The sequence below is a fragment of the Sesamum indicum genome, linkage group LG9 (assembly GCF_026168435.1).
Source record: "Sesamum indicum cultivar Baizhima isolate 11 linkage group LG9, ASM2616843v1, whole genome shotgun sequence".
NCBI classification, from domain to species: domain Eukaryota; kingdom Viridiplantae; phylum Streptophyta; class Magnoliopsida; order Lamiales; family Pedaliaceae; genus Sesamum; species Sesamum indicum.
In genome coordinates this window covers 16,123,228-16,195,316 of record NC_142665.1, presented here as the reverse complement: position 1 = coordinate 16,195,316, position 72,089 = coordinate 16,123,228, and the positions used below count along the sequence as shown (strand labels likewise).

General features: G+C 32.2%; 5 protein-coding genes and 3 non-coding genes across 10 annotated transcripts; 3 read left to right on the top strand and 5 right to left on the bottom strand.

Moving 5' to 3' along the window:
- Positions 1–7,981: 7,981 nt before the first annotated feature.
- On the bottom strand, positions 7,982–8,106 carry LOC148786933 (small nucleolar RNA SNORD14). The gene has a single exon (XR_016067638.1). It is a non-coding gene; the product is annotated as a small nucleolar RNA SNORD14 (small nucleolar RNA).
- A 72-nt stretch (positions 8,107–8,178) lies between these two features.
- LOC148786932 (small nucleolar RNA snoR99) lies at positions 8,179–8,284 on the bottom strand. Its single transcript, XR_016067612.1, has one exon. It is a non-coding gene; the product is annotated as a small nucleolar RNA snoR99 (small nucleolar RNA).
- A 140-nt stretch (positions 8,285–8,424) lies between these two features.
- Positions 8,425–8,549, bottom strand: LOC148786931 (small nucleolar RNA SNORD14). Its single transcript, XR_016067644.1, has one exon. It is a non-coding gene; the product is annotated as a small nucleolar RNA SNORD14 (small nucleolar RNA).
- Positions 8,550–11,087: 2,538 nt separating this feature from the next.
- UBP27 (ubiquitin-specific protease 27) lies at positions 11,088–16,376 on the top strand. Its single transcript, XM_011101766.3, has 10 exons — positions 11,088–11,510; positions 11,734–11,857; positions 12,319–12,419; positions 12,494–12,727; positions 13,029–13,097; positions 13,185–13,313; positions 13,500–13,637; positions 14,550–14,612; positions 14,826–15,155; positions 15,707–16,376. The coding sequence occupies exons 1-10, from the start codon at positions 11,247–11,249 to the stop codon at positions 15,965–15,967; spliced, it is 1,713 nt and encodes a 570-aa protein (XP_011100068.1). The 5' UTR covers positions 11,088–11,246; the 3' UTR covers positions 15,968–16,376.
- A 1,650-nt stretch (positions 16,377–18,026) lies between these two features.
- LOC105178428 (putative serine/threonine-protein kinase At1g54610) lies at positions 18,027–27,418 on the bottom strand. The gene is made up of 7 exons (XM_011101889.3): positions 27,131–27,418; positions 25,916–26,200; positions 24,309–24,626; positions 23,338–23,559; positions 22,245–22,339; positions 19,932–20,031; positions 18,027–18,650 (listed from the first exon to the last, which is right to left on the bottom strand). The coding sequence occupies exons 1-7, from the start codon at positions 27,416–27,418 to the stop codon at positions 18,294–18,296; spliced, it is 1,665 nt and encodes a 554-aa protein (XP_011100191.1). The 3' UTR covers positions 18,027–18,293.
- Positions 27,419–30,893: 3,475 nt separating this feature from the next.
- On the bottom strand, positions 30,894–34,802 carry LOC105178309 (uncharacterized). The gene is made up of 3 exons (XM_011101767.3): positions 34,460–34,802; positions 33,910–33,990; positions 30,894–31,618 (listed from the first exon to the last, which is right to left on the bottom strand). Exons 1-3 carry the CDS (start codon positions 34,616–34,618, stop codon positions 31,232–31,234), a joined length of 627 nt encoding a protein of 208 aa, XP_011100069.1. The 5' UTR covers positions 34,619–34,802; the 3' UTR covers positions 30,894–31,231.
- Positions 34,803–44,193: 9,391 nt separating this feature from the next.
- Positions 44,194–50,302, top strand: LOC105178310 (UDP-rhamnose/UDP-galactose transporter 6). Of its 3 annotated transcripts, none has more exons than XM_011101768.3 (6): positions 44,194–44,438; positions 45,771–45,908; positions 46,352–46,536; positions 46,626–46,826; positions 47,809–47,970; positions 49,769–50,302. In XM_011101768.3, the coding sequence occupies exons 2-6, from the start codon at positions 45,779–45,781 to the stop codon at positions 50,093–50,095; spliced, it is 1,005 nt and encodes a 334-aa protein (XP_011100070.1). In that variant the 5' UTR covers positions 44,194–44,438; positions 45,771–45,778; the 3' UTR covers positions 50,096–50,302. The 3 variants fall into 3 exon arrangements, with proteins under 3 accessions (XP_011100070.1, XP_011100071.1, XP_011100072.1); XM_011101769.3 differs by lacking the exon at positions 44,194–44,438 and adding an exon at positions 44,503–44,653; XM_011101770.3 differs by lacking the exon at positions 44,194–44,438 and adding an exon at positions 45,594–45,612.
- Positions 50,303–61,055: 10,753 nt separating this feature from the next.
- On the top strand, positions 61,056–62,803 carry LOC148786930 (serine/threonine-protein phosphatase 7 long form homolog). The gene is made up of 3 exons (XM_088885025.1): positions 61,056–62,092; positions 62,168–62,255; positions 62,345–62,803. Exons 1-3 carry the CDS (start codon positions 61,221–61,223, stop codon positions 62,801–62,803), a joined length of 1,419 nt encoding a protein of 472 aa, XP_088741151.1. The 5' UTR covers positions 61,056–61,220.
- The last annotated feature ends 9,286 nt before the right edge of the window (positions 62,804–72,089 follow it).

Sequence of the window (72,089 nt, the reverse complement as noted above, 5' to 3'; positions counted from 1 at the left end):
AATGTGTTGTACTGAAAAATGGAATGACCGGATATAGGTTCATTCTATCAGGCACGGCAGGCATGTTCAAATCAAAATGCTCTTGTGCATTCTCACCAAGAACATCCATCATAACAGGTATACTTACATCACCATCATCGTCATTATTCTGGTCAATCTGGTCTTCTACTTCGACCTCATCTGGTTCTGAGTCAGCTTGCTCACTGTTCAACAAACTATCAGCTTCAAACTCGGCATCTTCATCATTGTATTCAGATGAACTTGCATAATCCGATGGATATGCATAATCTGATGAACCTGAATATGCAGCTGGACCTGCATATGATGACGGGCCTGCATACGACTTCTGGACTTGCATATGATGATGGGTCTGCATACGATGATGGACCTGCATAATCTTCATTAATACCAAACCGCCCCATTTCTTGAGTTACTACTGGTAAGCTCGGCAAATCTTGGGTTATCATAGACATATACGTTCCCCAATCACCAACAACTGAGTCATCTGGTACAACATTTTGCAGAACTTTCTCCGCTTCGACAAAAATATCAATTGACACATATTTATTCACCGGATTTAAAAAAAGTTACATATCACTATCCTTTTTAATTGCCAACAACATCTCATTCCTTTGGCCAAAATTAAATGTTATGTATTTAAAGAATATATGCAATTTAAAATTATTCCTGTACATACCAATTTCTTCATACAAAATTAACTCTAACTCAGCAAATGTAGTACTACAAGAAATTTGCATGAATCTGAGTGGAGGACGATCATAACTTACAGAACCATTCGAATTGATTTGTTGACCTCCAAAATATATAACAATGTCAACGGTGTTTTGCTCCGCCATATCTTCAAAACAAAATAAAATACACATCAATATAAATTTTTTTGATAATATAATAAGATACTTAAAAGGAACTAATGACACAAAAATTTAATAAATAACTTACTATACGCCTTTTCAATTGTAAATCTTCAAATAAAAAGTGAAGAAATTTGAGAAGAATTGCGAGGTATGGTGGTGTATGAATTTTTCGAAGGCTGATTTTGAGAGTTTAAGGGATAAGAAACTGAATGTTGAATTTTTTGAAGCTACTTCTCTCGATTTTTCAGTGTGTATGAATGTGAGAATAGCGTCTAATTTATATAGCTAAAAAAATCGCGATAAGCAATCGCGGTGTCACAGACAATAATGCAGAAAAGTTGATTATCACCGGGCTAAGATAGCGCGGTGTCAGAGACTAAAAATTTGAACGGTAAAAATGAACCACTGCGGTCAGTTAGCGCGGTGGCTCATTCTCTATTTTTTTTCTTTAAATATAACTGCCACTGCGGTCAGTTACCACGGTGGCTGATTAAATTTTTTTTTTTTTAAATATAATTGCCACCGTGGTTGCTTACCGCGGTGGCTATTAAATTTTTTTTTTTTTTTAAATCTATGTCACCGTGGTAACTTACCACGGCGACATAGCAAATTCATTCTTTTTTTTAATTGAAAATTGTGGCACCACGTTGCCACTTACTTTTCTAAATATTTTTAATTCACGTCACTTTTCTAATTTTTTTTTTCTGCATTTTTTAAATAATTTCTCCTATTTTTTATGCATATATATAAAATAATCTTTATCAATTAATTTATTTAAGAAGCGATTTCCTTGCAAATACTATCCGAGTTAACTTTAATCTACTTTTCACTTTTTTTACAAATAACTATCAACTTTTAGTTTACAACTTCCAACTTTCTACTGAAATCACTCTCTTAAACGCAGGAATTTTCGCCTAACACTCCATAGGAGCTCTAATTTACCCAGGGGAAGTGTATATCCACCCAAATTCTGAAAACAAAATGTACTTATCTCAACCTTTTAGTTACTTTGGGCGTATAAATACAACATAATAGAGGTAAAGTTACAAATATAGTCCATTCGCAGTGATTGATTTGGTAAAAAAAATAAAAATAATTTTAATTTAGTCACCGCGTTTAGGAAACGCGGCAACCACAATTTATAATAATAAAAAAAAGAAATAGCTAAAGAACCGCTATCTTCACAAAATTCAAAAAAAAAAATTATGGTCAAAAGCAGCCTGCATTTTGCAGGCTGCTTTTGTGACAGTGTCACTGCTCAACCAGCAGTGGCGCAGTGACACTATTCCCCCGTGAATTGCATTGCAGCTCATACTTAAATAAGTGTAAGCTGCAATTCACGCCATTGCACACACCCGAGAGAAAACTTAACATCCGAGAGAAAAATTTCTCACCTTTCAAAAGGTGTGAAATTTTGTAGAGTGTTAAAGAAGAAGAAAAAATTTTGAGTGATTATGGCTGCTTTTGATCCTATTGATACGAGTATGTTGTATGGGCAGTTAAATAATTGATCGAAAGATGTGTTCGGAGCTCCGAATACAACTTTATACGTATGACGCGGTGACATATCTTTTTTTTGCGTCCTTCAACTAGTCCCGCACCACACTCGTGTTTTGCAAATGCTCCAGAATATTGGGATTTTGGATGTTTTAAAGTGTGGGCATATTGAGATTGACACCCACCTAATAACTGCATTAGTCAAGGGATGGCGTCCCGAGACGCATACTTTCTATTTCTCGATTGGCGAGGCAACTGTAACACTGCAGGACATCGCTATCATCTGGGGACTCCTGGTGGAAGGTAATCTTATTACCAAGGTAGATACAAGGTATAATACTCAGCAGTGGCAAAATTATTGTCATTAATGGTTGGGTTTTATGCCAAATGAAAATGCTTTCAAATGATCCAAAATAAAACTGACAGTATTACATGAATATTTACTTGAAATACTTGTGATGAAGATAGCCATTCGAGACTGTATTACAGAAGGCACGTATATGTGCGATGTGCATCATAGGTGGGGTATTGTGTCCTGATGCTACAGGGAATATTGTGTCGCTGTTGTATCTACGGCATAAGGAGAACATACATGAGGAAGATACCTCAAATTGGGGTTCAACAGTGTTGGCTTATCTATATAGGGAACTGTTTATGACATCACAACAAGGAAAAATTAATATTGGCGGTGTCATGCAGTTATTATAAATATGGGCATGGTCCCGCATCATAACACTGCACCCATTCCCTCCAATGATACTGCAAATCTAGTGCCAACCATAATGGACCCTAAAAACATCATACATATCCCTCCATATGTTGCACGGTATGAACATTTTTATTTATTTATATAGTTATAAAGAACTTCGATTTCAATTATTTTTCTAAAGTTTGCTTTTAAATGGTCATCACATATATCTCGTATGCATACGGCGCACAATGCTCTATGCATAAAAAAAAACATGTTGGACCGTATGTAATCAAATGAAGTACACCGTTGCGATTGTTTTTTTATGTATAGTGTATTTTTATGAAATTTTCTCAAAAAATATTGATTGCGTTGTATGATATTGTAATTTATTTAGACTCCGTATGATGGTAATGCACCCGATGTGGCTGCATTCTCCATTTTATGCAACTCGCACACCATAGAATATATGTTGTCCATTGATTAATTATTCACTGGTGAAGATGCATCACCCAAAGAGGGTTCTCCGCCAATTTGATTATGTGCAAGACATCCCTCCAAACCCATTGGTAAATGAATGCCGCTTGCACACAATAGACAGGCAGAGACGTCAAGTCTTAGACTGGTCAACGTTTCACTCAAACTATGTTGTAAAATAGAACGATGTGCAATCACAGGTAGTGGAGGGACCCATTATTAGAGGCGGTCGTGATACCGTTCCTAACTATATGAACTGGTATCAACAAACACGTCGGGTTATCGACCAACTGACACCTGTGATTGGGAATATGTGGTAAGCATTTTGTATTTTTTATTATTCAGTTTTTTTAGCATAATGATTACACCGAGATACGATTTTTTTTACCAGTACAATAGAATGGAGCAGCTAGTAATAGACTGTGAAAATTTTGGAAATAATCAACAGTCATTGAGAGAAACTCAAATGCAAGCCCGTGCGATAGGACGTGAAATTATGAACTTTTTCAATGCACGATATCCAAGTGTTCGAGTCGGACCGACTGACAACTCGTGGCAGCACATTCACAGAGGCTGGCCGCTCAAGTGTTTACAGAACAAGGGCCATCTACTGTTTACACAGAGGCTGGACCATCAAGTATTTACTCGAAAGCAGGTCCATCTACTGTTTACACTCCAGATGCTCCATACATGCTATTTGTTCATGATGACTATACACATAATGTGAACCTGAAAGTCCGAAGACACTACGTTGCATCACCAGTGCCATTCGAAGGCACCGAGTTGAACACGCCTAGTGACCACAGAGATGATAATCCGCCTCGAAGAAACAGAAGACATCCACGCTATGGCACTGGGGGGCATTACTAGAATTGTGTAATACATACGAAAAGCATAAAAATATTGCATACGGTTGTAAATATATTGCACAATGTTGTGATACAATTATATCATATTTTATTCATAAACACTAATACATAACAAATCTTTTACATTATTCCCGAGCTTGACGAGCCTGAAATTGTTAGCGAGCACGTACTTTTGGTCTATCCATTTCGTTCGGTATTCGGGTAGATACCTGCCTACCCGAACCTCGACGAGCTCGCACTGTGGGATTGTGCACAAGTTCAAAATCAACGGGATCCCAATATTCTTCACCATATATAGGCTCAAACCTCCCTTGATATATCTTCTTATATGCTTGTAATTGTAATATTGAGAAATAAAATTTACCCCAAAATGCCGACATGCCTGAATTGCATGTGAACATAGAATTCCATGTGTAACCCATTTGCCACAAGAACACATATGATGCTTCAATTTTACGACACAACTATGGGAGCCCTGCCCGGTCAAGCTCAGTGTCAGCACTGAGGCAGATTGTTGGTTATAGTCAAACTTCTGAACAATGTGATATACTGCCTCAGCCTGTCGAGCCTCGAATAACCTGAAAGCAAAATTAGCCCATTCAACCCATTGTTGATATGCATTAATTATACGATTACACCATGTTGAGCATTGCATGAAATACTGCATTGAGCGAGATAACATTATCTACACAATAGCCATTATTGGTAAGCGTCTGGCACCTTTTAACACTCCATTTATGCACTCTAATATGTTTGTAGTTAGAATACCAGTTTCCAACCACCATCATACGACAACGTTAATTGGGTCTTCTCAATTCTCCCCAACTAATTATATGCTTCCTCGTTCAACGCTTTGATTTATTCCATTATTCTATCAAATGTACAGAATTTACTTCTGCTCCAACTCTCCAACATAGATTCTTCAACGGGATGTTCTTGAATGTGTTGTTAAGATTCAAACAGACATGATATAAACAAAATTGATGTACCTCGCGAGGAAATTTAAAAAAATCTCATAAAAATACACTATACGTAAAAAAACAATCACAACGATGTACCTAATTGATTGCATAAGATCCAACATATTCTCATTATGTGTAAAGCATTGTGCGCTGTATGCGTACGAGATATATGATACATCCACCTAAAATCCAAATTTAAAAAAATAATAGAAATCAAAATTCTTTATGACTATATAAATAAATAAAAATATTCACACCATGCAATATATGGAGGGATAGGTATGATATTTTCAAAATCCATTATGATTGGCACTAGATTTGCAGTATCATTCGAGAAAATGGGTGCAAGCGTTATGATGCGGGACCATGCCTATATCTGTAATAACTGTATGGCACCACCAACATTAATTTTCCCTCGTGGTGCCGTACACAACTCCTGATATAGATAAGCCAACATTGCTGAACCCCAATTTAAGGTATCTTCCTCATATATGTTCTCCATATGCCGTAGATACAACAGCGACATGGTATTCCCCGCAGCATCATAACACAATACCCCAACTATGATGCACATGACATATATACGTGTCTCTTGTAATACAGCCTCGAACGAGCTATCTTCGTAAACATATTTTACTGCCATTTTATTTTAGACCATTTGAAAGCATTTTCATCTGGCAATCAACCCAACCATTAATGACAATAATTTTGTCACTGCTAGCTACTATACCTTGTATCTACCCCGGTAATAAGATTACCTTCCACCGAGAGTGCCCAGATGACGGCGATGTCCTGCACTGTTACAGTTGCCTCGCCAACTGAGAAATTAAAAGTATGCTTTTTGGGACGACATCTCTCGACTAATGCAGTTATTAGGTAGTGTCAATCTCAATATGCCCACACCGTAAAACACCATAAAACCCTATGTTCTGGAACACTTGCAAAACACGAGTATGACGTAGAACTAGTTGAAAAACGCAAAAAAAAAAAAAGATATGACACCACATCGTAAGTATAAAGTTGTACTCGAAGCTTCAAACACATCTTCCGACCGATGATTAACTGTCCATATTTGTATCAATAGAACCAAAATTAGCCCTAATCACTCAAAATTTTTCTTCTTCTTTAACACTCTACAAAATTTCACACATTTTAAGTTGTGAGAAATTTTTCTCTCGACTGTGTGCAATGATGTGATTGCAGCTCACATTTAAATAAATGTAAGTTGCAATGAAATTCACGAGGCAATAGTTTCACTGTGCCACCGTTGGTTCAACCAACAATGGCACAGTGACACTATCACAAAACCAGCCTGCATTTTGCAAGCTGCTTTTGAACACAATTTTTTTTTTCAAAATCTATGGAAGAACTATTTTTATTATTATTATAAATTGTGTCACAGTATTTCCCAAATATAGTGACTAAATTGAAATCATTTTTCTTTTACCAAATCAATCAACAACCCAATAACAGATTTTTTTTTTTTAAGAAAATTGTGACACCGCATTTTAAAAATACCATGCCACTCAAAATTCTAAACCTTTCAAATTCACTGCATTTCTTAAATTTTTTATAATATTTTTTTAATAATTTCTCCCCCACACTTGCACCAAATATAAATGACTATAGTACACTTAAAATTTGACCTAATAATAATAAATAATAATAATGATGATAATAATAATAATTACAAAAATAAATAATTATAGCAATAAAATAGTAATGATAATAAAATAATTATTTTATTTTAGTATTGTAATTATCAATTTTAAAATAATTACTTGATTATTATTAATCTTTTGTTGTCTATTAAATTTTATAATCAAGAACTCAAAGATAATTATTTTATTAAAAGCATGTGAATCCTTCAAAGTAGACACTTGATAAAATATATTCTATTTTATAATACATATAAATTAACATCTAACTAATTCTACAGGACTTTTTATCGTTCAAATAATAAAGAATAATCTTATTTTTCATTTAATATCATACTCCAAGTTATTAAATCCTCCAAGTAAACTGGGCTTAAGGTGAAATATCTAATATGCTTAATATGGAATGATAACTCATCGTTGCAATTACTTGTAATATTCTTCTGAAATTTAACCTTTTAAGAAAAATTACTCACAAATGCATGCATTTTCTGATATCATTCTTTCAAATTGTTAATTCAACAAGTCATACAATCATCCATTCAAATGGAGTTTAAAAAAACCGAATTGTCCTCCAAAATAGAGTTGCCCAGACAGGAATTCTATCATTGGAATGGTCTTTTCTAGCACAACATATCTCTTGCAATCTTCAATAATGTAGCCAAGAATGTTATCGCCATGTTTGCATCATTCCAAATCCGTTTTGACACCATTCCACACTAAAACTCCACTTTATTTTTCTCTAATCTCCATCCCAGAACCCATAATCCTTCATTTCACTTATGCAACTAATTTTTGAAAGATTAAATTTACTCAACAGTCGAACTTTTATAGCATTCGGATAATGAAGTTTTGAACTTAAAAAAAATTAATTGCAGTAAACAAACTAAATGAGATGATTATTTCTTACACAATGAAATGAATTTGTTGAATCAGATAGAAATTAAATGAAAAAGAAAATCTCAGACATCCAAGGAAGGATAAAAGCAGCACAAGCTCTCAAGCCCGGCGAAAGGCGAAAGCTCTTAGGCGGCCACTGCGAATGTTTTGAGAAACAAGCCTTCGGATTTGTCATCACCGATATCATCAATCCAAATTTGATTTTGAAGAAGGAAAAATCTTAAATAACTTAATGAAAAATAAAACGCACCAAATATATTTTCCATCCTATATGGCCAGCAAAATACTAAATGAAAATGGCTGACAAAGTGACGGATGGATGAGATCTTCAATCTGAGGGACTTGTTCATCCCTCAAGCTACTCTAGTCATATTTTTCACGCTAGAGGGGCAGACGTTGAAGTCCCGATCACCAATTAAAAGAAAGAAAAAAACCTACCAAAAAACAAAAGAAAATCAGGAGAAAACTCATAGCAGAATACGTACTCCAACAGATCGAAAGTGTCTCAGACATCCAAGGAAGGATTGGAGCAGCAGAAACTCTCAAGCCCGGCGAAAGGCGAAAGTTCTTAGGCGGCCGCTGCGAATGTTTTTGAGAAACCGGCCTTGAATTCTTCATCATTGACACCGAAAATTTCAGGAAATTCATACACAATTATCACCGAATCATGATCAACCATCATAAACACAATGAATCCGAAGAAATCAGCGGGATTAATAAACACAGAAGATATTGCAGATGGAGGAAGGATTGCAGAGAGAGAGATTTATATAGAAATGTTGGAGTTAGGGTTTTTCTAGGGTTTTACTGTGGATGGAAGTATCTGGAAGTTTGGGCCCATATGGATAAGTGGATCATGGGCCTGTTGGGTTGATAAATGTGGCCCATAGTGTAAATGTGGACTGTTGGGTAATTCTCGGCCCAAAACAAAAAGGGAAAGGAAAAGGCAAGTTATTCGTCGGCCCAAATAATGACAGTCGGTTTGCGACAACACAACACCAAATCTGAAATATCGACACTATACCCTTACATATCTATACCAATATATTTGTTTATTTTTTCCAAATGGTCAACATTATTTTTTAATCATCAATTACAATCATGTTTATCCCATATATTTTCGCACGTGTATCACTTATTCTACTTTTAGTCATTGTTTCTTTTCTTAAAACCTGTCGTCATTTGATTGAATACGTGTAAGTATTGTGTACCATAATGACTAATTGTTCTTGAATGTAGGTCTTCTGATATCCTCTTAGGTCGTGTTTACTATACTTTAGTAGCTCAGATATCCAAATTAATCCTATTTAATGGGTTGTTTTTTGCCTACATATATATTTTAAATTATAATATTTCATTTGCATTTTATTTTGCTTCTTTTCTGATCATATTATCATTTTAAATAGGGCTAATTACATGTAGACCTCATCCGATAATGCAAAACGACACTTTTCCCTAAAGAAGTTTTGAAATTGTACTTACACCCCTGTTAAAATGCTCCGTTTACACCTGACCTCTCTCTATTGGGGTTTAAATGAAAAATATCAGCGTTACCAAAAGAATTTTACATAGATTTTTAATTTTGCCCCCCATTTATCAATATTTATATATGAAGTGAGGTTAATGAATCATTACAATTTTTTTTCTTATAAATACAAAATTATTCCTCAAGAATGTTAAATAAGAGGTAAAATTAAAAAAAATATGTAATATTTTGCTAATTTCAGTATTTTTCGTCCAAACCTAACGACAGAGCCAGGTGTAAACAATGATTTTTCGGAAGGGATGCAAGTGTAATTTTAATTTTAGATTTTTAAAGGGGTCAAAATATAAGTAATCCTTTTAAATATAATATCTTATTCTTTATAATCAAAGTGTACCTCATGTTATTAGTAACAATATAATTTTATCCTGTAAAAAGACTATGAAAATATGTCTTTTTAGTTCTAATTAAGAAGACAATTTTTTTACCCAATTTTACCATATTAGAAAAATATTAAATTTTTTTATTTGGAGTTAATACTACAAAACAATTAAATTAGAGACTATGACAAGTATGTTGGGCATAAAAATACTTTTAATTCTTCTACACACATCAAAAAATTGATTTTCATTTCAAACATTTAATATTATTATTTTATATAAATTTATCATTTTTTCAAGAAATAGTTTCAGCAGCAACAGAAGCTGAGTAAGTATTATTATTTACTAGTCTTTTGTGATATTTATAAAATAAAATCAATTTATGACATGGGTATTTTTCGGGGTCCCGTCCTTTCTACGTACTCCTAGTGGTCTCCCCAAGTAACCAAACACATTCCTAGTCTTTTAAATTGAAAAAAAAAAGTTTCTTAAACATAACAATGAAATAAAAAAAATTATTAAAAGATATTTCAAAATCATGCTGAAAAATACCAAAATCAATCATCCTGAAAATATCTTAAGTTTTTATAAAATTTCTACCTATCATGATAGCAAAAAATTAAAAATATAACCAATCAAAATTTAGCCAAAAGCCAAACAATGTCATAAACACAACACCATCAATTACAGTCATAAACGAACCTTACTTGCTGCATAAAAGTTATGTTATCAAATACATAAAAGGAGTCTTGAAAATATTCTAAACATCATTTAAAAGCAAATACTCCAAACATTATTCGACCACAACAAGAAGATTTATTGCTTCTTGTCTTTTTTCTTTTGCTTATTTCGACTTCCACTTGGCGCATCATGTGCATTTATCTTTGATTGACTTTCAAGTAAAATTTTAAACTTTCAGGTGAGTAAAAAAAACGAGAAGTGTGTCTAGCTCATTGGTGAGATCATCATCTTTCCAACAAAAGTGCCTAAGCCAGAACAAAATTTGATGGAATTGTGGGACTAAGTATAATGAGGGCAAAGCGTGAGGGATCAACTTTGAATAAATGACATAGTTAAGAGACAAAAAGTGATATTTACCACTTCAATATTCCTACAAACGAGTAGCAAAACTTTGAGGGTGCACATTGCCAAATATGAACTAATTGATGGGTGTAAAATGCAAAAGTTTAAATTTAAGGGTGCAAAATGGTAATAGAGCCTATTTGAGGGTGCAAAGTGTCAATTACTCACATTAGAAGGCAAAATTTAATACATATTTAGTCAGTTGAGGAGGCAAAAACATATATTAACCACAGTTTTGAGGGAGTGAATTGAAAAATTCATGCTCATAATAATACTCAGTTGAACGGAAAGGGTGGCTTGAGGAGCTCAAACTTCGTTCAACACTTGGGGACGGCGATTAAGCGACGGCGGAATAACTGTAGCGGTTTCTTGACTGAATGAAAATCCCAGAGAGCATAAAGCTCAGTTCTCTAGTTCAAAAACCCCGACATAGGTCTAAAATAAACTGGGTTTTTAGTTCTGGCCTGAAATTCTCAGTCTCTGCCGGCGTATTGGGCGCTGTTGGTGTAATTTTGGTTATAAAAGCTAAAAGATTTATCAACTTCACTCCTTCAGATCAAGACGGAGTTTCCTCCAGGTTTTGGGCTGTCCCGGGATTGGAAAATCTTGGAAACAATTGTTTCTTGAATGTTGTTTTGCAGGTGAAAGTTGATTCTTTAATTTTATTGTCTCGTTAAGTTAGTTTGTGTGTTGTTCTCTTAGTCTTTCTTGTTTTCTTGTATTTTCTGAATCCTGCTGCTGAATTTTGTTATGGGTGGTTATTTGATGAATTGGGGTGTGTTAATGTTGAGTTGCTTGTTATTGCCTAAAGTATTTTTATTTTTCGGAATTAATTTATGTTTTTGTTTTACTTTGACTGTATAGGCTTTGGCAAGCTGTTCAAGCTTTCGGAAATATCTTGGGGAAATGTTGGAGGAGTATGGGTCATCATCAGTTGAAGGAGATGAACTTATACCACTTGTTAATGCATTGACTTCACTGGTTGAAGGTCAGTGGATTATGTTTGTGTACTCATAATTTGAAATTGGATTGTTGCGATTGCTTGTTTAAGTGCCTTCAGTATGTCATTTGCTGGTTCAGTTGTGCTTGCATTTTGTACATGTATAGGGTCCAACAGATTACGGTATTTTAACATTGTATGAAATGCTGATGATGGTGATCACCTTTATTCGTATGCTTATGGCCACTCTGTTGAATTTTAGAATTTTAGTAGTTAAAAGAGTGCACTCTTTTATTTTATGGACTTGGTTTATGGTGTCATTGCCTTTTCAAAAAGTGATGACAATCTAATCAAGTAATTAGATTTCCAATTTTTAGAAATGAAGCACTCTTGGTCAAATCCATTAATTGCCCATTCAGTTATTCAATATGTCGTCCATTTGCAGTTCTTTCATTAATACTTAATATGTATAGACAGCACGGCTTGATGGACATCATTATTTATTGCAGAATTATGCACCGTTCGGCATAAAAGAACCGTGCTGAGTCCTAGGAAGTTGATGCTTGTGATGGACCATTATATTCCAAATTTCAATCTAACCAGGCAGCAGGTGCTTTTTTCATCAGCATTGTATGTCTTTATCAATATAGGAGTGTTGCACATCTCATTTTCGTTTGACTGTAGGACGCTGAGGAAGCATTTTCTCATCTTCTGTCTTCATTGAGAGATGAAATATCAGAATATTGTGTACCCGTGAAAAGCTATTTAGCGGATTTGCCTGCATTGCCCAACGGGAGGATTCTCATCACAGGGAGCAATGAAGAGGAAAACGAATGGCAAAGATGGAGTCGCAGTTTTCTTAAGCCTTTTGATGGGGTTCTTGGCAGCATCTTAATTTGCCGAAGCTGTTCGTTTCAGGTTGAATGGTACTAGTAAGAATATTGATTTTTGTTCAGATTTCTCATGTCACCTTATTAAATTGAGTGAATATTTGATTAGTTGAATGTACATTCTGCAATAGCAGTAATCAGGTAGTGGTGGGATTCCATGTGAAGATTTACAGTTCAAATAAATAATTCGAATAACTGAACAACATTATACCGTAAACCTACCAATATTTGTTCATGAACTTTTATTCTAGACTATTAAAGCTAGAGGTGTTACTTTCAGTCAGTTAGCTTTACTCTTTTCGTTTATTTACTTCTCTCTACTTCTACAGATCTCTCTCGATTTTCAACTGTTCCACAGTTTACACCTTTCACCTCCACTCAGCAGTGATGGTACAATTGTATGTTTACAATTTTCTCATTCATTCTTCATAATCCTCTGTTATTTGACCCCAGCAAATGCTAATATTTTTGTTATGAAAATTTAGAGGGCTGGATGTACCCTGGAGGATTGCCTTAAGAAATTTTTTGTAGCAGAACTTGTTGAGAATTATTGCTGTAGCAACTGTTGGCATACTGCTGCAATCGACTATCTGTCTGGATTAGCTGAAGATAAGGTAAATTTTTGTTTCTACATTTCACTTGCATAAGCTAAGTTCTGAACCTCCGACCCTTATCCGGGATTTTATTTTTTCATATTCTATTTACTGCAAACTTCAGTCACTTGTTTCTCTACTTGCTTCATATTAAGTGAATTTTATCTCATTTGATATTCCAAAGTAATGCTGCTCTGTATCTTGCAGACAGACATTGAAAAACTCCGACAGTGTAATAAGAATGATTCTTGTGAGTGCAAAACTCTCTCTTCCCTTGAAGCATTTCCGTGGTCAAATCGTTTTTGTCATACTTTCAAGCAGCTGAGTATTGCGCGGAGTCCAAAGGTGTGACATCTTCATTTTCTTGTAGATAGTTTAGGTTTTGCATGCTGGTATCAGAATGAGGGTGGTTATTGATCTATTGATATCCAGCAGTTGGAACTTTGAAAAGCAGAATGTTACCGTTCGGGAAACTAATCCCTATTTAAGACATAAATATGCAGTCAAATTCTAAATGTTGTATATGAGCCCAAAAATTGGGTAAATGCTAGGACGTTTCTTAATAAAAACTCAAAACAGTTTTTCCTTTCATATTTTAGCCATAGAAACTATTTCTATCATATAATTTTGTTTCTTGGATTGGTGCATAATTTTGTCGCTCTCCTGTGAATGACCGTTTTGATTACAAGGTGTGATGGAGGTACGGCAATGCCCTCAACTGTCGCCTAAAAGGGGTGATACTTGATAGAAACTAAAATGTAAAAGAGAGAGGAAAGAGAGAACAAACGAAGGAACTGACTGAATATTGCTATATCTTCTCAATAAATGTCATTTTATCTGGTGGTTTGGTTTCTGTTGCCAACTCAGAATATTGTAAAAGAAAGAAAATGAAGAAATTGTGGTCTTTGCTGTTCTGTTCTGCTGTGTTTCTGTTACCAACTTAGTTACAATTATGGTAGAGGACTTGCTGTTCTGCTGTTGACTAAATCTGAAGAATGAAATACAAGAAAAGCAAATACACAACATGGCGGTCGGCAAAGAAAAGATTGACATATTATTGATCAATCTCAAGTGTTCTCACTAATTACCAAAATTCTGTTAACACGATAACCAGCTAAGGTTACTGCTCACATGGAACTAAACCAGAAGATAAACTGCATTATCTCTCTCTGAAAACCATTTTTCATCGTACTGTTTTCTTTTAAACGCATTTGTCTACCACTTCCTGCTGTTTTAACACAATTCTTTTATTCGCAGATTCTATGCATTCATCTGCAACGGGCTTCATATAACATGTTTGGGCAATCAGTAAAACTTCTGGTACTTTCCCATAGTCATCTCTTATTGCTCTTGCCTATATGCAGTTAACTATTCTACTTCCTGTTAGCATATGCTTAAGATTTATGTATTAGAATTGCTATAAAATATTCCAACCTAATCCCTGTAAAAGCTTTTTCACTTGATATTGTTTTATAGTGTGCTGCAATTTTTTCATTTTCTATAGCGTAGTTATATACTGTTCTGTCTTTCCAGGGTCATGTCTCTTTTCCTCTGATGTTGGATTTATCTTCATTCATGAACACTGGAGTGGGATTAAAAAGTATGGAGGCAAATTCACAATCAGGGCTGTTGAGTCACAGTAGTAGGGAATTGAGGTCCTTCACTTATTCCAAGTATCAAAATATGCTCCTTGCTCCAGGAATGCCAAGTTCCAAAGCCAGCAGAGTTGAAAGCATTTCCTCAGCATCAGAGATAGTAGAGAAACAAGAAAGAAGTGCCACCTTAGTCGGGAATGGTCCTTGTCTGACAGCTTCTGAGTCGGGACCTAGCTGGCTTGATTCTACAAGATGTGCTGATAAACATGTTAGCTTCTCATCCTCGTCTATACTCCTCTCACTTATATCTGCAAAGAATGTGACCAAAAATGAGTTGATATTCCTACTTTTTTGCTGAATGTTGGTTTGCATGAAAGGTTAATTCAATAATATCTCGTTAGTATAATTACTGACTAGTTCCCCTTTCAGATTACCAAAACCTCTCATTCAAATTCATACCACCTCATATTGTCTGAACAAGTGGTAATGTTTAGAAATTTGATAGGATGTTAATGTGCTGTATCTGGGAACATAGGCACAAGGGGAGATAATTATAAGGTAATTTAAAGAACTGAAACTTAGAACATTGGTGTTCATAATTTCAACGAGGGAGGGGTGTATCAGTAATTACACTTACTCCAAACAGAGGTCATCCTTTTATATTCTTCGTTATTGCACTACCAAGGTTTCACCAACATCCACATGGTATCTCTTAGGCCTGTAGTTAAAGTAACTTCATTTGTACTTCATATGGAAGTACAAGAAACATTATCGGTTATCCTACTCTGTTCTCATATAAGCATGCTCCTTACTTCGCAGGCCAACTTCCCTTCCCCACCACAACGATGTCAGACATACCGTCTCTTTTCCGTTGTGGAGCACTTTGGAAGCAGCGGGGGCGGGCACTACACTGTTTACAGAAAAGTGACAGCCAGGTTAGGCGACGAAGATCCCGTTGCTCTATTAGAATCCACGATCGAGCAATGGTTTTGTATTTCGGATTCTGAAGTGCATAGCGTCTCAGAGAAAGATGTTCTGGATGCAAATGCCAGTATGCTGTTCTATGAGAAAATTGACTAGTCCCGAGACTTTCAAGCAGGGATAAATGTTTCCGCTTCAACTCCCTGAATATTTCTTACCAAGTACAGAATAATGCAGCAAAGCATATGGTGCATGATGAGTATGTCCATGGCATTTATCTACTGGGAAAAAAAAATACTATACTTGCTTTATAGGAAATTATAGATGAAGGTTATTCTTTCCATTTTTACTTGCATTTTCATGTAGCAGACAAATGAAGATTTTTTCTGCCAGATGGTGTACATTTCTACCTGTCAAGACGGTAAAGTTGCTTAATCTCTTGTTTGTACCTTTCACATGGTAAGGGACTGCAATGGTTTATTTTTGCGTATATAAGCTGGGATGAGTGTTTGTGGTGTACTATCTATGCCTAATTAGTTATAAGTTTTTCTCCACTAATTTTTGCAAATTCTTGGTGATATTGTTAGTACTTTGAAGTCTGTCTCGATTATTTTATCCTCAGCACTCCAATATTTTTTTTTTTTTCAAAGACTCACAGCACTGAACTTACAATTTTCTCAAACTTTTTCCCAAGCAGAAGTCTTGCAAACACCTCATAGAATTTTCTTTCCATGGGGCTATTTGTTTATGATGATATCCTTTGCCCACTTCCTAAATACTTCGTGTTCTTAAGCATTTTTGTGATATCCTAAGTGGTTGGTTTAACCTTTTGTGGCTGGTTCTGAGTGAATAAAACTTGGTGAAAATAGGAACAACTTTCTCCAGTTCTCTAGCTCCCTGAGCCGAATATTTCTGCTGCATTCTTTCATTCTTATTCTTTACTATAATAATTATTATTTTTGTAAATTGTGATTGTATTATTTAAAGGTTCAAAACCCATAAATCTGTAATAGTTGATTACGATCCTTTGAACATCCGTTGAAGCATAAATACCCAACACAAAATAATCATTTAATTATATTTAATTATTTTTCTAGTGGTATTTGTATAATTAATAAAGTAATTCAATCATTTGGCAGTGCATTCAATGAATTAACTAAAATAACTCATTTAATTAATACCTTATGCTTAAACATTCACGAAGTCATATTTCATAATATACTTCAAATATACATGTTACACAAGAATTTCTCTAAATATACAATTGACATAAATTTTATACCGAGGCATGCGAATATGAAATCCAACCCCAATTTACGTAAGAAACGTAGGCCTGTCTGTTTGTGTTTTTATTTATAATTTTTATAAAAATATGTACTTACAATTTTGTATAAATTTTTATGTGAAATCAGAATGTATTTACATTAGTTAATAAAATTGTGTCTTATATTGAACCGAAATAATACAATTTCAATGAGAATATATATAAGTAAATATATTTTCACTTTAGTTATTGTTTCGAAAACTGAAAATGAAAATACAAATAGTGGCGGGACTGTCGTCCAAGAACCAATAATACACGCATTTATATTGCATGAATTCCATATTGACCAGTCTCTCTCTGGTATAAAATGCAATTGAATTTTGACTTCTTTATCTCAAATTTGTACATGAGATCTCTTGATGATTGTGGAGAAGAGTAAATCTTTCCCTTACTACTCGTCTTCGTATGCAAAAGCCCGACTCAACTTTGGACGTCGTGCCAAATCGTATAGCTTCGGTAGGCTGGGGGATGATTCGAACATCAAGAGGAGGGTGGCGGCGGCTAAAACACGTACACCATCGAAGTAAGCTCAAACCATCGTCAGAAGTAAGTCGATTGACAACTACTGGTATGACATATTAGTATATTTTCTTTGAAGAGGTGTATTCGTAAGTTTTTTGCCCCAAAAAGAATGTAGATGTAAAGTATTATAATTTAAGGAGTGTACTGATAATTTTATAATAAATAAACGATGTTTGTGCAACGAGAGTCATGAGATCCAACCTTAAGAGGATGAATGTAAAATATGTGCATAAAATAAGAACAAAAAGCTATTACAAATGCTGTTAGCATAATGTTCTTATGTTTACGAGCGCTCAAATTTCTCTTATATAACCGTAAATGGGATCAAATATATATGCTTAAATCAATCAAGAAACGTAGTAAAGTCGTACTATATGCAATAACAACATCATTGGCTAATGACCATACGAATTTGAGTAAAATTAAATACGAAGACTTTATTTATTTATTTAAATCACATCATTGATCGCGCCTAAAAAGAAATTCTAGCCTTGAACCAATCTCAGTCAAATTGAACTCAATCACATGGTGAGAACATCAGACTTGCCAAGTGATTGGTGGATGAACTATTACATGACTGCACAACACACTCATAATACGATGATTCAGTTTGGCCAGACTCGATTTGAATAAAGATTCTCATCGTTGAGCCAAGTTATCTTCTAACCCAAACAGCTTTGAGATCTTTTCCAGATCAAGATTTCTAAAATCAATATTTGAAATCGACCTGCGATAGAGGCTTGAATTGCTCTCTTCAAGGTGGTGAGCAGCCTCAGTTAAAGAAGCCAGTAAGAGAGGGTAGTTCTTGATGTTCTTGAGAGCATTGGGGTGTGCCTCAGTTCTAGCAGATCGATTCTGCTGCGAACGGAACGCTGGAGTAGGCGATCGCGGTGGGAGTTCTTGGCCGCTGTTTGCCTTTGCAATGGACGACGAACTGATTGAACTATTGCCTATCGACATATCTTGGCTTTGGGTGTTACTTGTCGTGCGAATTTCCTGCTTAAATGATGAAGGTTGCCATCACAAAAAAGCTGCACAATGTGCATATTGAACGACTACACCATCTAAAAATTTAATTTTTTTTAAAAAAATTAATCATTTAATATATCTAAATACGCTCCCTCACGTGCTGGTTGTACTCTCTCTAACATCACGTTCGTGAGCTTTCATTAATTGCTTAGAATTACGGGATAATTACACTCACTTTCCTAAGGATTTATGTAATTACATGTAGATCTCCTGTGGTTTGAGAAATTATATTTAGCATCCATGAGGTTTACTTCCGTCTAACAAATAAGTCTTTCCGTTAGTCAAAATTCATTGAATTTGCTGATGTAAACAAAAAAAAAAAAAAAACTGAATGGAAATTGATATTTACGCTCGATTGACTTATTACTGAGTTGTTGCAGGTCAAACAATTTTTTTTCTACTGAACTCCCTTATAGCGATAAAGATATATCTCCTCACATGCATTAACACGTAAAGATGTATGAGGGTAATTTTATTATAAAAAGATTTGTTTGACCTGCAATAAATCAGTAGTAAGTCAATTGAGGATAAATATAATTTTTTTTTTTAATATCAACAAATTCGGTGAATTTTTACTAACGGATGAACTTATTTGTTAAACAGAAGCAAACTTCAAGGATGCTAAATGTAATTTTTCAAACAACACAAAACCTCAAGTGAGATGAGTGTAATCATTTCTAGAATTAATTACACTTAAGCTCTTTCTGAAAATGCAAAATAACATATTTTCCCAATACAATTCAACATTACACTTACACTCCCTCCAAAAGTTCTACTATTTACACTTGACCCTCTTTCGTTTGGGTTTAGATAAAAAATGCTGACATCCACAAAAACAAAAATTTATTAATTTTTAGCCTCCTCATTTAACATTTTTATGTATATTTTTATACTTATAAGGGGATCAATGTATCTCTTTATAAGTACAAAATTATTACATGAAAATATTAAAATGAGGGATAAAATTAAAAATTTGAGTAAATTTTTTTTGCTAACATCAGCATTTTTCATCCAAACCATAACAAAATGGGATTAGATGTAAAATAGTGAATTTTCAAAGGGGGTATAAGTGCAATTTTGAAGCTATTTTGGGAAAAATGGTCCAAGTGAAATTTGCTCTAATTCTTATCCAAATTAAATTCAATCGGACCGAATCAATTATATGACAGGTTTAAGTCTGATCAAACTTAAATCAAACTAAAATTTGAATTTATTTAAAAAAAAAAAACTGAAATAAGAGAAGCTGACCTGTTTGGCAGAGAGAGCATCTCCAATGAGGTCAGTGAAGGAGACCTTTCTTCTATGAGTTGCATGGATTTTCTGAGATCTTTGCTTCAATATGGACATTCTGTTCTCACAATAAATAGATAATTGTAATAGGAATAATATCAAATAATATAGCAAATAAAATATAAAAAATATTATTCAGATTATGAAATTGTAAATAATAGTAATGTTAAATTATTTAGAAATTTCAATATTTAATTTAAATGTGCAAGATAGAAGAATAAATTAGAAAAGGATCAAATTATTATAACACGGGTAAAGTAGTTCAATATCAAGTTAAATTTATTTTTTAAAATAAATAAAAATAACTTATAAAACGGTATTTGCAACTCTTAAAATAAGCGCTTATTCAAACTTATTTTTAGAAGAAAATAAATTGAAAAGTGTGTTTTAATTTATTGTTTACTTTTAATTGCATAAAATAAATTTATTTAAGTTGAAAACTATACGTGCTTTTGCTATAGTTTTTGCTTTAAATCAGTAGTACAAGTTTGGAATATTTGAAAACAAGAGTGAAAAGTGAAAAAAAAAAAAAAAAGTTAAAGTTGGAGTATTTAAAAAAAATATTTTAAAATATATAATTTTATCGGTAACTTCTAAAAGTTGATACGGAATTGCTTATAGCTTTTATCTTAAAATCAACTTAATTTAGCTGTTCAAAAGCAGAAGTTATGGAACAAAAGTACTTTTTTCAACATATTTTCAACGATAAGCTAATAAGTGCTTATTTTCATCCTAAGTAACTCCCTACCAAATTTTGGAACTTACCCTAGTTTACGTTTTTCCACATTCCGCACGTATTTTCAAAACCCTCAATTTTTATCATAAATTACTTATAACTTTTTCTACAATTTAATCCCATGATAAAAGTAAGGGTAAATTACGAATTCTTATGAAGTTTAGTATAATTACGAATACTCCCTCATTGTTTGAAAAATTATAAATACCCCCCTCATGTTTGATGAAATTATGTAATCATTGGATGGAGGTATAAAATTATCAACTTTTCTCTTACTGTATTTTTTTTATTTTTTAAATTTAAAACTTATAAAAAATGAAATAGGTTGGATGAAAAAATTATCCACTTAGTCCATAAAAAAATACTTTGCTTAAAAAATAAATAAACTTATAATTTTTAATCCACAAGGGCATTTTGGTCAATTTATCATAAAAATGGACGGAAACCTAATGGATTGAACTAATTGTTAGACGGTCATTAAAATCAGAAAGGTATTGGTAATTTACCCTAAAAGTAATGGTAATAACACTCTCTTATTGTCTCCATGTTGCAAAGAATGTCTAAGTTCCATCTATCTTAAAAATACATGTATCATATTTATAAATTACTACTATTTATAATTTAAATATCCTTTTCCTTTAATTAAATTTAGGGATAATTACAGTTATACTTTTTTATCTATATATAATTTATCTACACAAATAATTCATATATTTTCAAAAAAATTATGCATACACTCATCAAATTATCCCTATTTATTAAAAAATTACATGTACAACCTTCGAAAACGTCAACAATATTACACAATTTGCCCTGTTTTTATTGTTAGGAATAGTTTTTATAATTATAAAAAAAAAATAGGAATATATAATTTGTATAAATTAATGATAATTATCCCTTTATATTTAATTAGAAAGAATATAAAGATGTTTTTTGCCACATATTTATCACCATATGTGGAGAAAGAGCCAACTAAGGTTTCATTAAAAAATTATTTCTTTATCTAATAAAAAATATGGGTTTGTTTTTTACATAATGTAAAGATTTTTTTTTTAAAAAAAGTATTTTAAATATTAACTTCCCACTTTCTTAAAAAGTATTATAGTTTTTTAATAATTAAAGAACAATTTATAAAAAAAATATTAAAGCTTTTTTGTCTATTAATATGCCATTTTCTATGAAAAGAATATATATTTATATATACTACCACAAAAAAAAAAAAAAAAAAAAAATCCTCTGCACTCATTAATAGGGATTAATGATATCATTGCATCAATTTTTAAATATGATAATTATACTCGTATGACAATATGACGGGCCGTTGCTTTTTTGTTTGTTTGTTTGTTTGTTTATTTTTCTTTTTCTTTTCTTGAAATATGATTTATTTGTTTATATATATATTTAATTTTTTTATAATATATTTTAAAATATGAATAATTATTTATTATATACACACAAAAATAACGTGTCACGACAGCCCGTATATATATATATATATGTGTATTCCTAACTTTTTAAAAAACAGCGTATTTTACCTTCTAGTTTCCATGGATTGGACTGGCTTGTCGTCCTCCGATACTATGATGGGCAAATCGGACAAATCACAGGGCAACGGATTTGTCGTAAAGAACTGTGTAACATAAAAATATCAATAATATAAAAGAAATTAATACTTTAATTACACACACATTATCTTAAATCATAATTTTTACTTAGGGATTGCTCTTAAAATTGCAATTATTAGACAGTCTATGCATATTCAACAACGTTGTTAATTTTTTTTAATAATAATTAAAATAAAAATTATATAATATTTATTAATTATATTAGATTAACAAGTACAAGTTATTTTTCATCTAACAAAAATATATCTCTTAATTTTCTTCAACTATGAGATAAATTAATCATAATTAATAAAAATAAGAAAATATATAATAATAATTATTATTATCATTGTAAAATTATAGAGCATATGTTTAAATTAACTTAATTTTATTTGAGGAATATACAACTTCATATTATTTTTAATATACGAGTAATATTAGTTTAGTGGTACATATTAGTAAAATAGCACATAAAAATATTCAATACGTACACATAATCTTGATACAAATATATGAAATATCTTAAATTGTTAGAAATTATATAGTTGATATTAAAATATAACAATAAGATTCAAATCTATGATATATATATATATTAAATAATAATTTACACAAAATACTAAATTATTGATTTTGCTTATTTTTAGATAGATATTGAAACACATACTTTTATGATGATATAAATATTTTATTTTTTTTACTTGATATACTATTATATGTGTATTTAAATATATAAAAATAAAAAATAGAGCTCGCGAGCTTTTGAATAGAAATATATTAACTCGAGCTCGACTCATCAAGGAGCTCTAGTCGAGTCAGTTCGCTGATCGAACTTATTTGTCGCCCCTAAAGGGTCCTTCCCTAGTTTGATCGAAATGGGGCAAATTTGGGTTCAAATTATTAGGCTGAATTATATATTTTATTTTTATTTATAATATATTTTAAAATATTAAAAATTATTTATTATTTACACGTAGAAATTACATGATGCAATGGCTAATAATAAAAAAAAGAGAAAACTCACTTCGGTTTGGAGAGCAGAAGTAGCGGTTCCACGAAACGCAGGGTCGAGAGAGAGAAGTCTGTCGAGAAGGGCAAAAGCGGAATTGGGAAAGTTGGGAAATGCTTCCTTGAAATTGGGCTTATACTGTTGCGGCGGCCGGAAAGTGGCCGGCGGCTTTACTTTCTTCCAGTACTCTTCTGATGGCGACCCACATAGCTTGAAGATCTTATGAAGCTGCTCAATCTGAATTTTTTTGGAAAATAATAATAATAATAAGGGTAAATTCCAAACACTTTTATTTAGGTTTAATATAATTATAATTATTTTTCTGTTATTTGAGAAATTACAAACATCTTTTGATTTTTTTAACGTCTGTTTACAACGGGCTCATTTGGTTAGCATCCGTGAGATTTCCATTTAACTTTTGTGGGGAACTGACCAAAACGCCCTTTTGGATTAAGAATTATAATTTTATATATTTTTAAAATTTTCTAAAATATTTTTATGGACTAATATTTCTTATGGATTATTTATTTTACCCACCTCTTATTTTTTTTTTAATTTTATCAAATAGTTTTTTTTTATTTTTTTAAGAATTTCAACAAGGGTAAACTAATAATGTTCATTTCAGTGTCTAGGGGATAAATAATTATTTTTTATTTGAGTGGGGTATTTGTAATTTTTCAAATAATGAGAGAATATTTATAATTATACTAAATATCATAGTAGATAATTGTAATTTGCCTTAATATTAATAATAATTATGCCAAAAATGGAGTTTTTTTGCTCATTTCACATATCACGGGGGTAATAAATGGATGACAATGAAATTTGAACCCAATAGCTCTTGTTTGGTCTACATATGATACTATATTAAACGATCATTTAACCTAAAAGTTTAAACATTCAGATTATCATAAGAGTTATATCCTTTTCAACATCGACCACTCAAGATCGATAAAAAAAAATCAAACAAAGAACAAAACTCGTACCTCATTCCGACCAGGCATAATAGGCCGTCCCACAAACATTTCTGCCAGAAGGCATCCGGCACTCCAGAGATCGATCCCAACTCCATAATCCGTCGAGCCAAGAAGCAGCTCAGGAGCTCTATACCATAACGTCACAACCCGGCTTGTAAGGGGACGTTTTGGCCTGTTCTTGTAGAAATTTGCCAGCCCGAAATCTGCAATCTTCAGCACCCCATTCTTGTCGATCAACAAGTTCGATGCCTTTATGTCCCTGTGCAGGATTCCCCTCTCGTGGCAATGCTGCAGTCCTGAGAGCAACTGCTGCATGTAGCTCTTCACCTACACATTTCGTCGAACAGCTTTTAGGCTCTCAATTTTATTTAGGGAAAAAATGCAAGCGCCCCTCTTATGTGGAATATGTCCATAACATCCCTCGTAAAAAAAATAAGTATAAATTATAATCATCTTTCATGAGATTTGATATAATTATAAAAATATATTCGTTATTTAGAATATTACAAATACCCTCCCCCCTCATTTTTAACATATGTCTAACAACGAATCCATTACGTTAATTTTTGTTAGGTTCTCATCCAACATTGTCATGACCTGACCAAAATATCATTAATGGATTATGAATTATAATCTTACATATTTTTTGAAATTTTTTAAAAGTATTTTTATAGAGTAATATGCTCTATGGATTGTTTACTTTACACACCATCATATATTTTTTATATTTTTTTTTAAAAATCAACAAAGATAAATAGTAATTTTCACATCACCGTTTAAAAACTACATAATCTTTTTCTATTTGAGAGGGTATTTGTGATTTCTCAAACAAGTGATAATTAGTAAAATACCCCTATCTTTTTCAAAATGAAACCTCCCCCAAAAAATTAAAAAAAAAAAAAAAACTTTATCGGGGTTGTAATACACACCCCCTTTTCTGCGATCTTGTATGATTTTTAAAAATAAATTTTATTGATATATACATATATATAATTTTAGGTAAATTACAGTCATCTTATATGAGGTTTGAGATAATTACAAATATATTTTCATTGTTTGAAAAATTACAAATACCCACTTAACTTTAACATGTATATAACAACGAGCCTATTCCGTTAGCCCCCGTTAGATTTTCATTCATCTTCTAGTTTTTTAAAAATTACGAATACCCACTCGATTTTAACGTTCGTATAACAATTTGCCTATTCCGTTAGCCCTCGTCAGGTTTCTATCCAGTTTTTATCGTATACAGACAAAAATATTCTTTCAGATTATAAATTGTAATTTTATATATTTCTAAAAGTTTTCTAAAATAATTTTATGGACTAATATGCCATTATGAATTATTTATTTTATCCACCCTTCAATTTTCTTTTACATTTTGTAAATATTTTTTTTTAAAAAAAAGAAGAAACTTAATAAGGGTAAAAATAGTAATTTCCACATCACCATTTAGGGACTACATAATTATTTTTTATTTGAGAAAAATATTTATAATTTTTAAATAATAAAAAAGTATTCGCAATTATGCCAAATCTCAAAGAAAGTAGCTATAGTTTACTCAGTAATTTGACCTTGTTGGATTTGAGTAACATAAGAAAAGGGAAGAAATGGACCTGAGGCTCAGTGAGCTTTCCTACAGGCCTGGAGATGACTTTGGTGAGGTCTGATTGCATGAAATCAAAAACTAAGTAGAGACTGTATTGCATTCTTGAGGTGGCTATCCCTTCAAGCTTTATGATGTTTGGGTGGTCTAGCTTCTTCAGTATTATGATCTCTCTTGCCATAAACTTAACGCTTTGGGGTTCTGATGTGTCGAATCGGACCTTCTTTAGGGCGACGATCTTTCCTGTCGTCTTGTCCCTGGCCTTGTACACGTTGCTGTATGTACCTTGGCCTATCTGTAAAATAAAAGAACAAGCATAAGATTGAGAACTTTTTTAAATAGGTCAAGATTTACTTGTAAAGATAGATCCCATCGGATACGACACGAGTTAGGATTTGGAAAGTGGACCGTTGATGAAATGATACGTGGTAGTAGATATAAGGAACTTGTATGATGATTTGTATAGTTAAACACTCCTATAAATACTATATCAAAGGTTAACAATGGTAAAATCAAGAATCATATCTGGAATTTTTTCAAATAAGTCGAGATTTGAGTGTAGAAAATGGATCTTGCTCGACCCGACTTGGGTCAGGATCCAGAAAGAGGACCATAATTAAAATGACATGTGGTAGTAGATATGGGCATCATATATATGGTCTGTAATGTTAATTAACTCTCCTATAAATACTATATCAAAAGGTTGACAAAGCTGAAAAACCGGCATCACATCGAGAGGTTTTTCAAACAAGTCAAGATTCTTGTGTCGAAAAAGGATCTTATACACCCAATATGGGTTAGGACTTGGAAATGGACTATAGATGAAACGACGCTTGGCAGGAGATATGGAGAACAAGTATGCATTATATAAAAAAGTCAACAAGGGTAATTCTAAGTACAAGCAAGATTCTAAGCTCTATTCTGGGCCTCTTAATATCTTTTACAGAATCAACCATCAAAGGATTTTGCAAAAACTTGCCACGCAAATTTGACAAAAGATTTGGGCCGATGATATATTCAAGCATAATTTACAGTACTAGTCTTAGGAAAATTCTAGTCCAGACCTGGCTCAAACAAACTTGAATCATACAATACACTTGTCGTGTTGGTGTACAGTTAAAAAAAAAATGACTAATCACAGAGCAAGTGTATCACACTTACTATGAATTGGTTTCGCTTGGCCAAACCTAATTCGTGTAGAATTTTTCCTAGTCTTATTACTAACCTTTGCAAGCTTATCATATGAATCGGCACTCTTGGGAACCAAGCCGGCCAAATCATCGACCTGCACGTTCTCAACGAGCCATCTCGGCCATCCACCAACTAGCTCATCAGCAGCAATCTTATTCACCGGAATACTCTGCACGACGTTCCCACCACGACCTACACCTTCTCCACCTCTATTAGCATCCCTCCCTGCATTCTCTCCTTTGATGTAACCATGCTCACGTTTCAACTTGTCAAGCCCCCTTGCTGGGCTGCTGATGGTCCCTTTGCTCGGAACACACCCCATTCTTGATGGTGATGATAATGACTAGGTGGTGGTGGTTCATTACATGCTGGGATTTGTGAGCTTTGCATCATGTCCAAAAACATCGACAAATAAGAGAAATTATAGTACTTTAAGGTGAGGACAGAGGCAGCAGTCGCTGTCGCATAGCCGGCGTCGTTGTCGTCGTCGTCGTTGTCCGAATCATGCAAGAGTGTGAAGGGTTAACTCTGTTTTATCCGCAGGCTGAGGATTCGGACAACTTCTTCTCAAGGAATTCTTCTTGGTATGTATAGCTGGAAAATCTTAGTGAGAATAAACCTTAGTTTATGTTCACGTTCTTTTATACCCTTCCTTCATCCAATGGCAAGGGTTGGAGCGCACCCAATCGACTCAAAAATTCCATGAAAAAAAGAAAAAACAAAAAATTTACGATCCTGCAATTTAGGAATGGCATTTTTGTCTTGTATGAATTAATTTTCGTAATTTATCCTGTAATTTTATAATGGATCAAATGCACTTTGTCCCCTGAACTAGTCGTTCTATAACATTTACCATCTTAAACTAACAAATGTAATACTTACCCTCTTGGTTGGACAAAAAATGCCCCTCATGCCTTGTACGATTATATTATTATCAATGTATTTTAGTATTTTACATATTAAATCATCAGCAAATTATTTTTTAATTAACTTTTTAATAAGTGAAGAATTTAAATTAAAAATAAAGTATAAATTAATATATATATATATATATATATATATATGTAGTGGACACACAACAACTCATATATGCTTCCTAAAAGAATTTGACAAATATATATGCTTAACTCAAAGTTAAATATTTTTGGAAAAAAAATGAATAAATATATTTTAAAGAAAATATGTTCAGAAAATCGATATGTAATCACTCATTTTTATCTAAAAGAATAAATAGTTAATAACTTAATTTTTATTACCAAATTAATAGTAAACAACTTGTGCAGAACCAAAAATGTCTTCTAAGTCACAGGTCCAAAAATGCCAACGCCCTAAGTTGTAGGATTAAAATTATAATTTAATTAAATAATGTGCAAGTCACATGCAATTTTTTGAACAAATTGATAAGAATAGAATAAAAATTAACTACATTTTAAAATTACAGAACCAAATTAAAAAAATCAATTGTGTAGGATCAAAATTCCAGTCCATGTTACAAGACTAGAATTGTATATTTTAAGAGAGAGAGAGAGAGAGAGAATATATTAAACTAATCGTCGAAAGAATTACACCAACGAAGTTGGAGTCAAGAAGATATCTATACTGTTTATTAAGGTATCGGGTTTTAGAGTAACTACTTTTGATAGACAAGATGCTGATTGATTAAACTACCCTTATTAATTGTATTTTTAACTAGTTTTAAATTTCTATTCTTATGAATTTATTGGGTCAATTACACTTAAATTCCATCTGAAAATATGAGCTTACATGCTCCCCCAAAGAAGTTTTGAATTACATCACTCTCTCTTGAAATTTTTTTATTTACACCTGACTCCCCTTTCGTTAGGGTTTGGATGAAAAATGTTGATGTGCGCAAAAAAATTACATAAATTTTTAATTTTGTCTCTCATTTAATATTTTTCTGTGTGTTATTTTGTACTTAATTATAAGTGTATAAATGTAATATATATATATATATATATATATGAAATGAGGTTTAACATCATTATATTTTTTCCTATATGTATTAAATTATTACATGAAAATAATTTGAATTCGGGAGAACTATTTGAGTAGAAATGATTTCAAACGACTCTAATAAAATAAAGTTAAAATATTCCACAAGACATAGTTCATAATAAAAAGCCGAAGTACTAGGTAATCATGTGTTGAATCCCAACTTTTTTACTTCAACAATGAAATTATTTACATTGTGTCTGGATCGATAGGTTCAAAGTCAAATCTCAAAATAATTATATTTTAGTCCCACGAGATAGCAAATATTGTACTTTCAATCCCACACTTTACAAGATTAATATTTTTTGTCCCATAGAATTATAAAATATCACGGATGTGATCCCATGGGACCAAATCCGTTAGGATTCAGGATTACAATTGCTATGTTTTTTAATTTTGTGGGACCAAAAATATTAATTTATAAAGTACAGGATCAAAGTACAACACTTTCTATCATATCGGACTAAAAGTACAATTTTTCTTTGTAATATGAAATTATTTTATGGTTTAACTTCAAATTTATCGATCCAAACACAATATAAATAACTTCATTGCGGAAATCAAAAAGCTGGAATTTAACTTATGATCACCCAGTACTGTGAACTATATGTTCAAATTTGTGATCTCTACACATGCATTTCGAATTTGAGATCACCTCACGACCTAGTCCTGGATAAGGCAGTTGTAGTAAACCCAAAGACTAGAAGCCAATTTGGAAGACAACCTAAGAAGGATCCCAACAGAACAGAAATCACTGCTTCTGAGGAACTATAGTCTCTCTTAAGCTAATATTGTCTCCGTCGGAGCCACACGTTTGTCATCGAGGAAATGCAACTCTGGGGACGACGAATCTTGTTCTCATGACAATAAACGGATGCATATAGCAGCGAAAGAATGTAAATTGAATTGTTTAACGATACATCATGTTTGATCCGTGGTCGAGATCCTTAGCTACCTAGAGCTGATCTCGACCTAACGATAATTTGAAGTATGGATCTGAATGAATATCCCAAGCTGGACTAGTAATAGTTCGCCTGCACACAAAATGTTAGGCTTGCTAGAATGACCCTCAACTAAGACTCTCATATACTTAAAGTATTATTGAGGTCAAGATTATAAGATTGCGAAGTACGATCTAATAGTAATAAGTACCATATTTTAAAAAGTGTATCAATTGATATTTACCGTTCTAAAATGTACAGAGCCATGTGTTATCTAAATAACCATTCGATAAATTTGAGACCAATGATTGACAATTCAAATTTTTGGGGAGGGCTGGTTGCTCTAAGAAAGGCGTTGGAGTCATTTCCAAAGGGCACACAAATGTCCTTTGGGGTTATGTCATTGTATTTTCCCTATCATTATTTTTTATTATTTTTATATTAATTTATGAGAATCACTAAATTTCAATGTAAGTATTACGCAGTAAAATAAAAATATTACATATTATGTATTTCGATCCATATCTATTCTAAAACCAAACGATCCTGAGCCACTAGGTTGGCCGATCCTAGTTTGAGACGGCCCATTACCAGCCCCGTCCCAATCAGGCGTGGCAGAACCAACCCAACTTTTATTGAGCCAATCCAAAATTAGTTGGTACGGCCCAGCCCGACCACCTGGGCATGTTGACCATCCGGTCCGTCCCTATTTACACATTCATTTTTTCACCAAATTTGAGAGTTGAGACCTCCCCATCTAATGGTAACCAAATTTCACATGGCATGATAATTCATCTCCATACCACAACTAAATCCAACATCATAAAGCATAAGTACACAACCTGAGGAATCAAATCAATTAAACAATATATAGAAATGTGTTCCACACAGAGAATACTATGATGGCTGATGAGAAATAAGAAATCATAAGAACAATACTAGATAAAATATAAACATGAAAAGAAGCCATAACCGGGTGCACTTCACAATCCATTCAGACTACACAAACCTTCCGTTGGGATATATCAACAGGTGTCCCTAAAGCTCGTTCCACACTTCATGGACGACCAACCTCTTTACACTTCCACCTTTGCCTACTCTTTTTGTTTATACCACCACCTCACCTACATGCTGCATTCTCTTTTCCACTACTGATTCTTCGACTCTAGAATGCAGACAGTTCAGTAGGGCGAATCATGGCCAGGGCTGTCTGCGTGCATATCCATTGAAGTATCGTTAGAACTGGGCGGATTGGGATCTCGGGTTTGGCTAACAGTATTCTCATTGCCCCGCATAGCATTGTTTGCATATTGACCGCCCTGTGACAAGTGATAGTGTTGGAGACTACGACGAACTGGACTAGAGAGCGCATTGGAGAAAACAGAGTTCTTTGTTTGGTCTGAGTTCACTGAGCGTTGTCCTTGTCCAACAGTTGCAGGACCAAAAGCATTAGAAGATACTGGAATTCCTGAATGGGTTGTCTGCATTGCAGTATGCGACTGTTGCTGATGTTGGAATGGCAACCTAGGGGATGATGGAGGCTCCTCTGTCCCATAATCAAGTTCATTCTGCAAATATATCGATTTTGTCATAAGACCAGAAGTGTCAGAGCGATGGTTTATGAATTTAGTATTCTCTCTGTAAAGAAAGACAAAAAGGGAATCAGAACCAAGGTGGCAAACCAGGAAGTGTAGAGGCAAAATGGATAAAGTACAATATAGATGACCCATCTACTGACAGAGAAAAATACATGATTTGCAGAAGGTGCTAGTAAAGATGACAAATTTCTAACACACATGTCAATATGCGGAGAAAAAGAACAATTGCCTCTGTCACTAAACCTTCCAGGCTTTGTTCCTTAAAAGATTAATGAAATTGAGAAACTTCACAATAAGTTCCTTCCCTCTCCTCCAACTGGAGTATGTCATTTATGAAAACCACATGTACAGACACCAACAACTTGTTTTCTATTTCCAAGCACATTCCATATGCATTAACAAAGAACAGTTTCCCAATGCTAGAAGAATGGATAAAACTATTCTGATCACATCTTGATTATTGTACCAACAGATATCACAACAATTCAGAGTTTAGGTTCAGCAAAGTGTCAATCAAACTAAGCTCAACAGAGTGAGAGACCATGAAAAGTAAAACCGGCTTGCCCCAAGATAAGGAGTTCAAAAAATTGGCATTATAGACTCTATGATCTCAAACGGCCAGGTCCTCCATTCCAGATCACTTCTGCTATTATTTCTTGAGAGGGAGAGAGAGGAAGGAAAACCAAAATAAAAGAAAAGAAGAAATAGGAGGATAGGAACACGAAGGGGCTGAAGAATGAGAAAATGTGCAAGTAGCCTTCAAATGTCCCAAATGAACCTGTCACCTTCCATCCAACCTTGAAAATTGGGCTATTCTGGAAAGGGTTTGTGTGGGTTGCCAGCGCAACGTAACATATTTACCTGGAAAGCCAAAGAACAGAATAGGAAATACAATTTGCCATAACATTTTGGAAGAGTTGTAAGTTATTAAATAGCTAAGCCCCTCAATTCCCGTCCCGACAACCACCCAAATCTGATTACCGTAGTTATTTATCCCATGACAGGTCCTAAATCCTAACTACTACTCGCACATGGTATGTTTAAGTGAAGATCAAATCTCTAAATAAATTGAATCTGCTGACTGAGGGTAATTGGAAAATGCAAGCTGAAAAATACAAAAAACAAACAACCAACTAGGTTCCCCTAGGGCATAAACCACAAGTGAAGAAGTCTTTTAAAAACTTTTTTAACATCAAAATGAGTGCAATGAAACTTTCTATTTCACAACAACGGATGGGACGATTGCAGCAACAAATATGAATTGTCTCATAATGTCGTGGAGTATCCCATAAAAGGGATTGTATGCTTCCTAAAGAAAACGTCCAATCAGAAAGGGACTCATTAAAGATAATAAGCAGCCGGAAGAAAAAACAGAAGGACCATTTCTCAATACATCTCTGACACAAACTTAAGACTCACACACAAGGAGATGTAAGTTTAAACATAAAAATATATGAATCCCATAAGTGTCAGTCCCACAGTTTGAGTGAATGCTGACTATATAGGACACAGATTAGCCTACAAAAAACTGCAACAGCTTAGTCAAAATAGACATAATCCACGTATGGTCATAAACAAGAAAACACTTGGCAGACAAGATCAAATACCAACATGAAACTCACTCATCAAATCATATAGCTTATTAACATAGAACAAATACACAATCTTAAGTGATTATATTATTAACAGAAAAATACACTGAAGCCAATCCCTTCTGTATTTGTATCCACATGGACTGAAATATAACGTACCAGTTTATAGTCGCAATTCCATGCTGTCCTGAGACCTTTAGAGTTTATAAGAACTAACGAGTAAAGGCATTGGAAAATGTTTTCAAATTTCACAAGGTATAGAATAGGCTTCAAGAAACTTGAGTAAATGCCCTAAAACAACCATTCATTTCAAATGGTGGTGAAGGCATAGAAGCTTTATGAGGCTAACATATCAATTTACACAATCACATTCCTGAATCATTGATGACTTCCATTTTATTTATCAGAACTGAACGCATCATAGAGAAAAACGAGAATGAGATAACTCACAGAACATAAACCAACAGAAATTGATATAATTAAAATGTATTCCTAACTAATCATATGAAATGTTATCCCGAATCAAGACATACAAATAGCCTAACGAAAAGTATTACCAAAAACCCCACAATGTACATCACATAATTGTCAACAAGAGAAGCATGAAAAATCTATAATCAATGTTTCAAGTTAAGAATCACCAAATTTAATTATTGTATAAGGAAAAACCTGCACGTAGGCGAATATATCGCCAGTCATCACTCTAACCCCATCTTCTTGCTGCCTCAAGATCCAATTATAAAGCTTCTCCTACAATCATGGGAAAAAAAGAGGATGAAGAATAATCCTGATCAATTATTTTCAGGCAATCCTAAAGCAAAGTAACTCAGAGCTATCAGTTCTTGCATAAATCACATTATCCTATGTCATGCATATAGAAAACAAGCATGAGGTAGTTCCAACAGTCATTTGAACAACAAAAAACCCGGAGACCAAAAAATCATAGACACACCATAATCCATTTCTAACATTAGCCTTCAGAACGAGAGCATAACAAAAACCAAAGGAAAAAAAAAGATAAATTGAAAAAAATCCATTTAATTAAATTCACACACACCAGCGTGAATCAACCCAATTCCTTCAGTCCATTTCATGCGAACTCAACTGTTTATGACTAAGACAAAGAACCCATAAAACTAGAGCACCAATTAACGCCGAAACCCACGAAAATTCGTCAAACAAAACGAAATAAAAGAGGGGGCAACCGAAGGAGACAAACCATGGCGTGTCGTTCGCCGGCCTGGAAGGATAGCCGCTGCTGGTGCGTAGCCTGGGAGTAGAGCTGGGAAAGGGAGTTGGCGGCGCTGCAGAAAGAGGTATACATGCTTCGATCCACCTCATCCAGCCGCGTCGCGTCGGATTTCCTCTTCTTCGCCATCCCTAAAAATTCGAACAAATTAAATCTTCTGCAAAAACCCTAGATTGGTCCGAGGGGTGTGGATGGTCTGGAGGTGGGGGTGGGGGTGGGGAGAGGGGTAGATATATAGGTGTGGGTGTATCTATCTATCTCTCTACGTAATATATAGCGTGCTCTTTATTCCAAGGGGGAACCTCTACTCTACATTCAGGAAGAAAATGGGCGTTTTAATACAGAGGGTGGGGGGGCTCATGCTATGCCACGTGGCATGGAAGGTGGCTGTGCTATTTGGCTATGCACAGAGCAAAACACCTTAATGACAGAGCTCTATCTACCTAACAAATACCCTTTCCCTCACTTAAATGTAATTTTTATTTTAACTTTATATTGATTCAGCCAATATATAAAAATAAATTATAATGATGATAACTCTCGATTCATTCAATATATCAATAATTATAAATAATTTATAATAACTCGTATAAAATAAAACAAACACTCACATAAGGTAAGACAAATACCTACACGTTCGGTTGAATTCGAAATCATGATCTCAAACTTGTGAAACCAATACCACATGTCCAGTGAGACGGGAACCCATGACTTGAGTTTATTCATAGGACCTCAACTTTAGGGAGTGTTTGTGAGCGCTTCAGAAAAGCGCTTTTCAGCTTCTGGCTCCCAAAAAGCATTTTTGAAGTGTTTGGAATATCAACTTCTACTTCTCAAACGGCTAAGAAAAACGTTTTTAGACCAAAAAGGGTGCTTCTAGCTGCTTTGATTTTTTGTAAATAAATTCAACTTTATTCTTTACTACTATACCCTTATTTGATAATCTTATTCCAAATTTACCGTTTTTAATTTATTTTTAAAATTATATATTTAAATTTGATATTGAAATTTTCAAATAGTTTGAATAATTTAATAATAATTAAATTTACAGTTTCACATATTTATTATTTTAAAATTTTTATATTTATTTATTATATCATCTAATTATATTATTTCATTCACATATTATTATTTGATTAATTAATAAAATATATATTTTTTGCAATCAGCAAGTTAATCAACAATTATATTACTTAGTGGGAGCATTATGAAATTAAATATATACTTTTTAATATTTTTAAAAAATTAAATATGAAATATACTATTCAAAATAAAATTTGTTATGTTTTGTGAAAAAATAATTATTATTGACAAACAACAAGTTAAATAATAAGCAAAAGATAGTATCTTTTTAATAAGAACGAAATAATCTTTAATTAATTAAGTTTATTTGAGAAATAACTTTTTTCAAACACAATCCAACTTTTACCTGCTTTTCATTTTTTTACAAACAATACCCACTTTTCTCTGCTATATACCTACAAATTCGACATTCCTTTACAAAAAATATTTTTTTAAAAATAAAAATTTTTACAAACATTCTCTTAATTTCAAACACTGAACTAAGACATCATTCATCAATTAAATGTAATTTAAAATGCACCAATTATTGTATTATTTGTAAGGAAATCTACAAAGCACTTAGATCTTTTGTGAAGTAACCATTGCTTTCCTTTTAATTATTTTGATACTATATTCTTCATATAAATTTTGAATTTGCAAATTGAAATGGTTTGCCATCTCTAAAAATGAAGATTGTTTTCTGATTTTTCTATTTGAATATCCATCCAAAGGTCTTCAATCGGATGCATAATCCTCTTCGATTTTATGGAGCAAATTATTTATCATATTGAAATATGGTATCCATATTTTGAAGATTTGATGTTAAAAAAATATATGAAAACCTTTCCGGTAGTGGCCGAAAGCTTTTGTACTTGCATACTTGAATTTTTTGTATTTATTGAGTGTATGTAGTGTGTTGCATGTGACTTGTTTCAGACTTGAACACCATGAATTTTGATATGAATCTATTAACTATCGTACTTGAATATGTTTTTGATCGAATTAGTCGATCAAAAAAAAAAAAAAAAACTTGTGGTTATCTTGGATCACTCCATCACAAATGGATAAGGCACAACTTTGGTACAAACTTTAATTTGGACTCAAGTATTAGCTAATATCTTTTAACTTTTAATTGACAATTTATTTCAAAATTATGATAGCAGTATATTCATTTCTTATACAAACACATTTTTTTAAAATAAAATTATGATGCTCATGAAATTAGTGTAGACAATACACCGTGCCACGGGATACCACCACGTCACACATCACATCATTTGGCATTATTTGCGAGAGTAATGTAATGTGTCGTTTGAAGCGTTTCATTTAGGGGCTGATGATATTTGCACGCATCTTATATCGATTGTACAAGGTCAAAACTTCATCTCCTTAATATGACAATTTTTGAAATAAAAATGTAAAATTTATAAAATTGTACCAGATGATATTTCGTATCATGAACAATTGATCACATCCCACGTGTCAATGGCCGCACCTTAGCCAAGACGGTCCACAGTGACTCGAGGAGGACGTCAGGCGGCTAGGGGATGCAGGGCGGCATGCAAGTGCACAAACAGCTAGTGAGCAGAGACTCTTAACGACTAGAGATTGCAATATTGTTCATATGGGAGCTTTTGATGTATGAGGATGCTATCTGCCAAATATGAAATCATTCCATAGACGTTTGAGTATGGAGATATAAGGGCGACGGTCGGGCGCCACCCTGCGTGTGAGCAGGAGATAAATGTGTGAAGTAGATTGCTTTATCCTTGAATATTTACATAATTGTTTCAGTGGTGTGATCCTTGGTATATTGGAAATACCTCCAAGATGTTTTAGAGTTAAACGGTTCTGATAGAATAGGAAAAGATGATGATGTTCACAGTCTGCTAATGCAGTGCCGAGATAGAATTTGTGAGGGCAATTCCTCAATGATGGATGATCGGAGGGGCTGAAACACTAGGGTTGTGATATAGAAATCGTAAGCTACGTATACGTAACGGTTCAAGCAGCATGTGATTTGAATGTTGGATGGGGAGATGCGGAAAAAGGTGTGCTCCTAGGCCATTTCAGTATCTACTGATGGAACAAGGAAAAATATTTTTAAGCCTATTATAAGAGGGGGACATGCATTGGTGAGCTCCAGCCAACCCTCCCCATGCAGTGAGGCACTAAATGAGCATTCTCTTGGGGGTCTGCTCTAGGCATCTCAAATGAGCGTTTAAAGTCGTCAAAAGGTATGGGAATTGGACGAGCATCATAGGGCCAGGATGGCCTACGTTGGGCAAGAAAGCGGTCGAGAGGTTCCGTATGAGCACAAGGTTGCCCTGTGGGCTGCGGGAATCAAGGTCAACACCTTTAGGTTGAAATGCGTGATCGAGACAAGAACCCCATGCCTCGTGAACCAACTCGTAGCATGAGCTATTGGGTTCTAACCATGTGCGGCGGTCTATTGGCTAAGATGAGCGATCGTGGGGCAATGCCACACTATGGGCAATTTGAGAAGCCACACTGAAAGATAAGGAAGCATATTGGGCATGCCGTGCGGGATCAACGCGAGATGTTGGCATATCGAATGGGCCTTAGACTTATAATGCAATCCTACTTAGGCGAGGCAATGTAACCTACAATGTCAGACGGACAAAATATTCATTCCGTTGCTAGAAAAAACAGTCTGCTACATGACACCACGTAACATCACAAATTAATTTTTCTAGGTTAAACTCTCTCTACTTTCGGACAGCACCATGTTCAAAGATTCAACATGATACTGTTACTTATTTTTGTTGGGTAAAAAGTATCAAATTTCCTACTTTTGAAAAATTAGGTCGTACGACATGATACCATTCAGTTAGTTTTGTTGCGTTAAAATCATAAAATATTTTTTTTCAAGAAAATTAATTCATATTTTCTCTATGTTCCTTTTTTTTTAATAATGTTTGTTTGTGTTTTCATTCCTAATTTAAAATTTTTGAAATAGTAATTAAAGTGAAAAGATATTCGTTTATATGTATTTTCATTTAATATATTAATTTGACACTACAATTTCATACAAAACACAATTTTATTAACTAATCTAAACACATTCTCATTTTTACATAAAAATCTATTTAAAATTAAAAATACATATGTTCCACTTTAAAATGGAAATGAGAGCGCCAACAAACAGGATTGATTTCGACTCAAATTACGTTTATGGGTCAATACGAGATTCATCACATCATATATCACTTATAGAATACTTACAGATTACCTATTAATGGAGACATCATATTGATAGAAATTCATATATGAACATATAATATTTCACAAAAATAATTTGATTTGAAATAAATTACAGCGACTCCTTCTGAGGTTTAGTATAATTGTAAATACTGTCTTATTATTTAAAAAATTATTAATACCCCCCTTCAAATAAAAAATAATTATATCGCCCATAGACGGTAATGTGAAAATTACTACTTTACTTCTATTGAATTTTTTTAATAAAAGGTTTAAAAGTATATATAAAAAAAATTGATGGTAGGTGACGTAGTTAATTAGAGTATATTAGTCCATAAAAATCTGTCAGAAAATTTTAAAATATATACAATTTATAATTTAAAAGAGCATTTTGGTCAATTCAACATAAAAATTGGAGAAACCCTAATGATTGCTAATGGAATGAGCTCGTTATTAGACGAACGTTAAAATTAGAGAAGTATTTATAATTTTTCAAATAATAAAAAGGTATTTATAATTATAACAAATTTCAATAAAAATGACTGTAATTTACGTTTTTGTTTGTTTGTGTGTGTTTCCGAACATTGTTAATCGACTTTTCTTTTACTACTTTGTTTTTATAGAGATGCAATTATTTTATACGACATTTTTGCCCTTCTTTATGTTGGTATTCTTTTGAAAGGGTTGAAAAATCAAAAGGATTTTTTTGACTTTTCTTATAAATCGTATGTAGAGAGTACTTAAAAGGGCCTAAAATATACTATTTATTTTTTATTTTTTAAATATGATGTTGGATTTTTTTGTAGTTTAAAAAATTACATCTAATTTCGTAGATATTTATTTTTATCTAATAAATTAATTTACTCATTAACTCAAAATTTAACAAATTTATTGATATTTACGAAAAAGATTAATGCAGATTCATATTTACCTTCAGTTGACTTACTCGTTATTATGGGTGAATAATTTTTTTTTATATCAAAATACCCTTATAAGGGTATATATATATACATCTCATATGCATTATCGTGTAAAGATATATAGAATAATATGGTCAGAAAATATTTATTTAACCCGCAATAGGCCAGTAATAAATCAATTGGAGGTAAATATAGACTTTTTTTATTCAATTTTTTTGCTAATTTCAATAAATTTGTTGAATTTTGACGGACGGATTGTGTCTATTTATTAGACAGAAGCAAACATTAGGAGTACTAGATGTAATTCCTAAATCATAGGATATTTATGTGTAATTACATCAAATTTCATGACAAAATGTGTTATTATCCCTTCATTTTAAATAGTCGTTGTCGTATGCAGTTTCCACAAGCATATAAAAGATAACTATGGTGTGAGATGAAGAGAAAAAGAAAAGTTGTGAGTTGAGGAGAAAGAAATAAATTGGCAAGAAAAAGAAACGTGAGATAAGGTGAGAGACGAAATAAATTATAATTGTGAATTTATTATATATATGAAAATCTATGAGAAAAAAAAATCGTGAAAAGTAAAGTGAGAGAAAAATATGATTATAATAAAATATTAAAATTACTATTCTAACCCAAAAAAAATGGAGTTGATGAGGCCTGAGCTTAGGAAGAAAATCTATTAATTGTGAATTAAAACATATTAATAAATAATTGTTATTTATAATTAAATTGTTTTTAAAAAATATGTCTACAGAAAATAAAAGAAAAAAACTTGTGAAAATGAAATAATTTCACCTTTATTTCCATTTCCAACATGTGATAAAATTAAAAAAAAAAAAAAAAGATTCATACGACACCCACAAATCAATAATATATATTTTTAATTTTTTTCATTATTTATTAAAAATTGATTTAAAAAGGCGTGGGACCCACAAATGCTTTATTTTTCCTTTTTCTAAATATATATATATATTCATCTTGACACGAACAAGAATAAAGGAATTATTTTTTCTTTTCAAATTTAATTAAGAAATTACATTTTATTTACTCAAATTTAATAGTTTTATTTTTAAAAAAGATTACCATTTTCTGAGCTTTTTTCTGGAATTAATTGTAATTCTTCTAACATATTCCGATTCCAATATAGAAAAATATAATATGAAAAGTGGGATTCTAAAATTAGGATATTTTTCATCTGATCTCAACCAAAGTTTTAACCTTTAATCTAAATTACGTCCAAAATGTAATTTAATTTTCAACTAAACTTTCATATTAGACTAAGAAACCTTCACATTTTAATGTACATAATTTAATAATGGTAAAGTATAACGGGCTTTTATGATATTTGACATAATTATAAATACTCTTTTATTATTTGAAAAATTATAAATACCTCTCTGATGTTTGATGAAAATATCTAATTCATGAATTGACGTATGAAATTATCAACTTTGTCCTTATTGTACTTCTTTTTTTTAAGAAAATAAAAAAGAAGAGGCGGAGGACAAAATTTGAAAAATTGTAAAAAAATATCCACTTAGTCCGTAAAAGAAACTAAAAAAATAAACAAATAAAATTATAATTCATAGTCCACAAGGATATTTTGGTCAATTCACACAAAAAAAAAGGATGAAAGCTAATGGAGACTAACAGATTGGACTAATTATTAGACAATCATTTTAATCAGGGGTATATGGAAAATATTTCAAACAACAAAAAGAGTATTTGTAATTATATTAAACCTTATAAGGGTTCGTTCTAATTTACCCTTTACTCAAAATTATACAAATAATTTAATATTTACGATTTTATCCATAAGTCGCACAAATTAATAGGGAGCTGCTTATAACTTTTTGTTTAAATCAATTTAATTCAAACAGTTCAAAACCAGAAATTATAAAATCAAAAACACTCATATCAACTTATTTTCAATAATAAGCTAATAAGCTCTTATTTTAGACAGTGTCGCAAACACCCCTTGAATGCTTTTAACTGCTTTCCTTTTTCTACTAAATAAATTCAACGTGGTTTTGACTACTGGCTGTCGTAATAACAAACGAGATTAAAATCGTCGTTTTATCAATTGAATTATTTTTTAAAGTCGTTCTTCGTGACATACCCAGAAATTATTTCCCATTTTTTTTTTAATTTTGCTACAAATTTCAACTTTATCTACAAATTGTGACTCCTCTAAAATCAAGAACTCTAGCAAACACTCAATCATTCTGGATAATTACATGAATTTTTTCTATAATATTTATGTTGCTCAAGTGCTTAATAATTAAAAGGCATTTAGAAATTTATAATTTAAAAAATCATTACATATAAATTACCACAATTAGATAAAAAAAAAAAAGCATTATTCATGTGAAATATTTCAAATTGCCCATAAAATGGTACATATTTTGATGCAAAAAATTCAAATAGAGAATGTGCAATGTTTTCTTATCATTGATTGCCTTTTCTTTTTCTCTAGGGTTTGGTGGCCTTTCCCTACCTAAGGAAATATAGAGGTGGAAATTTTTGAAAAATATTTTTATGGAAAATGACATGCTATATTTATTAATAAATACATATCACATATCACATTTCCATCAAAGTACTTACGAGTACGACTACGATGTTATAAGTTCGAATTTCATCAATATGTGAGTGTCGATCTATTTTAGTAATAATTATTTATCTATTTTAATAGTAGTTGTTGATTATTGGTAACTAAAAATTAGAGTAAATTACATTGACACCTCCTGAGATTAAATCAAAATATATAAAAGCTCCTTGCTTTTTTTGAAATTACAGTTACACCCTCTAATGTTATAGTTACAATCACAAATACACCCTCTATTCAAAGGCAAAGCTTACACAAACACCTCCTGAAAAATACTGCACTAATACGTACCTCTCATGGGATGTAGTTGTAATTTAAAGTAATATTAGTAATTATCTTTTGAGTATCTATTACTCTCATGTGTTGCTTCATTTTTAAAATTTTGAATTAATTATTTTTTATTTAAAAAGTATTTGAAGTTGACTTTAAAAGGTAAATATTTTATTTTTATATATATATAAAAGCGGTAATTACATTATCACATCAATATTGTAATAAATTGAACAATGAGTAATTCATTATTTCAGTCAATAGATCGATTTAACTAAAATAAATAAATAATAAATTCCAAAAAAACTCACATAAAAGTGATACTATCCACCCATTCGTTCCGCGGACTATAAGAGGTAAATATTATCTTTTGCTGGTTTTATAGTGTGGATCACAAATATAATATAGTTGAAGGGGTAAAATGCAATTTAAATTGTATTTGGATTTGAAAGAATAATTTAAAAAGACGAATTCAAATGACTCCATGTAAAAAAATATTAGAACCCATAAATATTTCACTCAGCGCAGCTTCAAAATGAGAGTCGAATGATTTAATATTCTTCGTAAAATATAATTATTCGTATATATATATATATAATATTAAAATTATTAAGTCCAAGTCAGAATACAATATTGAGAATATCAAATTTTGGGATCACTTCAAAATATTATCTCCTTCACTATGATATACATTAAATTGGAATAATTAAACCAACTTTCTTCAAGATTTGATGTAATTATACGTAAATTCTTTATAATTTAAAAAATTACACTTAATATCATTTATGTTTGTTTTTTTTCAATAAATAGATTTATCCATAAGCTAGAAAATCACGAAATTTGCTTATATGCATAAAATAACTATGAGAATTCATACTTACAAAAATTAATTTATTACATAGTTATTGTCGACGAAATATATGTTTTATGACAAAACAAACAATAATTTTATAATTAATTATAAAAATGTAAATTATAGTTAAATTAAAAAAAAATGAACCTCTTTTTTAAAGGTTAACGATCGAATTACAAAAATCGTTTAATGAACATAACTATAATTAAAATAAAAAAAATTAAGACGGATTAAAAATTATAAGCTATAGCTTTCATCAAAATGTATTTTTACAAAAACTTAATTTTAAAAGTGATAAATTTATACTAATATAAAAAAAAAAGACCCTCTACACTTACAAATAACAGTTACTGATATCGTTACACTATTTTTTAAATGTGATAATCATACCCTTAATTAGATAGTTTTCTAAAAATTAATTATAATTATTTTTTTTAAAAAAGTAACTCATCGTCATTTTAACACCACTATATCAATTCTTTTAGAATATCATAGTACTTTAATTTTTTTACTTTTTTATTTTATTTTATTGATTTATATATTTTATTATTATTCATAATATATTTAAAAATATAAAAAAATATTTATTTTATATTATAAAAACGACGTTTCACAATAAATAGTCAAATAAAAAATATCAAACAATATAAAAAATTACATTTGCACCCGAAATACGGATTATAATCTGCTCAATCGCATGGCCAAGCGGGCATGAAGTTGTAAAAACACCTCCCAACTCACGCAACTCTCACACAACTCACAAAGGCAGGCACACATGTATACAACTGTATAGATACAAATGGGGACAAGAGAGCTGGAATCTTTCTCCAGTCTACGTCTCTTCATAATGGCGCAACTCCAGTCTTTTCAACTCCTCTACCCCTTCTCTTTCCACTATTTATATTATATACACACTGCTTATTCTCACCCCATTTGAATTTTCTACTCATCTATTACATGCCCATATCACAAAACTTTGCTCCCAGGAATTTTCCATCATATGCATATGTAAGCAGTAACAATCTTGTCTTTTTCTGTGTTCTTGTCTTGATTTTATTACTGGGTTCTTGTTTGAATTACAATTGCTTGTGGATAAGTCGAGTGCCGGTTAGGGGAATACTTTTTCCGTGGTGGGATATCAGTTTCTGATTTAGGAATATGGAGATCAGGGTTTGAAAGTTGAGTTCTTGGATGGCTCTTTGTTGAATTCTTAGTAATTTTAGGTAAACTTGAATTTAGTATTGAATTATGCTTGTGAGTAGATCACTTCTTGAGTTTTTTTCCTCCTTTCGCGTGTTTACTTTGTTTGAATGTTGGAGGGTACTGATTGGATTTTTTAGTTAGATTTCAGTTGTAGTAATTGGATTTGTTTCCCAAATTTGTTCACTGAAGTGACATGGTAGTTGGATTGGATTTCCTTGTGTAGTAGGATTGCATGTGTCTCGTGTATGTAGTTCAAGAACGGTATATCTGTAGCTTGTAAAGGGTATCCTCCGCACTTCCAGCTCTTTTCTTGGACAGGTGAAGGGGAAAAGAAGCGGATGCTCTTTGTAACTTTGAGCAAAAGTTACATTCCCTGCCTCATTTTCTGATCATTATGCTAGTAAATTATTCCCTTCCACATGCCGTTTAATGTACTTTTAGTCAAGAGGAAAGTGAATCACGCATAGTGGGTTGTGATTCATGTGAATCACTGACACCTTTCTTGGTGTAAACATGCAGTTTTATAAAGATAGAATAGGCTCATTGCATTGATGGTGGTGTGGGAAATTTTTCGTTCGCGAGTTAAAATTTGGGGGGGGGGGGGATATTAAGATTTGATATCCGTTTTCCTTATAGTATTTCCATAAAATCTCAGATGGAGAAAGTCTGGCTGATTGTAGTTTCACCTCTGAAAATCATCTCTTGTTAAAGATTAAATTATGTCAATTTTATGACTTGTTGGAAAACATTATGTAGTGAAGAAATGTATTTTATTTATTGCCTTGGATTAAATCTGTTGCACTAATTTTGTTGTAATGTCTTTTACCTTTGGTTACGAGCAATCGTATTATTTCCTTGTTTATTGCACAGATTTGCTCTACCCATCCATAACTTCTGTTTTAACCTTGGCTAGATGGCGTTGGTGCCTGTTCTGGAGATAGCCTTCTGATCTGTACTTCCGCCAGTAGCCTAATTTGTTGTTAGTTCTTAAAATATGCTGAAGGGTGTTCAACTAAACTTATAAAACATATTATAAGCTCCACATGTCTGAAAAACTTATAGTGAGCTGTAAAGTTTCAGCACAAGCAAAAAATATATGCCGGTTGTTAAAGCTGACTTGTTTTGTTTCTTTTGCAGTAGAAGAAATGTCTCTGACAAGCAAAGTTGAGCATAAAGTGGCTCTTGATACGGCAGCATGGATGTTCAATATTGTTACTTCTGTTGGAATTATTATTGTGAATAAAGCTCTAATGGCCACATATGGTTTTACTTTTGGTATGTTGATTATGCCTACCCAACTGATCCCAATATGCCTGCATTATCTTCCTTCTTTCCGATTTCACTATCAATGTTCGTGTCTGGTATAAGAAGTTTCAACAATGTGCCATACTATTTAGTCGAATTATTCAGTACAATCATTTTAAGATGGACTTGTATACTTTATAGTCACCCTTTTCGTCTACTTACCCATATACCTTGCTGTTAACAGGATTTTGCAATGTAACTATGGAAGAATTTTAACACTCAGATTAATAAAATAATGGCTAGTGACATCACTTCTCCACAGCGAACCATGTTTTGTGATGTCTCGACTGTAAATAGTGTTTGTTGCTTCTGCCAAAAATGTAGCTCTCACTACACTCTAGTAGCATATTGGTTATGTGTCTTTGTCCATATATTCCCTGATCCCTGTCCGACCTCTTCCATTTGTTTTGCAGCTACCAGTTTAACTGGCCTACATTTTGCCGCCACCACCATGATGACACTTATTCTAAAGCGGCTTGGATATATCCAAAGTTCTCATCTCCCAGTATCAGATCTTATTAAATTTGTTTTATTTGCAAATTTTTCCATTGTTGGAATGAACGTGAGCTTAATGTGGAATTCAGTGGGATTTTATCAGGTCAATTCTGTTATTCTGGTAATTCTTTTATTCTGCCACTAGACTACACTGACACCTAAAATATGTTATACTTTTGACATCCCTTCCAGATTGCAAAGCTGAGCATGATCCCTGTTTCATGTTTCCTCGAAGTTGTTCTGGACAGGGTGCAATATTCGAGGGACACCAAGCTAAGCATCTTAGTTGTTCTATTGGGTGTTGCAATCTGTACAGTTACCGATGTGAGTGTTAATGCCAAGGGTTTTATTGCTGCTTTCATAGCTGTTTGGAGCACTTCTCTACAGCAATATGTAAGTCATTCTTCCCTTCAATATATGAATCAATAAGACATGAAACTTTATGGTTTATCTAGCTAACAGGATGGATCTGGCATTCTGGCTCATGCAACAATCTAAAACTAAGGGGGTGTTCGGCTACGCTTATAAGCTCCAACAAAGTGTTTGGCAAATTTTTTCTTAAAGAGCTTATAAGATCTCGAAATAACATGTTTTGGATCTTATAAGCTCTTTAAGAAAAAGTTAACTTCTCTAACTTTTTTCAAAACATTTTATAAACTCTATAAGATTAATATGTCATGACACAAAAATATCCTTATTCACATACACTCTCTCTACCACACACACACATACATACTCTCTCTCATTATTTAGTAATAATTTATTATAGTCAAACACAAAAAGATTACTATTGATATTATATTTACTAAATAAATATAAATTCAAAACATTATAAATTATACGACTAGAAATAGTCAATGACAAAGAAAATATTAATTATATATCTATGTTAATATTCGAATAACAAAAATTTAGGTTATAATTAATTAGCTCTTAAATTTTTATTTGCTAAGAAATAACAACTTATTTAATTAAAACATCATGTCCTTTTTGGTCATTTTACCAATAAAAGATCTTCTTATGCCAAACACTCAATATTTTATAAGATGCGAAAAAATCTTATATGCTTTAACATCTTACTTTATCCAAACGGTGTAGGAGTTTATTTTTAAAATAAGATCCAACATCTTGTAAGCTCCTAAAATATTTTATAAGATGTAGGAGCTTATAAGATGTTCTAAAAAATCTTAGCCAAACACCCTCTAAGTCAGGAAACAGTCAGGATTTTATATCTTTTGAGCTCACCGCTCACCTATAGGCATGAACTAAATCTGATATGGGTGGGTTCATAAACGGCATCTCTATTGCTAATTGTTTTGTTATATACTTTTTCTCACTTGTTGTACATGAATATTGTTTCTTTTTGGAACTGCAGTTTGTTCATTATCTTCAAAGGAAATATTCTATTGGTTCTTTCGACTTATTAGGGCACACTGCACCACCTCAAGCTGCATCATTACTGTTAGTTGGACCCTTTATGGATTACTGGTTGACAGACAAGAGGGTTGACAACTATAACTATACCTTCATGTCGGTGGTAAGTATATTGGTAAAAATAAAAATATTTACAGAATGCTTTTGCTGATGTGTTAAGCTTGCTTCGTGTACGTAGTCTATTCCTTGCATTTGCTTGATAATATATGTTCCTCTAGTAGTTATTTGTCACACACATTGGTAGCTATTGAATGCTTCTGGCTTTGTTAATTTAGAAGGTTTTCACCTTGGGCAACCGTAGGAGAGATTGTGCTAGCACTAGGTCTATATCTTTAACTTTCTACTTCTTAATTAGGTTCCTTTTTCTCTGGTCTATGGTTCTTATAGATAACTTGAACTGCTTATTGTGTCATTTGTCTTTTCGACGTGGTTATCTTTGATTCACTTATTACCACTTTCTGGAGCCATGGCCAATATTTTGTTTGAGGAAAGGTTCCTTTGGTAAATCTAATTTTAGATTCAAATATTGCTACTATTTTGTTATTCAGAAAGCTTGAAAATTGTTCGTCTGCTCCAAATGGGGAAAAGACAGCTTTTTTATGGTCATTGAGTAATTGTCTAGTCTTCACGAAACTGAGAACTCAACAATGGGCTTCTTATGTGTAAGGTCGATTGGAAACATTTTATAAGTCTGAAGTATCTACCATAAGAGATAAATATTTCCCATTAGAATTCAATTTATCAAATGAAAATATCCAGAAATGGCCTCATACGATGGTTGTTAACTCAATGGAATTTTCCGTGTGTGAAGTCATTGTTAAAGACGAGGTAAACACACTGGTTCCTGTAATTTCTTTTGAAGTCGGTTGAGCTTATTCTTTTTTTTTTTTGCCAATGTAAAGGCTCAATCTATTGATTGTGCTCAACTTGGTCATCAGATTATGTAAGATCTGTAAGCTACCTTAGGCACTTGATGAAGATTTTGCTGTTCACAAACACCTGCTAGTTGGCTCATTTATTGCAAAGAAAATGCTAGTCATGTGGATGTCAACGGGTTACACGACCTGAACCTGAGCTCCAAATATAATCCCCCATGTTCCCAGTACTGAACAATGCATCCCACAATGCTGTTGTCAAGTTTTTTACCCATTTCTTAAAATTACAAACTATGTCCGATTGAAGTGCCGGTGGTGTGGGATTAATGTAGCTCAAATCCATGCACTATAACGCTTAATTTCCGTGTATACCTTGGCCCTGCTTTGGCTCCAAGACCAATGCCTTCTGCATTTGTATGAAGCATCTTACTCAACAAACTTTTGTTTGAAGTAAGCAACCTGTAAAACCTTAGCCCATATTGGAATTGTGGAAATTGAATATATTTGAAAATTAAGTGTACTTTGGGTTCTTCATTGCCATCCATTTGAGTACTTCTTTTAGAGTGGATAACATAATATGTTAGTGCTTGGGCAATGCGTACATGAACTGCATGACTCTTTTACCCTGCCGTCCTTCCATTTTGAAAAATTACACCGCACTGCTGCAGTCATATTTTACATGGCATTTTCCTCTCTACCGATCCAATCTTCAAGGAGCAAGTGTAATGTAAAACATGATAGCAGTTGGTGCAGCTTACTTCAAAATGGTTGGACCTTTCTGTAATATGCCTCAATATCAGGGATTATCTACGTAATTATCCTGTGTTCTCTTGCTGAATGTCTAAGTATTCTATATATCGTTTGCATCCTGCATGCTGTGTAAGTATTCTATTGCTTGTGTCTGCATGCATTATACGTTGGGACCTATTTGCAGTATAGTCTTGCTATTTTTCTTGTCTATCTATCCACATATTATTGCTTTTTTCTACTACCAGCCTAATAGTTTGTAATATTTTCTCTGTGCAGATGTTTGTCGTGTTGTCTTGCGTCATCGCTATAGGAACCAACCTAAGCCAATTCATCTGCATCGGCAGATTCACAGCAGTGTCGTTTCAAGTACTGGGGCACATGAAGACCATTCTCGTCTTGATATTAGGATTTCTTTTCTTTGGAAAAGAGGGACTCAACCTACACGTGGTCGTGGGAATGATGGTTGCAATAGTTGGAATGATGTGGTACGGCCACGCCTCCTCCCAACCTGGCGGCAAAGAGCGACTCCCTCCTCCGTCTAACCACAAGCCGGAAGAAGCAATCGGGCTTGTAAAATCCAACGAGCATGATGAAAAGGTCTAGCAACACTCCATAACTTCATAAACTTCTAGCCTAGGTCAACTGATTCCTGAGCCGCCGCCCCCCCCCCCCCCCCCCCCCACAGTACTAAAAATGTAGATTCATTTCATTTGCAGGTATAAATTTACCAGTTTCTTGTTAGAAAAAAAAACGACAAACCGGGCAAGTACCCTTGAAAATTTTCTTACATGAATTAATAATTTATTCAAATCTCTCTCCCCCTCTCTCCCTCTCTCTCTTTCTCTCTCTCACACACAGCAGAGTGTTTTTGCATCTTCAGCTTCAATTCATACCTACTACTGGAAATGTACAAGGGCACATTAATTGCATTGTTCAGGCCCTCAGAGGAGCTCCATGCATAGTAAATGCTCATATCTGATGGAAAATCGAAACTATGCAAAGAATTCTCTGTATATGCTTGTGGTCCTCGTGGAGGCACACAACACCCAACATGGTAAGTCCAATCCAGAAACATGGGAAACGACGTGTTCGTTTCAAGAATTCTAAGTCGGTCGAAACATGATGTTTTGTGCTGCTCCTGCACGTCGTCGGACCTTTTATTACAAATTGATGTTTTTAACTCGCATTTCTCTTCACATCACACGTCATGTAGATGAAAAGTCGATTCGAAATAAAGGGTTCGGACAGACAGTCTGCATGATCGAACCTTATTATTACAGAAAATTGCGCCTCATGTTGTCCCAAGAACATGCATTATAAGGCAAATCAAATCAAAGTCCGGTACAAATCGATCCAGTTGTAATGGAAGTAAAGTCAGATGTGTAGTCCTGTCTGTGTCTTGTACATGAAGAGATGCTGCTATTGCCCTACAAGGCAGAGACGTGCATGCATGAACCTCACTTACAAAACAACGGGTACAACAACATTTATAATTTCATCTAAAGGATATTTACACCGTCTCTCTAAAGTTTGGTATAATTATACATAAACTTTATTTAATTTGAGAAATTATATTTAGTTATCCTCATATTATTTTGTCTAACAAATAGGCTCCGTTATTCAAAATTTATCGAATTTTTTAGCATTAACAAACAAAAAAAATCAATGAAAATAGATTCACATGTATCTCTAATTAACTTATTGCAGATCAAACAATTTTTTTCTGACCATATATCTTTACACGTATGCTATGCACGTGAAGAGGTATATCTATATAAGGATAGTTGGTGATGAAAAGATTTATTTCACCTGCAATAAATTAGTATCAAGACAATTGAAGATAAATATGATTTTTATATATTTATTTATTTATTTTCTAATATCAATAGATTCGTTGAATTTTGACTAACAATGGAATCTATTTGTTAGATAAAAATAAAAATTCGGGATATTAGGTGTAATTTTTTAAACTACAAGAGGTCTACGTATAATTACGTAAAACTTTAGGAGAGAGCAGTGTAATTATTCTTCATTTAATTGGCATATAATTTTAGAGATAATAATATAAACACCCTCAAACTTTGAGCATATTAAAAGAAAGATCCCTGAATTTTTTTAAAAAATTTACACCGACATCCCGTATATTCATTTTTGTAATCAGAGGTTTTCCTCTCGTCATCCCGCCATTAGGGGGGGAATCTGTAAATAACATAGAGTTGTATGTATGTAATATATATATTTTCTTAAATTCCAATATTTTGGAAAATATTTTGTCAACTAATTTCGAACTCTAGAAACTTAATTAAACCTTAATAAAATAGAATAAATGTTAAATTTCAACAGTTATCTGTATTTTATCTATATTAATATAAAAAAGAATTTTTAACACTTACGAAAGACGGTTAATGACACTACCCATTAATTTTAGAAAATAATAATTATACCTATAATTAGATTATTTTAAAATTAATTATAATTATTTTTTTTAAAAAGTGACTTCACGTTATTTTATTATATGCACATAAGAACAATTATGTCATGATGACTAGTATACTATATTTAAAAGTACAAGCACTAGAAAAAAAAATGACTAGCTAATGAACTAAAAATTGTGGTAAATATTTTTATTGACCACAATTAAATAAAATCGATGCAAAAATATATATTTTCCATCAAGAAAAAATTATCTGTCATTGTTAAGAGCTATGGTACAATATTAAGTCATGACCAATGTTTTAGTCACCCCCACAAACACCATGGCCAACAACTGTTGCATGGCAGTGGTCAATGACAATTTGCTACGACTATTTTGTTTTTAATTATGACAATTAATCATAATTAACTGTTGCATTTGTTTTTGTAGTGAAGCACCATAATTAGTAACTAATTCGATATGTTATTAAATGAATTGATAAAATTACCCATATTTAGGTTAGCGAATAAAAGAGTCACCTTATTCTATCACGTTCGGCCGAGGAGTTACGTATACAGTTACTAGAGGTGATACAATTTTAGGAGGGCCACTCACCAATGAAATATTTGGGATTGCCTCTACGATCTTCACGACTTACAATTGCAGACTGTAAGCCTCTCCTCCTGAAACTGGACCAAAGGATTCTTGGTTGGGAACACCTCTCTTTCCTATGCTGGACCGGCTTCAAATTATAAAAATCGTCCTGACGACATTAAATGTTTATCGGACCTTAGCGTTTATATTGCCCAAGGGTGTCATTTAGGAAATTGAGAAGCGATTTAGGGCCTTCCTTTGGAAAGGAACGTCGAAACTGGGTATGCAAAAGTAGCATGGGAACAGGTATGTCGGCCTATAGAGAAAGGAGGTCAAGGGCTGCGAGATATTTCTACCCTCAATCGAGCTTATGTGCTCAAAACTCTGGAAAGTGATTAGTGAAAATAGAGCATCCGTATGGGTTGATTGGCTTTACCATACGCACCTCCGTACAAATTCTATTTGGACAATTGGGGACCGTGGGGGTTCGTGGAGGTGGAGAAAACTACTTCGACTACGCCTCCTACTACGACCATTTAATGAGTACCGAATTGGGGATGGGACATCTTTCTAATTGTGGCAGGATCCATGACATGAATTCGTACCTCTTATCCAGCGTTTCCCGAGGGGTCCACAAATTACTAATACGTGGTTGACTGATTGACTTAATGTGGTTGTTGAGGACGGATAGTGGCATTGGCCGTATACCACGGATACCAACTTTTTAGAGATCTTTCATATATTACCCACTATCCATGGCGAAGTGGACTGCAGGACTTAGAGATCACTCTATACTCCAACGACTGCTTGCATTCATAGTATCCTAAGTCCTCAGGGGCCCAAAGTAGGGTGGTCTTCACTACTATTGGGTCCCTTTTGGATTCCCGGACATGCGTTTGTCCTTTGGTTGGCTATACTCGAGAAACTCTCTACCTTAGACAAACCTTGGCTCTCTCATTTGGGTAGTTCCAGTATCATATGTGATGATGACACGATGGAAACACATACACCTGTTTTTCCATTGTAGATATTCCCGGAGGTACTTAAGGGTGATCCGGCAGACTCTTAGATTTGACTGGCCTAACCGTGATTGGAGAACGGATGTTTTGTCAGCAGCAACAAAATGGAAGGGCAAGAAGTTCATTTTTGGGTCTTACCGTGCCCTTTTGGCTGCAGTTGTTTACCATATTTGGCGTGAACGCAACCTTCGCCGATTTGACAGAGTGGAACGTGATGCTTCAGGTCTTGCTGCTATCATCATAGGGAATGTACGACAGAGGATCCTTAGTGTCGACTTACCTTATTCTATTAGCTTATGTGGGTTTTATCGTTTATGGCGAATCTCTTGACCTTCGAGGGGGATGCCTAGCATTGGAACATGTTGTATTGTACCTCTATACTCTTTTTACTTAATGGAATTTATATTTATGGAGAAACAAAATTACCGTATTTAAAGAGATAATATTAATGTAATATTTTATTTATTCTCTCTTCTTTTTGTTTCACCTAATCTACTATTTTTACTATTTCTCCTCTCGTTCCACTCATTATCTAAAGTTTTTTTTTTCTTTATCTATTTATCCCTTCCATTTGTTTTTCTTTTTCCTCAACCATATTAATTAGATTATATTATTCTTTTCACTTATTATAATTCAATAAATACATTAGAATAGTTAAAGAGAGACACTTCATTTCACATACAAAATCCAATAAATATTTTTTTATTATAATTTTTAAAAAGTTTGCACATTAACATCGAGTGCTGGTGTAATTGTTCCTAAAGTTTACGATTATACCCGGCCTGGCCCGGCCTCTGAAGGGGTGGTTAAATTACAATGAGTTTTATTGAGTTTTGACATGATTATAAATGATCACTCATTATTTTACAAATTACCAATACCCTCAAAGTTTTATGAAATTATGTAATTTTCATATAAAAGCTTGGAAAAGTCAACTTTCTCTTTATTGTATAATTTTTTTCTTTTTAAAAAAAACCTGTAAAGAAATCGGACAACATGGATGGAATTTTGAAAATTTTGTCAACTTAGTCCATAAAAAAAATTTAATAAGTAAAATTATGATTCATAGCTTATAAGGATATTTTGATCAATCCACCACAAAAAAATGGATAATAATATCACAGGGACTAATGGATTACACTAGTTGTTGAACGGTCGATACAATCAAGGGTATTGATAGTTTCTCAAACAATAAAAGAGTATTTATAATCACTACAGATTTCCAGAAAAACTCTTTAACTAGTAGTTTGATTCTATCTGCATTACTATCATTATTACATGAAGAAATTAATGAGGGATGCATTTATTAAGAGTGGAGAGTTTATTACAATATCAAAGATAGAGGGTTGCAGACAAGTGTATTCAAGTAGAAATAGAGAATTGCATGTATTCATGACTCATTACTACATAACTTGAAAATAGGGCAACTCCTCCTTAATTACATAGTACATGGGAATTGTGATGAATCAATGCATCTATCTATAATGTCTCTGCATATTCACATTATTAATGCATCTATTTATGTAATTGCTCAACAATTAATGTTAGGATAAATTAGAACGATTTTTTCTAATCTTTTTTAAAATAGAAATTTGACATTCACTAAAATAAAGAATAATATATAATAATAAAGTGTATAAAGGTTATTTTTTTAAAAAAAAAAAAATATCGTTAATTGTATGTAATGAAGAGGGGCGATTCAACGACATTTAAAAAAACAAAGAGGGAGTTTTAGTCTATTTTTAAAATATAAGAGGGGGTTTTAGCTGAAATTTTAAAATACAAACGGTTTCATTCATTTAAGCCAGTTTTGTACCACAGGAGTTGCGTAGCTTCTATTTTTGTTGTGAAAATAGATTGTAAGAAAAAGCTGTAAGTTAAGCAAAATAAAAATTGGGGGTAAAATTAGACTTTTAGTTCCACAGGATAAGAGGTTTAACATTTTTAGTCCTCTGCGTTATGGAATTTTCAAAATAGAGTCACAATTAAAAAAATTCGACACATTAAGTTCTCTGATTTTGCAGGATTTTCAAATTGTCTTAAAATTGAGAAAACACAACATATTTAGTCCTCTGCTTTATAAAATTTAAGGAAACAAATGTGTCGAGCGTTCCCAATTTTTTGGACCAAAATTTCGTAAATTATAAACTAAATGTATCAAGTTCTTTTAATTTTTAAAACTATTTTGAAAATCCCATAAAGTAAAAAACTAAATAAAGCTTTGTTGTCGCTAAATATATATAATTAGTGTCAGTATTAAAATAATCATAAATATTTTAATAACTAATTTTCTATTTTCTAGTATGTTATTTAGTTTAATTACTTATTGAGCCCCTTAAACCAAGACCTCATCAGTCTCTTGGAGGTTAGTTTTTTTAGGTAAGTTTTTATTTATCAAAATATCAAACCTCAAATTCTGACTGAATGTGTTGGGATATCACCTCAAAGTCGTAAACAGACCAATCACGAAGTAGGCTAAGATTCGCGCTTTTTTATTTGTGTTGTTTTGTTCCGATTCGATCCAAACTTGAGTATTCATGATGATCATACAATCATAAAAAAATTGGTCTGGTTGGGGACATGGCAAGAATGCAACGAAGGCATGAACATAAATATATTTAAATTTTAATTTTAAAGGGAATTAGTCCCTTAATCTTGGGTGTTCGTAACTTAACAAGTATAAAACAAGTTTGAAATAAAACAAATGGTTATTATAACAAGGACAAAATGCATAAAACCCCCTATATTTTAAAAAGTCTGCAAAAAAAAACTCTCTTAATTATTATGAGAATAGACTAAAAGCCTCCCTGTGTTTTGTAAAACTCAGCTCAATCACCCCCTCTCCGTTAAATCCAACTAACAGTGTTAATTTTTTTAAAAATAACCGTTATACCCTTACTTATTATGTATTATATTTTATTTTAATGACCGTTGGATCTTCTTTGATTAAATACTGATCGTTAGATCTAATCAATTAATCTCAACCATTAGATTTAAAAAAATAAAAGGTCTAGATTCAATAAATTATTTAACTTATATTAATATATAAATAATTTAAAATTTTAAAAATATATTATTATTATATATTAAAAAAAATAGCTAAGTACCCCTCCCGACCCCTTAGACCCCCCCCACCCCCACCTCCCCCCCAATTCTCGCCGCCAGCGGCGCTTATTTGTTAAAATGATCGTACCTTCGTAAATTTTTTACGAAATTGAGTGAGGCCAATCTTGTTAAAATCGTCTTGAAGTAACGAGTCTGATGGTGGTAGTCTGAGACCGAGACTCGACCAGACAGAGACGAATCAACGTCAAACATGTTCGGCAGTCGTGATTTGAGTCCACTCTCTATGATTGATGAAAACTCAAGTATGGAAATATTCATCTTGAAGAGAGGATTCGAATGATACCATTGGTCATGAGATATTCAGCCAGACGGTGCCGAAAACTTAGAAAAAAGTTTCCGACGAAAAAGGGGCGAAATCGCAGTTTTTCTTGTTTCTTTTTAATTTTTTAATTAATTTTAATTAAATTAATTAAAATATATTTTAGTTAATTAAGAATATTTTAAATAATTATAATAATTAAATATTTTGGCTAATTAATAATAATTATAGTAATAATTATTGTAATTAAATATAAATTTTAATTAATTAAAAATAATTTTAGATTTAATAATTAACAATTATAAAATTATTTGAATTTAAATATAATTTAATTTAATATTTAATATAAAATAAATTAAATATAATTTAATATTTTAATTTAAATTTAATATGACAAAATTTAATACTTACTTTTTAAGGTGAGAAATGATAAAAGGAAGACACAATCAAGCTAAAAAGCTCTTTATATGTTATATAGACCCGTAAAGGGATAGTTTAGTCCAAAGTGTCATTAAATATAAACCCAAACTGCAGAAAATGACTACGAAACGCAGCAGATGCGCGTCTCCTCCACTTTCCGTTAGAGAATGGGGTTTTTTTGCTGACTAAACAAAACAGGAGGGGGTTTTTAGCCTATCTTGAAAACAAGAGGGTATTTTTTGCATACTTTCTAAAACACAGGGGGGTTTTATGCATTTTGTCCTTATAACAAAGAGTAACGAAAATGTAATCACGGAATTTCACCTTCTGATTTGAAGACTTTCTTCAAGCTCTTTTTCTCCAACGGTGTGCTCACACAAAAACTTACGAGATTTCTTCTACATTGAACACACACTACGCTACAAGATGGTCAACACCAAACCTTACTAGAGGTAAGGTGTATGTAGTATAAGAAACTTGTTATATTATTAACTTAGTATATCAAACTCAAGAGGACCTTATTCTAACTTGAAACTAGTTCAAGTAAAACAAAAGAATAGAAAGAAAGAGAGGGAGAGAGAGTGGTCAAGATTATGAGAGTATGATAGGGATGTTGTCTTTTTATCATATACAAAATAATATGTAGACAAGCCTATACACTATACACAAACACAAGAGACATATCACGTACTTATTGTATGTATACATGTATACATTGCACGTCAAGTCAAAAATAAATATAATGTGTGTCCCCTAGTACACTACCTACTCGTACTACAAGTACTCAAGTAATAACTCCCTTATCCTTACAACTTCATATATATATATGTATATCGCATATATATACAAGCTAGTGCTATATATAGTCTACTCGGCTTAATTCAAAATAAATTAAACTCATAGGCTTGTGCTCTCCATAGAATTAATCCAATCAATTCTTAAAAAGCCTAAATGGGATTTTTGTGATCTTATCGAATAAATCCTAACTCATAACTTAATTAATTAATCCATCAAATAATTAAGCCTAACCCAATTTATTTAATCTCATTAAATTTTTAAGTCGAAACTCTAATTAATTGATCCTATTAATTAACTCATCCACTCTAAATTAAAATTAATCTTATTAAATTAATTAAATCTAACTCAAATTTAATTTATCTCACTAATTGAATTTGGGGCTTTCCATCATATGGGTTCTCCCATTTAAATGATCACATTGTTTAATCTCTTGAATTAATTTGAACTCTTTAAATTAATTCCTTCCTTCTATAATTAATTTTAATTCTCCCATTCTGAGGACTAAACCCCATACCATCAGCGCTGAGGAGTTCAAGTCATACCGACCAAGCCTCACGGTCTTCTATATGACAACTCCTCACGAGTAAATTCTGACTTAACAACCTTTGTCAATCACCCACTAAAATTGCATAGTCGTCATACGTCTGTTGTCTATAAAACACGGTACCCATCACATGGACACAATATTTAGTGCAAGTCTCAATGGGAACCAGCGAAGCCCATTTTCGGGGCTCTCGACTTAAAATATTTCAAATCCAACCCTCAAAAATTGATTTCATAATTGTCATTAAGTGCGCAACTCAACTTTATTTGTTAATTAGTGATCAGTGGGCTTAATTGCAGTATATGAAAGTTACAGGAGTAAGAACAATAAAATAATGCCAAATGAATACTTACTCTTATTCATTTAATTCAATATTATATAGTGAAAAGAAATTACTTAAATAGATTACAAAATAGCCAATCTAATTGGCTTTCTGATCACATATTCTACAAGATCATTCATATGTAACTATATAGTTCACGTGAAAAATTATACGATTATGAAAATTTTCAAATAGCAATATGTCCATGCACCAAGTACAACTTCTGCTACCCACCTATTTCTTACAACGCTACTGACTTAAACATTAAAGCAATATAATACGTGTTTAGTTTATAGATTTGACATAAACAGAACTAAAGATAAATTCCACACGTCAGAATGACAAATACGTGTTTCAAATAACTATACATGTAAGAACTGCACTCATGGATGATTTATAAAGAAATATTGAGCGACGTCATGATTTCTTCCCAATATAATCCATCAAAGTTGCACTTTTTCCTAATATTAGACTTTTTTTAAAAAAAAGAGAGAGAGATTATGCCATAATTTTAATTTTTTTTATTTGAAACGATAAACTATTATTAATTGAAATAATTTGATTATAATTTTTTTTTTTGTTAAATATGAATATCTAATATAGACAATTACGACAACCATACTCCGTCAGATATAAATACCTAATAAAAATAATTACAACAATCATATATTGATCAATATATAATATCAGATAAATAAAATATAACAACACATATTATTACAGTAGATAATTCTACTATGCAATAAAACAATATTCCACATATATAACTGGGTTGGTCAACTAAATTAGATCACATTGGTGCCATAATTTATTAATATTGAAGAAAAACTAATATCCTTTTAGATATGATATATTCTTTTATTTGGTAACTATTTATTTAAAAATTATTCTACCACAATAGCAGAAGTTGAAAATAATAATATTTTATAAATATGTTTCCTTGTTAATGATTATTGAGGGAAAATCACATTTTTGGTCCATATGTTAAAATATTTAATTTAATTTTATTTCTTGTGATTTTTTGGCATGGTATCTTACAAGTTGAATTTTTTCTCAGTTTTGATCTTCATATTAGAAAAAAAAAAAAAAATTGACTATTGACTACAATTTTAATAGGTATGGACTAAAAATCGTGGTAAATAATTCTTATTGGCCACAGTTAAATAAAAATCGATGCAAAAACATAGATTTACCACCAAGAAAAAGTTATTTGCAATGAGCCATGACAAATATTTTAGCCAGCCTTGCAGATACCACGACCAAAATCATTGCATGGCCGTAGTCAATAATTATTTGCTATGACAGTTATAGCCGTGATTAAATACAGTCATGTGCATTTTGCATCCAATAATTAACAAAAAATATACAGAAATGCACGTGAGGCAGCTAACGGCTCCGTCAATTATTGGATCGAAAATGCGCATAAAGACTAAAATTGAAAAACAGTTTCAACTTATAAAATGCAATATGAAAAAAAAAATCATAATAAATGAAACTAAATTAAAAAATATCCTAAAATATAGGACAAAAAATATGATTTTTTCTATTATTGAGGTGAAATGAACCTATGAAAACAATTGGAATTTAATGTGACATATTTAATAATTAGGCAAATTTATTTAAATAATATAAAAAAAAAAAGTTAGAGATTTGGTGCTGTTGCAAAAGGATCAGAAAAATGAGCGGCACCGCGGTACGACAACACGGTGCCACAGTTTACAATTAAAAAAAAAAATTTTCATGTGTCACCGCGGTGCGTGACCGCGGTGACACAGAATTAAAAAAAAATATATATATAATATGCCACCGCGGTGTCTCACCGCGGTGGCATCAATCAAATATTAAAAAAAAACGAAACTGGTGAAGAACCGCTATCAGAAAAAAAAAATTTGGTCAAAGCAGCCTGCAAAATTGCAGGCTGCAGCAAGCAGTGCTGAGCCACCGCGGTCACGGACTGCGGTGGCTCAGCAATAATGCTTGTCCTCACTTGCAGCTCACACTATTTTATAGTGTGAGCTGCAATGCAAATTTCACCACAAGCAGCTCACACTTCCAAATTTTTCTTGTTCTTCCTCTCAATTCATCTTCCTCCTCCTCTCGGTTTACCTTCATCTTCCTCCTTCTCTCGGTTTACCTTCATCTTCCTCTTCTAGTTAATTTTTTTTTGTTATTCTTTTTGGGCAATTTGTTCTTGTTCTTCCTCTCAGTTAATTTTGAAAAATATTTGAAATCAATGTCTAATTTTGGCCCTATCGATAGCAGTGTTTTGTACGGACAATTAAATCATCGTTCTGAGGATGTATCTGAAAATCCGGATACAACATTATCCGTACGACGTGGTGATATAGCGTTTTTTCGTGTCCTCCAACTAGCACCACGCCATGTTCGTGTTTTGCAAGTACTCCAAAATATGGGGTTTCTTGGTGTTTTGCAGTGTGGGCATGTTGAAATTGACACCCACTTAATTACTGCATTAGTGGAAAGATGGCGCCCCGAGACACACACATTTCATTTTTCGGTGGGCGAAGCAACCGTGACACTGCAAGATATCGCCGTCATCTGGGCACTCCCGGTGGAAGGTAATCTTATTACCGGGGTAGATAGAAGGTATAATACGCAACAGTGGCAAAATTATTGCCATCAACAGTTGGGTTTTATTCCAAATGAAGATGCTTTTAGATGGTCGAGAATAAAACTAACAGTATTATATGAGTATTTATTAGAAAATACATGTGATGATGATAGCCCGTTTGAGGCTGTGTTACAGGAGGCACGGATATGTGCCATGTGTATTCTTGGTGGGGTGTTGTGCCCTGATGCTACGGGGAACACCGTGTCATTATTATATTTACGGCATATGGAAAATATAGACGAGCATTATGTTTCAAATTGGGGGTCTGCAGTGTTGGCATATCTCTACCGGGAGCTATGTACAGCATCACAAAGAGGAAAAAATAATATTGGCGGTGCCATGCAATTATTACAGATATGGGCATGGTCTCGCATAATAACACTTGCACCCATTCCCTCGAGTGAAGCTTCATCTCTAGTGCCGACCATTATTGACCCTGACAACATCCTGCCTCGACCTCCATATGCCGCACGGTATGGATATTTTTATTTATTTATATAGTTATAAAAATTTTTGAGTTCACTAACTTTTCTTAATTTTGATTTTAGGTGGTCGTTTCATATATCCCGTACTCATACGGCGCACAATGCTCTACGCATAATAAGGAACGTTTTGGACCGTATGCAGTTAAATGAGGTATATTGTTGTGATTTATTTTTTACTTTTAGTATTATAATTGATGCATTTGTTCCAAGTATATTGATTGTTGTTATATGCTATTGTAGTTTATTTGGACTCCGTATAATAATATTGCCGTCGAGCTTGAGGCATTGCCCTATTATGCAATGCGCACAACGTGGAATATACGATGCCCATTGATCAATTATTCGTTGGTGGAGATGCATCACCCGGAGAGGGTTCTTCGCCAATTTGGCTATGTGCAAGACATCCCCCAAAACCCATTGATCAGTGAGCGTCGTTTACACTCAATAGATAGGCGAGGACGTCAGGACATGGACTGGGCAACGTTTCACGCGGACTACATTGCGAAATGGAACGATGTGCAATCAATGGTGGTGGAAGGACCCATTATTGAAGGTGGTTGTGATACCGTTCCTGACTATATGAACTGGTATCATCAAATTACTCGGGTCCAAATTTCACAAAACATATTGTCTACGAACACGCCGGGTTATCGACCGACTGACACCCGTGATTGGGAATATGTGGTAAGCACCTTCTAATTTATGTTATGTTCATTTATTTTAGCCAGTTGATTCTGCTTATAATTTGATTTTGTTTAACAGTATAATAGAATGGAGCAGCTGGTGATTGATTGTGAAAATGCCGGAGATGATCAGAATGCTCTTGTGCATTCTCACCAAGAACTTCCATCATAACAGGTATACTTACATCACCATCATCGTCATTATTTTGTTCAATCTGGTCTTCTAATTCGACCTCATCTGGTTCTGAGTCAGCTTGCTCAGTGTTCAACAAGCTATCAGCTTCAAGCTCGTCATCTTCATCATTATATTCAGATGAACCCGCATAATCCGATGAGCCATCATATGCATTTGTCCCTGCATATGATGATGGGCCTGCATACGACGATGGACCTGCATATGATGAGGGGCCTGCATACGACGATGGACCTGCATATGATGCGGGGCCTGCATACGATGATGGACCTGCATATGATGAGGGGCCTGCATACGATGATGGACCTGCATAATCTTCATTAAGACCAATCCGCCCCATTTCTTGTGTTACTACTGGTAAGCTCGGCAAATCTTGGGTTATCATAGACATATATGTTCCCCAATCACCAACAGCTGAGTCATCTGGTACAGCATCTTGCAGAACTTTCTCCGCTTCGACAAAAATATCAATCGACACATATCCATTCATCGGATTTAAAAAAAAATTCATATCACGATCCTTTTTAATTGCCAACAACATCTCATTCCTTTGGCCAAAATTAAATGTTATGTATTTAAAAAATATATTCAACTTAACATTATTCCTATCCATACCAATTTCTTCATACAAAATTAATTCTAGCTCAGCAAATGTAGTACTACGAGAAATTTGCATGAATCCGAGTGGAGGACGATCATAACTTACAGAACCATTCGAATTAATTTGTTGACCTCCAAAATATATAACAATATCAACGGTATTTTGCTCCGCCATATCTTCAAAATAAAATAAACTACACATCAATAAATTGTTTTTTCTAATATAACAAGATATTTAAAAGCAACAAATAACACAAAAATTTAATAAATAACTTACTAGATGCCTTTTTCTTGTAAATCTTCAAATAAAAAGTGAACAAATTTGAGAAGAATTGCGCGGTATGGTGGAATATGAAATTTTCGATGACTGCTTTTTAGAGTTTATGCGGGATAAGAAATGAATGTTGAAGTTTTTGAAGCTGATGTTCGATTTTTCAATGTGAATGACTGAGGGAATGGAGTGTGATATATATAGCTGAAAAAACCGCGATAAACAACCGCGGTGTCAGAAAAATTATTTATCACCGCGCTAGCTTAACGCGGTGTCACAGACTGAAAAAGCAGAAAAGTTGATAATCACCGCGCTATGTTAGCGGAGTGTCAGGCGGCGAAAGTACAACGTGAAGAATGAGCCACCGCGGTACCTTACCGCGGTGGCTCGTTGTTTTTTTTTTTTTTTAAAATATTATAAGCCACCGCGGTTCATCACCGCGGTGGCATATAAAAAAATAATTTTTCTGTGTCACCGCGGTGAGCCACCGCGGTGACACAGAAAAAATAATTATTTTTATTGCCACCGCGGTTCATCACCGCGGTGGCTTATTAAAATATACATTTTTTTTTTAAATCTTTGTCACCGCGGTAACTTACCGCGGTGACAAAAGAAAAGCTTTTTTTTTTTAAATTTTAAATTGCGGCACCGCGGTACGAAAACGCGGTGCCGCTCACTTTTCTGAAGCTTTTCGAACAGCACCAAATCTCTAACTTTTTTTTTTGTATTATTTAAATAAATTTGCCTAATAATTAACACTAAATAGAATTAATTCCATGTAATACTCAAAGGCCTCTCTCCTCCCACATAATTGGTGGGGTCACTCATTTTTCATTCTCATCTTGTTTTTGTACTTTGGGCTATTGTTGATATCAATAGAGAAGGCCAACAACAAATTGGGCCCACAAATTCACTCCTCAATCACCACATAAATCCTAATTTAAGTATAAATTGCCTCACTAATTATATCATCATCACTGTCATTTTAATTAGAATAAATTACAATGAGCTCCCTAAAATTTATCATAATTACAAATACATGATCGTTATTTAAAAAATTATAAACCTTTTATAGTAACACATTATAAGGTATTCATAATTTTAAAAAGTATTTATAAGTTTCGAGCTCATATATATATACATATGAATCTCATATAATTATAGTTTTGGTATGCTTATGCTCATGTAATGTTGGTTGCTCTTTAGGGTTTTCTCATATCCTTGGTTATTATTGTAATGCATCCATAGTTAAAATTTACTCCAATTTTTTTTTTATTATTTTATAATAATTAGGATAAATTACGCCCATCTCTTTTAAAATATGACATAATTCTAAATACCTCCTCATTATATAAAAAATTATAAATATCCCCCTAATTTTAACTTTTGTCTAAATTTAAGTCCATTTGGTTAGCTTATGTTAGGTTCTCATCCAATTTTTATATTGAACTGTCCAAAATGCCCTTTTTGCATTATAGATTAAAATTTTATATATTCTTTAGAATTTTTTTATGAATTGATATTCCTATGGGATATTTATTTACCCATCCTAAATATTTTTTTATATTTTTTAAAATATATATATTTTTAAATTTTAGTAAGGGCAAAATAGTAATATCCACCTCTTCATCTAGGGGCTACATAATTATTTTTTATTTGATGAGGTATTTGTAATTTTTTTAAACAATACAAAGCTATTCGTATTCTGATCAAAATTTAAGAAAAATAGCCATAATTTACCCTAATAATTAAGCTTTTGGAGGAGAGTGGCAATAATAGTTGATGGATGGTCAAAAGAGTCTTTTGGTAGTTGGATTTTGGTTGATTTCTCCATTGACAATCCTCAATATTTTGGGAATGTGAAACATCACCATCACATCCTTTCCCTAACTCACTAAGAAAATAAAATTCAAGAAAGGGGGGGGGGGGGGTTTAAAAAACAGGAAAAAAGTAATAAAGATTTCTTCCACTTTCAACATTTTCAGTGCCTAATTATTCAAAATGAATGTGTGTAAGGTCATAAAAGTTTGGGGAATTTTGAAAGGTGATATGGTACTATGTGGGGTCATGGAGAAATTCAAGGGTAGTTGGGGGGTGGGGTGGGGTGGGGGGGGGTGATAGTCATGTCATGAAAAGTACTACTTGAGTAAACTTTTATTTGCCAAATTCTTGATTTTGTCTTTGTTGTAGTTGTAATAATGACTCTTCAAAAGATGAGAAACCACAAAACTTTATAATATGTTGTGTTTGGATATAAGAATTTGGAGTTAAAAGATTTTAAATTCATAATAATAAATAAGGCAAACTATATTGATACTTCATTCATTAGGTCGGTTGTCCCGTAAGGCTTTTCTTCCAGGATATGAGCATTGGGTCAAAATATACAAACATTCCTTATTTTTTATAAAATTACAGCTATACTCTATGATGTTATAGTTGTAATTACAAATTCACCCCCTATTCAAATAAAAAGCTTATAGAAAAACCTCCAAAGGACATTACACTAACACCCCTTAAGGGGTGTAGCTGTAATTTTACAAAAAATAAAAAACTCTAGGGTAATTTTATCTAATATGAGGGAGTGTTGATATAATTTACCCTAATAAACATAATATAATTATTTATATAACTTTATATTGCAAATTAATGGTATAAAATTCTTTTGATTTTTATTAATATTATGATGGATTTTAAATCTACTTAATATATATTTTTTAAATCCATTCATCCAAATAATTCTTACTTGGCTTTATTAGTATTAATATTTTTTATTATTGTTATTATTACTAGCATATGCATAAGTAAATTTAGATTTTGAAAACTAATTATTGTTTTAAAAAATATATATTAATTTGATTAATATATGTATTAAAAATATAAAAAAATAAGAATTTATTGGAAAACGAGTGTGAGAAGAAAAAGATATGTCGACGTAGAAAAGAGAGCGAAATGGAAAGAAGGCAGAGAGAAAAATAAAGATTAATAATAAGGGAATATTTGTAATTTTTTAAACAATGAGGGGGTATTTATAATTATATCAAATATCAAGAAAGATCATTGTAATTTATCCAAAAATAATTATATATGTCAAAGTATAAATTTTGCAAACAGTAAATTATCATAAAAAAATATTTAAATGACAAAATGTAAAACGAAATATCTTTGGAATGCGACTTTGAAATTTATCGTAATTGAAAAGTGGCTATTTATTAAACATAATATAGAATAAAATAAAATGATGATGGAAGAAAGAAAGGGCTTTATGGGGAAAATGACAGCACCCTGCACTGTCACACGTGCAACGTTTTTTCCAATCTTTACGGCGTGGAGACAAAGAGCGTACGTGAAATGACGATAATCTCCCCCCCCCCATTTGAATCCCAGCCAAAACATATTGCTGACGCAGAAGAACTGTTCCGCAGAACAATCACATTTATTTCCCACGTCCCAATAATAAATAGGTCCCTTTCTTGTTAATTGACCATTTTGCCCCCCATCTTTTAATAAAAGAAGAAAATTAAATTGTTGTGGCTTATTTATAAAGTATATTATAAAGGATCTGTTTTGAACTTTGTCATAATTACAAATATTTTTATATTATTTAAAAAATAAGACAATTACACTCTTCTTCTCTAAGGTTTGGTGTAATTGCGTAAATTATCTATGGTTTGAGAAATTACATCTAGCACCCTTAAAGTTGGTTTTCATCTAACAAATAAGTCTTTTTGTTAGTCAAAATTCACTGAATTTGCTGATATTAACAAAAAAAAATTAAATAAAAATTAATATTTACCCTTAATTGACTAATTACTGATTTATTGCAGGTCAAATAATATTTTTCGGACTAAACCACCCTTATAAGAGTGAAAAAACATACCTCTTATCATGTATTAAGGTGAGAAAACGTATGGGGATAATTTTATCATAAAAAAATTTATTTGATCTGCAATAAGTTAGTAATAAGTCAACCGTATATTAATATCAATTTTTTTTTGTTAATATCAACAAATTCAGTAAATTTTAACTAATGGAGTAACTTATTTATTAAATAAAAACAAACATCAAAGGTGCTAGATATAATTTTCCGAACCACAAGAGGTTTATGTGTAATTACACAAATTTTAGGGGAGAAAAGTGTAGTTATCCCTTTAAAAATTACAAATAACACCCTAAAAATAACGATCATCTAATAAACAACTCCTATAATGAGTTGTTGCGAAGGGTATGAAAACTTGGCAAATCTATACTCAACCATAGTAAAGTAAATTCGATACAAAAATCTAAATTTTAATTACAATTTATTGACATTTATCACGATTTTACCTATGATAAAAAAAATCCAAACAAACTTCAAATTGTAAGAATATAATTAATTATGAATTTATTTTTAATTATGCCAAATATAATTGATCACCTAGTAAATTAATGCTTGTCTTTTCTACCACAAAATTGACTTGTTGGTCAAATTATAATCATTTGTCCTTGCATCAATAAATTTAGTACTTTTTACCTAAGTTTTTTCACATAGCGTTAGCACCGATCGATCCAAACACATTATTAATTATATATATTTAACTTAATCGTTGTTACATGCAGTTTTCGAGAGTGTATAAAAAAATATTATGGCGTGAGATGGAGAAAAAAATTGAGTCGGGTTCAAACGAGCTGTAATTGAGTGAAACACGAGCCCGACTCAAGTAATTGATATTTTTAAATATAATTTTTTTATTATTTTTACTTTAATCAGATTGAGGTCGAACTGAATTTTTAATTTGTTAAGTTAAACGAATCAAGCTCAGGCAAACACTTACACGGGTTATCTCAGTCGGGTTTTCGAATAATTTGATTTATTTTTCAATGTAGTGAGTTAAATTTGTTTAGTGTTTGAAGTAATTTAAAATTTTCTTTATTTGAGGGTGTACATTTTGGTAATTTGACATGAAAGTGGTGTTAGATCTACTGCTAAATAGTGGTAGTACACATGCACATTTTTGCTGCACAGTGAAGTAACTGTTTAATTTCGTCCATCAACGTCATCAACGGTAGAGATTGCTTGGCGGTGGGGCCCAGACATGGTACTACCCTGCATTATGAAGTACCTTATAATTGATGACAATTGGACCCACAACTGAATTCTGGTGCGTGGAGTCCACGCTCTAGTACTTCTCTCTCTCTCTCTCTCTCTCTCTCTCTCTCTTTTTTGGGTTTTTGGATTATAAAAGATAGAAAAGGATTCCAAGTAAAAAGTCAATATTTCCATCATGAAAATTAATAAGATTCTCTTTTTATCATTATTGTTAGGGTTAATTGCACTTAGACCCTCTAATAATATAAAATTATATTTTTTTTCAAATTTAAAATTATATTTACACAAGAATCCGTCCTTTACATCTAACACCATTCCGTTAGTATTTGCACGAAAAATGCTAATGCTAATAAAAAATTAAAAAAAATATATAAATTTTCAATGCTGACCATCATTTAATTTTTTTATGTATATGTTTGTACTTATAAAGGGCTAAATGTAATATATATTATATATGTGTGGAGTGAGGTTAACAAAATTACAACTTTTTCCTCATAATTACAAAATTATTTAATGAGGATGTTAAATGGGGAGTAAAATTAAAAATTTATGTAAATTTTTTTTTTAATGTCAGTATTTCGTCCAAATCCTTAGGATAGGGGGTGGGTTTATAAACAATGAATTTTTAGAGAGGGTATAAATATAATTTTCAAACTTTTTTAAAAAAAGTATAATTTTTTATTTTTAGAGGGGGTTTAAGTGTAATTAACTCTTATTACTATTGTTGTTGTTGTTATTATTATTATTATTATAAATAAGCCCGCAAATATTTTTTTTTTATAAACAATAGGGTAAATTATAATAAATTCTCTTAAAATTTGATATAATTATAAATATTTTCTTAATTATTATTTTTTTATGGATATTAACCAAAATATCCTGGTGAACCTAATTATAATATTTATTATTTTTTTAAAATTTTTCTCTAAATGATTTTATGGACCTAGTGGGTTATTTCTCTTTATATATTTTTTATTTTTATTAAAAAAATACAGCAAAGGCAAAGTTCACAATTTTAGACCTTTATTAAAAAATTATATAATTTTTTAAAAATAAAAAATATTGATAATTTGCCAAATATCGAGGGATTTATAATTATTTTAAATCTTGAAGTACTCGTTGTATTTTATTCTAAATAATAATTAATAATAATAAATAAATAAAAGTAGGACGAAAATATCACTATCATTCATACATGGTTAGCAATGGCGTGCCGTGATTGGCTAATGATGTAAAAAAAAATATCACCAAATTACCAACCTATCCTTGGATGAAATGACTAAATTGCCCCTCCTTAGTTGAACCATTGGTTTGATTGCTGTACTGCCATGTAACAAAGGCCTACATTATCTTTTCTATGATGTCAATCAAGTTACTTAGATTCCACATTTTATTATAAAAAAAATAATTATATTTATATTTTTTAATTTATAATTTATTTACACAAATTATCTTTTTTTTAACGTAATTATAAAAATCATCTTTAACAACAAAAAATTAGGAATAATTTGTGTAGTGATATTAACGTTTTTGGGGGTATACGTGTCATTTTTCAGAAAACATAGAAGATTTGTGTAAATAATGTTGATATTTATGATGATGTATGTATATTTTTCAAACGACATGAATAATTTATTAAATAAACTATATGTCGGGAATATAGATGTAATTGATTGTGTGCAGCTTGTTAGAGTTGTTCGAACTAGTTTGATAAAAAAAATAAAAAAAAGAAAGAAAAATCGTTTCGATTATAGTTAACACTACGAAAAATAAATAAAAAAATTAAGTGATAATTTTAATATTATCACTAATTATATATATCATTAAAACATGTATTTTATCAAAATAATAAGTTTTCATGATTTTAATAATAACTATTATTTTATAAAAAAAATATTATTAGTAATAAAAAATGAACACAAAATTATTACTAAATATAATTAGTAACACGTAGTGAGAATTTTATACATAATTTTTATCATTAATAATTATATAGTAACGAGATAAATATTATTATCACTTAATATATATATATATATAAATTAATTTCATATTAAATAATTAAAATGTTATATATATAGATATGAGAGAAGACATGTGCTCAGCCTACTTGTTTGAAACTTGCTATTTATATTTTTCTAAGTAAACGACCTAAATATTTTTAAATTTCCAATAATATATAACTCTATTATGATGCATTAGCATTATTTATATTCATCTTACCATCTGTTACACGTTTATTAGTTGTATCAAAAAAAAAAAAAAAAGATATTGTGGCTCATGAAGAATTTCCAAAAATAAAATTATCCGATTAGGGGTTTTTTTTTTCGAATATAAATGGTATGTGTAAATGTGGGTTAGAACAGAACTTCGTCGACATCATTGAAAGTACCTGTAATTGTTATTAACAGATGCGTAGCTGGTCAAATAAGCCATTTATTGCATCGATATCTGGATATGGCAGAACGCACTAGACTCTTTTACGTTACACAGATTTTATTCCATTTTCGATTTAAAAAGACATCCTGTCTGTCAAGAACCATTTAATTCTACGCGCATAGAATCCGTGAAACGTAAATTTGGATTTGTAAGAAAAGGGATAAACACAGTCCTCATTCTCTAAGATTTAGTGTAATTACAGGTAGATCCCTTGAGTTTTGAAAAATTATTATCTAGTATCCCTTAAATTTGCTTCCATATAACAAATAAGTAACTCAATTAGTTAAAATTCATCAAAGTTTATGATATTTACAAAAGAAATTGGATAAAAAATCATATTTATCATTGATTGATTTATTAATGATTTATTATAGGTCAAATATATCTTTTTATGACCAAATTATACCCGTATACATCTTCTAACGTAAATTCATGTGAGAAGGTACAACTTCACAGCACCGTTATAATGATAGTTTAATCACAAAAAATTTGATTGACGTGTAATAAGTCAGTAATAAATCAATCGAGGGTAAAAATGGATTTTCATTCATTTTGTTTGTTAATATCTATAAATTCAGCAAGTTTGGACTAACTAACAGGCATATTTGTTAGATGGAAGCAAACATCAAGGTACCAAATGTAATTCTCCAAATTATATAAAATCTACGTATAATTACACAAAATCTTAAGGAAGAAAACACAATTATCTAAAA

Coding starts and splice junctions, on each gene's coding strand:
- LOC148786930 (XM_088885025.1), top strand. CDS start 61,221: ATGTCTAATTTTGGCCCTATCGATAGCAGTGTTTTGTACGGACAATTA. Junction 62,093..62,167: donor CGACCTCCATATGCCGCACG/GTATGGATATTT, acceptor TTTTGATTTTAG/GTGGTCGTTTCATATATCCC. Junction 62,256..62,344: donor ACCGTATGCAGTTAAATGAG/GTATATTGTTGT, acceptor ATGCTATTGTAG/TTTATTTGGACTCCGTATAA.
- UBP27 (XM_011101766.3), top strand. CDS start 11,247: ATGAAAATCCCAGAGAGCATAAAGCTCAGTTCTCTAGTTCAAAAACCC. Junction 11,858..12,318: donor ATTGACTTCACTGGTTGAAG/GTCAGTGGATTA, acceptor TATTTATTGCAG/AATTATGCACCGTTCGGCAT. Junction 12,420..12,493: donor TCAATCTAACCAGGCAGCAG/GTGCTTTTTTCA, acceptor GTTTGACTGTAG/GACGCTGAGGAAGCATTTTC.
- LOC105178310 (XM_011101768.3), top strand. CDS start 45,779: ATGTCTCTGACAAGCAAAGTTGAGCATAAAGTGGCTCTTGATACGGCA. Junction 46,827..47,808: donor GCACTTCTCTACAGCAATAT/GTAAGTCATTCT, acceptor TTGGAACTGCAG/TTTGTTCATTATCTTCAAAG. Junction 47,971..49,768: donor ACTATACCTTCATGTCGGTG/GTAAGTATATTG, acceptor TTCTCTGTGCAG/ATGTTTGTCGTGTTGTCTTG.
- LOC105178428 (XM_011101889.3), bottom strand. CDS start 27,418: ATGGGGTGTGTTCCGAGCAAAGGGACCATCAGCAGCCCAGCAAGGGGG. Junction 23,560..24,308: donor TTATGCCTGGTCGGAATGAG/GTACGAGTTTTG, acceptor AAAAAAATTCAG/ATTGAGCAGCTTCATAAGAT. Junction 22,340..23,337: donor CTTCTGCTCTCCAAACCGAA/GTGAGTTTTCTC, acceptor TATGTTACACAG/TTCTTTACGACAAATCCGTT.
- LOC105178309 (XM_011101767.3), bottom strand. CDS start 34,618: ATGGCGAAGAAGAGGAAATCCGACGCGACGCGGCTGGATGAGGTGGAT. Junction 33,991..34,459: donor CCGGCGAACGACACGCCATG/GTTTGTCTCCTT, acceptor CCATGATTGTAG/GAGAAGCTTTATAATTGGAT. Junction 31,619..33,909: donor ATATATTCGCCTACGTGCAG/GTTTTTCCTTAT, acceptor ATATATTTGCAG/AATGAACTTGATTATGGGAC.